This window comes from Chelmon rostratus, chromosome 19 (assembly GCF_017976325.1).
Source record: "Chelmon rostratus isolate fCheRos1 chromosome 19, fCheRos1.pri, whole genome shotgun sequence".
Taxonomy (NCBI): Eukaryota; Metazoa; Chordata; class Actinopteri; order Chaetodontiformes; family Chaetodontidae; genus Chelmon; species Chelmon rostratus.
Window position 1 is genome coordinate 21,283,754 of NC_055676.1, and position 55,150 is coordinate 21,338,903.

Here is a 55,150-nt window from a genome sequence, read left to right on the forward strand (position 1 = left end):
CCGGTTCACCAACTTTCTTCAAAATCATGCAGCAATTGGGCGCTCTCAGTAGTCCCCAAAGGCTGACTGCTTTTAGAAAAAAAAAAAAGAAAACTCCCGTCTATATATGTGTGTGTGTGTGTGTGTGTGTAAAATAAAAATATAAATAAAATAAAACAAATGCATCAACAAGTTCATGAACCTTCTAGAGCTCCAATAACTACAAATAAAGAAAAATGTTAAGATAAAGATTTCAGAGTTTCAAACAACAGCTTCAATGTCTACAAATCTACATTCACAGATTTCTCAGTGTCACTGTGCATCATTCCACTAAGTGTTCACAGTGAGCACCTTACAGTCACAGCAAAAGAAAAAGAACATTTAAACAGCACTGTAGATTAAAGACAAATATCTGAACAGAACAAATTAGGACATTAGGATGTATGGTGGGAATGTTCTTGCACTCAATTTTGAGGAAGAGCGTTTTTTTATAATTGAATGAAGATTCACCTGTTACTGATTCTTGTGGCGTCATGACAATACCAGATTATTGAAATTCAATTCAACTTCATTTCAGACTCATAGGTTCAAATTATTATAAAAAAATAATGCAAAAAAAAAAGTCGAATCAAAAGCAAACAAGGACAATAACACAGAGATGTAATAACTGCAGCTCACAGGTGTGCAGTGATTAAAACACCTACAGACAGCTGTTCCAGTGTTTCCAGACACACCAGGACAGCCTTGTGTCACTTTGTGTCGGCTCAGTTCAGGACATGGTCAAGTTTTTTGAATGAAATCAACTTCTGTTCGTTTGGCCTCGCTCAGCAGAATTTATTCCCCATATGCACAACAAAGCTTCTTTGTTTCTTATATTGTGTCAATATGTTCATGTATGCATTGTCATACTGTATTCTCCACGTGAAACACTCTTCAAAACAAAATAGCCTACAGGTTCACACACGCCTGTTTCAGCATGTCAGCATTCAGTCTGCTTGACTTCTAAACTTTGTAGGTTCAGTCAACCAAAATAAAACAATCACATTAAATGCTCCACTTTTTTCTAATGTTCTCATGTAGTTGTAAAATAAAACAGCGTGTTGCGCTCAGGTTGTTATTTAGAAAGCCTCCACATGATGGCAGTGTTCGTTCACTTTTTACTTACTGATATCATGGTGCAAACAGACGACACCACAGCCTCACAGGTTCTGAACTGCATTGCTGCAAATACTATGATCTACAATCCCCTCATGTCCTCAGTTAATGGAGACAACACTGTCCAGGGGAAACGATGAAATTCACTCAGACTGCTGACTGTGTTCACAGTGACACTGGACTGTTGCAGAGCTGTGTCTTCATTTCACACATTGAATCAGTTGCTCATTATTAGAAATCATAACATCAATTTCCACAATTATGCAGACGATAGCCAGCCGTATACTCATGTAAGACCAAATGATTGCAGTTCTATCATCATCTTAATTGCATGTATCTCAGACATCAGCTTGTGGATGACTCAGAATCTGTTACAGCTTAAACAAGACACCACTGAAATCCTTGTTATTTGAGCAAACGCTGAGAGGAAGAAACCATATGAACACCTAAATCTACCAAGAAACAGGTCAGAAACTTGGTGTCATCATTGACTCTGACCTAAATTTTAGCTTAGCTAAATTGTAGCTTGGAGACTGATGTGTTAACCACATCATTTGATCAGAGGTACCACATGCTCACACTAAAAAACAAAGGAGGGCCGATGATTCCTTCTGTCGGTACAGTGAAGGTGGTACAGATCAGTTGAGCGGTTTATTCGCCAGTCAATGTCAGGGCAAGCTGTCAAAGTGGCCTTGATCTGACAGTTTTGGATTGACAACCACTATTTCGTGCTGTTGTCATTAGTTGTGTCTGTCCTCCACAAACTGAGACTGCACCACATTGCCAAACTGAACACTCTTCAGTTGAGTGAGTTCCTGCTCATCACGGGCTCAGGGTCGGAGGGTCATGACCTCAGGTGAAATGCATCAAACTCTTCACATGTTTGATCTCACTCAAGTCAATGAGGCAGGTGGCAGCTAACGTAGTCGTCAAATATTTGTTTGCTTTCATGCTCCTATGTGATACCTGCTGCAGTAATTAAAGTGTGAAAGTAGAAGAAAAAGCTAACAGTTAATAATGGGCAGAGCTGTAATGTACATAGATTAATGCAGCTATAATCAACATTTTTCTAATGACAGCGTGAAAACAGTGTGTCTCTAGTAGTGATGAACCTGCAGAGAAGTAACACCTGAATCTGCGGCTTCAGTTCACTTTTGGAGCTTTATACTGAGTTTCAGCTCAATGTTTAGTTGTCCGGCCTGTTTTGGTTGACTGTCACAGATCTCTTAATCTGGTTTTTGTAAATTCTGTTTTGTAAATTTTTGTTTTCATCACAAATACACAAACACACAGTACACAATAAACACAAACGTTACAGGAACAGAAACAATGCTGCGAGACTGCTCCACCACACAAGCAAGCTTAGCAGAGAAATAATGCATGCTTGTACAGTAGCATGTAATATGCAATGATGTATGACAATAAGAGAGAATGACAATGACAAATTACAAATTTTAATCTAGATTACAATCAACTCCCAAAAGTTTCAGTGGCGCCCTCCATGTCGGCAGAAAAAGATGAGTCCTTCCATTGATATAATGTCGGAGTTTTTCCAAAGTCACAACCTCTGAGATCAGGGATTTCTACACAGAGATAAAAGGGGGGTCCTATTCTTCTCTCTCACTCCTCCACCCTTCCGCAAAGCCGCAGTCTTCTTCACTTTCATTCAAGAAGTTACATGAGGATGGTGATGTGTGAGTGAAACTGACATCCAGGGTGATTGGGTGTGGTAACAGGGCAGGGCTGACCCTTCATTAACATCAGCTCTGTTGTAGCGATATAAACTCAGTCTGCCGGACTTCCTGGTTCACTTAGTTTACTTCCACTCACTCAGAAACAGACGATGGATAAAACACAGTCGGTCTGTTCGCTTATCATAGCTGTGTTCCTCGGAAGCTTTCCCGTGGTTTTCGCGGCTCGGCAGCCTCACATCGTGTTCATCTTGGCGGATGACTTTGGTTTTTATGATGTCGGCTACCACGGCTCAGAGATCCGAACACCGAACCTTGACAGACTGTCAGCCGGAGGAGTCCGCCTGGAGAACTACTACGTCCAGCCGATGTGCACCCCCTCCAGAAACCAGCTCATGACCGGAAGATATCAGGTGAGGTGGACAGCACAGGTCTCTGAATTTGGAGTACGTGGGTATGGAGGCCCATAAGTGACTTAAAATTAAAATTCTAACACAAACTTGAAAATTTAATTCCACTATAGTGTTCAAATTTTCAATTTTTTATATGTGTTATTTTGGTTAAAATGAAAAAGCGACATCACAAGTTGGATTTTCATTTTTACACAGTCGTATGGGTGTTTGATGACCATGATGAAATTAAAATGAATAACATTGGATATTTTCAAAGAATTAACCTGCTCTAAAATGGAATTTATTCAAAGGCAATAAGCGAAACAGCATTAATCATGGAATTTTCCCAGACTTAATCTGCTCTGAAGTGGACAATATTCAAATGGAATAGGGGAAACCGTGTCCCCAGCTATCATTTCCATGATGCTCTGCAGTGGAAATTATTCAAATGAAAATGTGATCTGTGAGTCCTCTCATCGAGGCTGGTCTTCGGTTATCAACCTGACTTTTTGCAGTCATTGATGGTGAAGTCTATACCCCTGCTCCTCAGAGAGACTACAGAGTGCCTTGGTACAGCCAGAGTCAGCCTGAAGTGACAAAACTAATGCCATCCCACCTTCCAATGCTAGCACTGGCAGTACGAGGAATGTGACCTACTGTACTGCAGTTCCTAATTGACGAGGCAGTGCAGTGTATTTGACATGAGCAACTAAGGTAGCTAACCGGTGGCTAGATTCATTTAGCAACTCGCGAGGCATGGCTTTCTGTGACGTCTCGTTTGTTTCTAGTGCCACATTTGGGACCAGTGCTAGGCTAGATGGGGATGGAATAACCGTACAAAGGCCAAATTGTTAATCATGTGTCTTCAGAAAAGGGTAGCTCCAAAGAAAAATAAAGTTTGGGAATGGAGACGTGTTTTCATGCTCAAGACGTGCTCATGCTTTGATTGACATATTGATTGACATTTAAGTAATCTTCCTTTGTAGCTTAGCTGCAAATTCATAATGTTGGTTAGCAGATGGGTAAAAAGAAGAAGCTGGGCTACAGACAGGGCTAGCACCACTGTCTTGTGTGTTATTTTATGGAGTAAATAAGAAGGCCCTACGTCTGATCTTACTCTAGTTGTGAAATTATATTTAGAGCTTATACAGACTGATATCAGTTCATTTATTTTCATACTAATGAAGAATAAGAACAACAGAACAGGAACAAAACACACTGTTTTGATGTCAAACCTTTGTCGCTTTTTGCTCAGTTGCAGTGATGGTCCTGGAGCAGCATCCATTATGATGTTATAGGAACAACACCACGGCAATATCAGATAAACCTCAAATACGCGGTTAGCATTCCGTCATCTTTTCTGTATTTATAAAGTTAACAAATAAAGGACATTTAGGGGGAATTTGAATATTTTCCACTTAAGAGCAGGTTAAGTCTTTGAAAATGAGTTTTAATATGGTCATCAAACACCCATATGAGTATGTGAAAATAAAAAATGGGATTACTCCTCAGATCCACACAGGCATGCAGCACCACGTCATCTGGCCCTGTCAACCGTACTGTGTGCCACTCGATGAGAAACTGCTGCCCCAGCTGATGAAGGAGGCGGGCTACGCCACGCACATGGTGGGCAAGTGGCACCTGGGCATGTACAAGAAGGACTGCCTGCCCACACGGCGGGGCTTTGACACGTACTTTGGTATATTTCATAAAGAGTAATTCCTTTGATGCGGTTTTATTTCTAGTATTACACATTTATATCTGGATTAATTCCTGTTGTCTGCCCACTGTGTGCTCCAGGCTACCTCACAGGCAGCGAGGATTATTACACTCATGAGCGCTGTTATCACATCTATCCCCCGAGCCTGACTCGCTGTGCGTTGGACCTGCGGGACGGAGAGGAGGTTGCTACCAGATACACAGGAGTCTATTCCACTGAGCTGTTCAGCCAGAAGGTCACCAACATCATTGGAAAACACAACTCTACCAAGGTGACAGCTACCCCCAGAGAAATGTAGCAAGCTAAGCTACAGCAACAAGGCAAAAGTCCTTCACTGCATCAAAGCTATTTTTTGTTGACATTGAATCAACTTCAAGACAGTGTTCTCTCAGTGATCAATAAAACTGTCAGTCAAGCAGATAGGCAGGCAAAAAAAGAAACATGTCTGCACATAATAACAAAAAGCAGGTGTCAAGTGTGTGTGTGTGTGTGTGTGTCTGTGCTTGCATCGATTTGCTAAATTTAGACTCAACTGTCGGACAAACTGTTAACTCAAAATGTAATTACACGTCTGCGTATGGCGATGGCGTCACTTACTGATCCTTGCAATTTTATTTAAACCTGCAGCAGAAAGCTCTGCTGGGTTTGAGCTTCAGAAATGCTTGAGAAAATGTAGCTTGTGTGCACGCTGATGCACTACTTGATCAAGATAAGAGCCGAGCTACTGAAAAACTGTTCGATTCAGAAAGCAGGGACGACCACCCCCTCACTGAGAAATGTAGTTAAACCAGTAACACTGCTGGTTTTAGCAGAACTACCCCCCAACACTGACTGACACACTTACCAATGCAGCAAGCAGCAGAGGAGCTTCCTGTTCCAACAAAACCAGTTGAGCTTGCAATGCAGTATTGTGGAGATAACGTAGTAGTAGTAGTAGTAGTAGTAGTAGTAGTGAAAGTAGATAAAAACTTAAATGTTCTTTCAGTCAACGACTGAGGACTTGGTGGGTTGCTCCTAATGTTACCTTCAAATCTTCATGCGAGGAAAATAGAAGTTACTGAGTGTAACTCTGTAAGTACATGCATAGCCCTCTACCTGCATGTTTTCACAGCCACAGTCAAGCACATTATTTTTAATATGCTGAAACTTTTATCATGGCAATGACGTCATGCCAGTTAGAACCGGCATACCGCCCACCCCTACCCTGGGAAACCACAGCACTCGCCATTTGGCTGTGGTATGTTTTCTGCCCTGTATCTCGTTGGGGCCACTTGACAGGTTTCAGATGTGTACGAGTTGTTAACAATTTCATTAATGATTATTATTCATTATTGTGTTTACACTGTTGACAACACTATGTCACAGAAATGAGTCTTCACATATTGTTATCTTTATCTTTCAGCCGCTCTTCCTCTATGTGGCATTGCAGTCAGTCCACTCACCGCTGCAGGTGCCGGAGCGCTATGTGGCCCCCTACAGTTTCATCAGTGACCCCAATCGAAAGCTGTATGCTGGCATGGTGTCTGCCATGGACGAAGCAGTGGGCAACGTCACTCTGGCTTTGCAGCAGGCAGGTCTTTGGGACAACACGATCCTAGTATTCTCAACAGGTATGTTTTTGTCCTGACACACGTAGCCAGGATGTAAACCCTGGTCAATGTGATATCAAACATATCATTTATGACTATAAAGGACTCTATGTGGTCATAATAAGCACTCATTATTTCTGTCTTGTAGAGTAGAAAATGGTCAGTGTGGATAGGTAAATATTGGTTTTGCTAAACAAAGGTAAATGCATGCTGTGTTGTACTGTGTGAGACGCCTTGTGTAGAAAGCAAAGAGGACATTCTGACCACACGGTGGCACTAGAGGAAAGGTCATAGTTACTAATTTAGTACTGTCGTCCTCCAATGACTATTTTTGAGATCAAACTTCACTGAAACAGTTTGTATATTAAACTAGAGGAGAACTTAACAAACTGAAAATGAAACATTTGGAGGCCACTTAACGCCAGTTAAGTTAAGACCGGGGTGGTGGTCCCTCTATTTAAGAAAGGGGACCAGAGGGTGTGATCCAACTACAGGGGGATCACACTCCTAAGCCTCCCTGGTAAAGTCTATTCCAGGGAACCGGAGAGGAGAATTCGGCTAATAGTTGAACCTAGGATTCAGGAGGAACAATGCCATTTTCGTCCTGGTCGTGGAACAATGGACCAGCTCTTTACCCTGGGCAGGATGCTCAAGGGTTTGTGGGAGTTTGCCCAACCAGTCCACATGTGTTTTGTGGGCTTGGAGAAGGCATTTGACCGTGTCCCTTGTGGCATTCTGTGGGAGTTGCTTCCTGAGTATGGAGTCCGGGGCCCTTTACTACGGGCCGTCCAGTCTCTGTATGACCGTAGCAGGAGCTTGGTCCGGCAGGGCTGCCCTTTGTCACCAGTTCTGTTCATTATTTTTATGGACAGAATTTCTAGGTGCAGCCAAGGGCCAGAGGGAGTCTGGTTTGGGGACCACAGGATCTCATCTCTGCTGTCCTGTTGGCTTCTTCGAACCAGGACCTCCAGTATGTGTTTGGGCGGTTTGCAGCCGAGTGCGAAGCGGCTGGGATGAGAATCAGCACCTCCAAGTCCGAGGCCATGGTTCTCGACTGGAAAAGGGTGGCTTGCCCCCTCTGGGTTGGAGGAGAGCTCCTGCCTCAAGTGGAGGAGTTCAGGTATCTTGGGGTCTTGTTCACGAGTGAGGGAAGGATGGAGCGCAAGATTGACAGGTGGATCGGTGCGGCGGCAGCAGTAATGCGGTCGTTGTACCGGTCCGTCGTGGTGAAGAAGAAACTGAGCCGAAAGGCTCTCGATTTACCGGTCAATCTACGTTCCTACCCTCACCTATGGTCATGAACTTTGGGTCATGACCGAAAGAACGAGATCTCGGATACAAGCGGCTGAAATGAGTTTCCTCCGCAGGATGGCGAGGCACTCCCTTAGAGATAGGGTATGGAGCTCTTTCACTCGGGAGGAGCTCAGAGTAGAGCCGCTGCTCCTCCATGTCGAGAGGAGCCAGCTGAGGTGGCTCGGGTATCTTTATGGGATGCCTCCTGGACGCCTTCCTGGGAGGGTGTTCCGTGCATGCCCCACCAGGAAGACCCAGGGCACATGCTGCAGGGACTATGTCGCTCGGCTGGCCTGGGAACGCCTCGGGGTACCCCCGGAAGAGCTGGAGGAATTGTCTGGGGAGAGGGAAGTCTTGGCGTCCCTGCTTAGACTGCTGCCCCCTTGACCCGGCCCGGATAAGCGGAAAAAAATGGATGGATGGATGGAAGCCACAAAGATTCTCAATACTTGTTCTGTGTGTGAATTTATGTGTGTACTCACAGATTATAATGATTCTCACACAGTTTATTCTTCCTCTATAGCCACTGTCCTTCCCATAGTTTACACTGTTTGATTTCATTTACCTTCAAAAGTGTTGGGTCAACCGACCGACTGTCAGACTGTCACTAGTTATGAAGTTTTAGCCAAATTAACATGTTGTGTTTTTTAAAGCTTACAATGACGTAGTTTCTGGTCAGTAGGCTAACACATGTTCAATATTATCATTAAACCACTTACATGATGAAGTAATACTGACTATGATTTGATGATTTTCAATCATTCTCCAGCAGTCCAGGGCTGGTTACGCTGAAAATAGCTCTTGCAACACTCTGGATGTCCACTAGATAGCAGTGTTTTATTGTATTTGTTCTAATGGGGCTTTGTGACAAGCAGGATGTGGAGATATACAGAGAGAGATCACACTGAAGGAACACTTCAGTTGGCTCATCTCTTCCTATACACCACTGGAGTATTAGTACTGTTGAACCTTGACAAATATCCATGTAGACTTTTGATGAATAACATAATATGGCCAAAATGAAGGCATGCAGCAATATCCAAACATGTGTTCTTAGATTAGTTGATTGATAGATTTTCCAGAACAGTTGGGGATCGGGGAAGACTACTTCCTGGATTGCATGACATGTTGTTGCTGAAAGGGGAGCCCTGCCTGGATGTGATTGGTCAAGTCTGTTTATACTGGACAGACTTATTGGGAAGATGACTGCCTGTGTGCGTGCACTTGTGTAATGGTCGGATATCATGCAGGAGTTTTTGTCTAACAGCAACATAATTAGACGAACATTCCTGTGTTGGTTTAATGTTCAGATCACTTGTTTTTAGCCACACTCATGGTGTGAGTCTCTGGTGGTAGTGTTGGTTGGTCCACCACTTCAGTCCAGAGTGAAATATGTCTGCATTTACTGGATGAATTGCAATGAATTTTGTACAGACATTTGAGTTCCCAAGAGGATGAATCCTAACAACTCTGGTGATCCTCTGACTTTTCCTCTCGTGCCACCACGAGGTTGACAATTGTGGTTTTGAGTAAAATGTCTCAACAACTATTGGATTGATTGGCATGAAGTTTGATACACACATTGACGTCCTCCTCAGTTTTTGAACCTCTAGACTTTCCTCATCATTGGATCAAAATGTTTATTTGTACAAAACGTGACATTTGTGTTTCATGCCAATAAGCAAACGTTAATGTGCTAACACAAAACACCAAGATGGTGAACATACTAACATCAGCATGTTAGCATTGTCATTGTGCCTGGCTTTAGCATTTAGCTCAGCATTCAGTACACTGACACTTGCCCAGATCTTTGTGCTGTTAACTTGATATTTACTGATTTATAATTCCTTGTCTGTCTTTGTCTTCTTTCTCCTTGTCTCATCACATTTTGTCCCTCTGGTTGTTCGACAGATAACGGAGGTCAGACTCTGGCTGGTGGCAGCAACTGGCCACTGCGAGGGAGGAAGTTTTCACTGTGGGAAGGAGGGGTCCGGGGAGTCGGATTTGTCGCCAGCCCGCTGCTGAAGCAACCCGGGACCGTCAGCCGCGAACTCATCCACATTTCCGACTGGCTGCCAACATTTGTTGGCCTGGCAGGAGGGAGCACCAACGGCACAAAGCCACTGGACGGATTCAACGTGTGGAACACGATCAGGTGAGCTGGACTGTTCTCACAGAGCTGGGACTTGAATTCAGGTTGTGAACGTGTCTCAGGTGGCAAGTTGAGTTGACAGCATCTGCTATTGGATACTAATTAGCTTAGCCACAAATCCTTTTATGTGGCAGTATACCTGAGATGTTTTTAATCTTTTATACGTCATAAACTGAATTATGAGAACCTTGCAAGAAGCCAAGTGACAGAATAAGTCATATGCAACTGTTGGCAGAGCACAGATGAACTTTCCATGTTACTTTGTGAACAGGTCACGAGCTGTCACTGCATTGCAGTGCGAGCAACACAACAACGCAGGGCACAAACTGCTGTTTGCTTTCACTGTGGTCAGAGCATATGACTGCCGGTGAACGACGGCCAGCTGGTTTAGATTTACAGATCCCAGTGGATTTTACAGTGCATGAGTCAGACATCTCGGTGTGTGTGTGTGTTGGTTTTGCATCCATGTCCATATCCAAGAGTTTTTTTTTATCTTACAGCAACGGGTTTGCCTCACCCAGACTGGAGCTGCTGCACAACATTGACCCCCTGTATGTTGACGTGGGTCCATGTAAGTTCACATGTTTCACTGTATGTAGAGGAGGCTTTTCCCACTCTGTCTATAGTGTCATCAGAATATTTAATATAAATACTTAATACCTCCAGCAGGCTTTCATCTGTTGAGTTCCCACACTGTGTAAGTATGGCAGTACATGTATGTGTGCTCCGACCCAGATGTGGTAAAGAAAGAGTTTTGACATGAATCTTGAAAGACAATCTTGTGAAATTCAAACATTGGCTGACACCACCTGCAGAGTTCCCATCACAAGAACATTCATACCAGAAAATCCTGCCATCATTTCACTTCTTCATGTAAATCTGGAAACTTCCTTTGCATCCAGTTGATTTCATACCAATGCAGCTACATGTCTTTAGCTTCAGGAAGCTTCTGGAAGAAACACAGAACTTCACTGGAAATGAGGAAAATCATCCGTCATCTGCCACTTTGTCACTTTCTTGAAGAAAACTATGATAATAATATGGGATTATGGAACATTTTTGAGGAATTATTACTGATCAGTAATTTATGTAACACTGTAGTATAATTTGGTAATCTGATACAGACGTTCTGAAAGGAGTCCATCACCTGAAACACCTGCCTTAAAATTATGAACAGTGGTTCATAGTTAAAGTCTCCTGCCATTCAGGCGCCCACACATGACCATCAGTGAAACCGCTCTTTGCTGGTTGTGTCATTGTTGTCCTATGGGGAGAGTGGTGATGCCCAATTATTTCAACTTTGACCTCAGTTGACGCTGATCTTTCAACACGCAACCAATGACATAACAGTCATATGTGACGTGAAGTTTTTTCACACGTTTTTACACAAAGTGAAAATAACGACAGTGAAATGAAATAAACTAAATTAAAGGCAAACAAAGTAATCAAGAACTACTGGAAACACCCTCAACTGGCCTCTGCTTCAACGAATAAGTCACGTATAGTCCAATCACTGATTTGTAGCATTTTGTGACACGACTGTTTAAACAGCTTCAGCCAGTGGAGCTCATTTTGTCCTCTAAGTTTACTGCAGGTCATCACCATCTAAATCATCTGGATGGAGGCCAGTTAAGAACAACACCGCTGCTTTACAAGCGTTCATGTTTTACGTTTGAATCTTTATCATCAGCCACCACAGAGACAACCAGCTCCTCCTGATGCATTCCAGGCTGAGATTCCTCTTTCGATTCTTCTTTCTTCCCCTATAGCGGCCCTTGGCATCAATAATCACAGCGTTGAGTTCGACTGGTACGACTTTAGTCTTCTGTTAGGATAAAGTGAAACTAAAACCACATAGCAAAAAAAAACCCCAAAGCAATTCCTTAATACATCAACATTCAATTCATGTTTAAATTACAACAACAAAAATAGTATTTCGCGTTTCCTGAAAAAAACCACACACACACTGCGAAATGGTACGAGACATCAACCTCTAATAATAATACAAAACACCTCAGCAGCCCATTAATACAAAGACAACACATACCTCTCTTCTCCTACCAAGGGCGCAAACTAGATACAGATAGCCTTGTTGAAATGGTCAAATACTGGCGTCGGACCAACTGCACTCAATGATAAACAAAAGAAACACTTTTGCATAAATGTTGGGCTTATTGTACATTGTTCATTAAACATCACAAAATTCTAATTTAACTTCTATTCGCTTTAACTTTCAACTTACTTTGTTCTATTCACTTTCCTGACCAGCTGCTCAGAAAACATGCAAAACTGGCGTGTGACGTCACTATTTGATTTTTTCCTTTTATTATTATTAGTTTATGGGGAGCGCCAACCCGGGAACGTGAATAATACACAAAAAACTCTGGCTCCGCTGGTCACTTACATCCCCTTTTTCCTGTTAACCCAGCCTCCGTTTGAGACCCTGCCCTCCATTTAACTCATGAAAAGGCCTTGTCCCTTTTTTTATACTTTCTCCTTTCAAGTTGCTTTTCAAAATCCCTCCCCTGTGCTGTTTAAAATAAATGCATGACCTCCATGATCAGCTCTGTCCTCTGCTCTCTGCAGGTATTGGCAAGGAGCCTCAGTTAACCGCCTGGGCCGAATCTGGCTTCAATGTGTCCGTTCACGCAGCCATTCGCTCCTCAAACTGGAAGCTGCTGACTGGCTACCCAGGTCAGTATCCTCTGACACCCGTAATGGCCTGTTTAGTCTGAGTGGGAAGCAGGAAATCATGCACACTTGTGCACAGACGCACGTTCACTTATTATCTCTGCTAATCAGTGGTGGAAGAACAAAAAAGTTGGGAGCTGCTGATTTAATCTTTGAGTAGTACCTCAAAGTTATACTTAAGTACATTACTTAGTAAATGTACTTACTGTGTAACTTTCCACCACTGCTGCTACAGTCCTTCATCTTATTTCCTCCAGGCTGCGACGAGTGGTTCCCCCGGCCTGGCAACGTGAGCTCTGTGTCGAAGCCCTCACAGGTGAATCCACTGAAGCCAGTAATGCTGTTTGACATAGAAAAAGACCCAGAAGAGAGGAATGAAGTGTCTGCTCAGTACCCCACAGTAGTGGAGTATCTCCTCAGTCGGCTCTACCACCACCAGAAGACTGCTGAGCCGGTAAACTTCCCTGCCGATGACCCCAGATGTGACCCAGGCCTCTCCGGAGCCTGGGGACCCTGGGCTTAGATGGCAATGACAGTGATGAAGCTTAGTTGACCATGTTTACACACTGTGTTCGCAACAGCAGGGACCTCTTTTCTAGAGAATAATGAAGTTTTAGAAATGTTTTTCCTCTTTGATGATTTGGATTTATTGTAAATCAATAAAAGACAGCTCAGTCCATCACACAATAAATTCAGTCGGACACGGTTCCAACACAGCATATAAGAGTATGGAGTAAGTCTGCAGAGCAGCTCAACCATAAGTGCTGCTAACTGTACCGAAACCAGACGAGTTTGAAGGAAGTAATATGTCAGAATTGTAAGCATTCTTTACGTAGTATCACAAATAACCAAAAATTGAGCTTTTCTGAACACGTATGAGTTATACAGTGATGCTGTATAACACAGATGCGATGAAAATGTGATTATTTCGAAACAAATGAGAAACTCAGTCATTACTCGAATGACAGATGTTGCTGTTTTTATTGATCTGTGTCTGGAATGCATCCAGATGTTTAACCCTAGTTAAAGTGACTGCATAAAGCTGCACATGTTGCTGATTTGTAAAGACCATCTACTTACCGTTTAAGGTATTTGCACTTTATCTACTGTTGAGAAGCCGCAGGCTCCTTGTATTAATGTTAAACATAGCACAGAAATAGCAGGCTGTTTTAGACTACAGTTCAGAGTAGAACAACAGGTGCTGCAACATATGTGCAATATTATCAATGGCTCTTCATTATTATCTAAGTAACAATGATCCATACTCAACATAACTACAGTATAATACCAGGGCCAGTGTACGTTCATGTCACTCCAGTGAATAAAGCAGCTAGAAGTTCCTTTTTTTTGTTTTTTTACACTGGTGCCACGTTGAGGAACAGCTTCCCACTATTCATCAAGTTGTTAAACCTGAAAGGAGCCTATAGAAGTCAGGTTAGGAAGTGTTTAAGTCCTAACAGAATTGTATTGAAATTTGCAACGATATTGCTACTTCAGCTGTCCTTGTTTTGATGTAGGAGTTAGTTTTACTTTTTAAATTGTGGTGAGGTGGTTTTGTTTCTCAGGGTTGTTATTTCATGGATGTCTGCTTTCTGCCTGAAATGATCATGTTTGCCTGGGGTGAAATATTGTTTAAATACGTACAACATTTCGACAGACTGTGCCACTCTGCTGTTCTTCTTCTTCTTCTTCTTCTTTGCTGGAATGAATACAACTCAAGTCTGTTGCGCAGTCTGTCATGTTTCTCTGTATCTGCTGAATGTATCAATAGGCTACTGTTTGCTAACATCTTCGACATATTTCGGTGATGTCAGTGTTAACAGCTTATTGCATTGCCCCTTAATGGCCAGTGAATTAAGTATTTCAGTTTTAAAATGTGATTTTTTTAATGGTGATTTATGAAGGTTTTATTATTATTATTATTATTATTGTTGTTGTTGTTATTTGTGCACACTACTTTTCACAAGTGCCTACTGGTGGAAGCTTAAGGTTTGTTACCAGTTTTATTATGGACATTATGTTATGTAAATGTTATGTTATAGGTTGCTTGTTTCCTTTCCAGTTGCCTTGAAGGTAATGAGTTGGTGCTTAATGGGTTGACAGTGTTTCTGTTTAGATGTTGAAAAAGAGGAACTTCTTGTGCACCTCAGGTATCAATTCTGTTATGGCTTCAACCACACATCCAGCCAGTTCTTCATGAATGTAATGAATAATGAATGAATGTAATGAATCTAATCTAAGCAGTCTCCCATTGGCAGCAGCATACACCACAGGAAATACTCCATAGAGACTGTGTCTGCCCCCCGACCACCTAATGATCAACTTTGATTCATTTTCTGCCAAATGATCAGTTCACTAGTAGTTTCAGCTCTAATAAATATATAAAACAAATAAATTGAAGACAATAGCAAGTGTACGTATTCTGTCCTACTCATAGACATACATATGTAGACATCGCCGCCATATTGGATGTATCTATCTATTTATCTATCTATATATTTGTAGATATGTTCATCAATAACTGAATATCAAAATGATTAATGAATCTCAGTGAATAAAGAGCACAATGTAAACGTTGTGCTCTTTATTCAGAAAACCCACCTGTCACATTTCCGCTTCAGGATCTGGTTATTATAAACACAGATGTTTAATATAAATATTTCAATATTTATCATCACAATAACAGTGTTACCTACATTGGTTGCAGTAAATCTCATAAAAGCATTAGAAAAATACATACGTTGGTTTGGTGCTTACCTATGGCCTAAACATATAAGGAGTAAACGTTTATAATCATCACATTAAAAGTTGCATACGTTGTTTTTCATGCATATTCGTCTCCCAAATATATTAGTGCGTGTGAATGGGTAGATAAAACTTTTTTATTAACTTAAATCACTTTGTAGAAAGGCACTTTATGAAGTTCGGTCCATTTCCTTGCATTACGGGCAGATCTGCCTCATCCAATATGGCGGACACGCTGACGTATCGCAGCAACTGGCCATCCCCCATGATGAGGCGTCTGTTTATATGTCTATTGTCCAACAACACTCGGGATCCCAACACTGACGTGATTGGCTGTTTTTCCAGTCATCTGATTGGCTGCTGCAGCTGAGGCCGCGTTTTCAATTTATGGAGCACGGAAGTGGTAGCTGGGCGGGGTTTGTAACTCTTCTAAGACATTTTAATGCAGTGTTATTTTTGATATAGTTACATTGAAGACATGTAGTTAGGACGACCGGTCGGCTAAGCTTCATCAGCGTCAGCCATATTTGCCACTCTTCTACCGCTAGACTCAGTCTGCCGGACTTCCTGGTTTACTTAGTTTACTTCCACTCACTCAGAAACAGACGATGGATAAAACACAGTCGGTCTGTTCGCTTATCATAGCTGTGTTCCTTGGAAGCTTTCCCGTGGTTTTCGCGGCTCGGCAGCCTCACATCGTGTTCATCTTGGCGGATGACTTTGGTTTTTATGATGTCGGCTACCACGGCTCAGAGATCCGAACACCGAACCTTGACAAACTGTCAGCCTTAGGAGTCCGCCTGGAGAACTACTACGTCCAGCCCATATGTAGCCCCTCCAGAAACCAGCTCATGACCGGAAGATATCAGGTGAGGTCCGCCTCCTGCTGCCTGTTCACGGCGCTGTGTGAGGGTCGTTCACAGGCAGTGGTGAAAGTAGCAAAGCACATTTACTTAAGTACACTTTTGAGGCACCTGTACTTTGCTCGAGTTTTTCTATTTTCTGCTATTTGATAGGTCTACTCCACTACAGTACAGAGGCAGATAATGTACTTTTTCCAAGTACAAATGATAGTGGACATTACATGATTGCGGTGAAGCCGGCGGTCTCTGAATTTGGAGTACATCTGTATGGAAGCCTCCAGGGGACTTAATTAAATAACACAAACTTGACAATGAAATTCAACATTACCATTATAATTTTCCATTTATTGCATGTGTAAGTTTGGTTAAAAATAAAAATGCAACAATACAATCTGGATTTACATTTTCACATGCTCATGGATGTTTGATGACCATGATAAAATTAAAATGAATGAATGAGTGCTTTGATTGGGCAGTCATTACCCACAGACAACAAGTACATTTGACTAATCTTCTTTTGTATCGTAGCTGCAAATTCATAATGTTGTTTAGCAGATTATTTAAAAGAAGAATCTAGGCTAAGGACAGGGCTAGCACCACTGTTTTGTGTGTTATTTTAAGGAGTAAATAAGAAGGCCCTACATCTGCTCTTATTGTAGTCGTGAAATTATATTCTGAACTTCTTATACATACGGTCATCAAACACCTATATGATTATTTGAAAATAAAAATCCAAATTGGATTATTGCATTTTCATTTTCATTTTGACCTAAATAACACATACATAAATGGAAAATTGTAATGCTGTCAAGGAATTGCATTTTTATTTTCATTATCACTTTAATTTAGTCCCATATGGACTTCTATACCCGGGTATTCTCACCTTTAGTGCAAATACATTGTTATGGTCCATAGTGGACTATAACAATAGTGGAGTTAGTGAATTTATCTCTCTTTCCAAAAACATAGTGTTTCAGTGTGAAAATGTAACCCAATTCAGGTTATTTAATAAATGATTATTTATTATTATTGATAGAGATACAACTTTATTGATCCCTTGGTGACATTCAAAAGCAATTGAGTAGTATATAAAGTAAAAAAACAAGCACCACCTTGCATATACATTTACTCTGAATATATAAGCTAATCATAAGGAGCTTCATACTGAACTGAAGGAGCATCGTGATGACAAATAAACTCTAGAGCATAAATTTTGTGTTTAGAAGAACTTTCCAGGAAACAAAATCTAATTCGGACACAAGTGGAAAGTAGGACAAGAGGACAAAGTCGCTTCATTTCAGGATGTTTGTTTTGAGCCGTTTGTTTGCGTCACTGTCACCACAGAGGCTGCTGGTTCCCCTTTTGCTGTTCTTACATGTTACTTTGAGCCATTTTCAACACAATGTATATTTATTTCCAAACGACATGTGTTTTTTTTGTCCTCCACAGATCCACACAGGCATGCAGCATCACATCATCTGGCCCTGTCAACCGTACTGTGTGCCACTCGATGAGAAACTGCTGCCCCAGCTGATGAAGGAGGCGGGCTACGCCACGCACATGGTGGGCAAGTGGCACCTGGGCATGTACAAGAAGGACTGCCTGCCCACACGGCGGGGCTTTGACACGTACTTTGGTATATTTCATAAAAAGTAAATCCTTTGATGCGGTTTTATTTCTAGTATCACACATTTCTATCTGGATTAATTCCTGTTGTCTGCCCACTGTGTGCTCCAGGCTACCTCACAGGCAGCGAGGATTATTACACTCATCAGCGCTGTTACTACATCAAACCCCTCAGCCTGACTCGCTGTGCGTTGGACCTGCGGGACGGAGAGGAGGTTGCTACCAGATACAAAGGAGTCTATTCCACTGAGCTGTTCAGCCAGAAGGTCACCAACATCATTGGAAAACACGACACTACCAAGGTGACAGCTACCCCCAGAGAAATGTAGCAAGCTAAGCTACAGCAACAAGGCAAAAGTCCTTCACTGCATCAAAGCTATTTTTTGTTTTTTTGTTTGTTTTTTTGTTTTATTGTGTGTGTGTGTGTGTCTGTGTGTGTCTGTGTGTGTGTGTGTGTGTGTGTGTGCAGCAAGCAGCAGAGGATTCTTTCCTGGACCAACAAAACCAGTTGAGCTTGTTTTGCGGTTTGAAGTGTGGAGGTAACTTCAGATGTGTGACAACACTAAAAGCTTTGTGAAAAAATAGTGTCCCACATCCAGACTATGACACTGATTATTTAATTGGTTCAAATGAGGCTTAACGTTCACACAGTTTCTCACGACTGTCACGCAATATTAAATATGCCAGCAGTGCTCCAGTGTGTTGGTCTACAATAGGTGCTGCTAGCCATATTAGCTGTGGAATGTGCTAACGCCAAATTCAACAGAATAACCAGCAAAATAACAAGTAAAGCAACATAAAAATGGTAAAATTTAGAGGTTCTAAGTTTGAAGTCAGTATCAATCCATCCTTGAGGTGCAGTTTAGAAGTTAATCCTGCTTTCTATTGGTCCTCAAAGAAAAAAATAACTACCGCACACATAATGTTGTAGCTGTGAGCCTAAAAGTCTCACAGTCATTGTGGGGACGTTTCCATCATGTTAATCCACTGGCTGTCAAAAACTAGCTCCATCTTGAACAGCTACAATAGTAAAAGTACACTGAGCCAGAGCTGCAGCTGTCTCAGTTTCCTGTCCTGACTGTCCTCCAGAAGGGTTCCGCCTTTTCCGCCAGCCTCCAGCTCTGCTCCTGTCCAGCGCTGCATTCTTCAGCTCCCACACCACTTGTCCCTGTGTGTTTACACTGTTGACAACACTATGTCACAGAAATGAGTCTTCACATATTGTTATCTTTATCTTTCAGCCGCTCTTCCTCTATGTGGCATTGCAATCAGTCCACTCACCGCTGCAGGTGCCGGAGCGCTATGTGGCCCCCTACAGTTTCATCAGTGACCCCACTCGCAGGCTGTATGCTGGCATGGTGTCTGCCATGGACGAAGCAGTGGGCAACATCACTCTGGCTTTGCAGCAGGCAGGTCTTTGGGACAACACGATCCTAGTATTCTCAACAGGTATGTTTTTGTCCTGACACACGTAGCCAGGATGTAAACCCTGGTCAATGTGATATCAAACATATCATTTATGACTATAAAGGACTCTATGTGGTCATAATAAGCACTCGTTATTTCTGTCTTGTAGAGTAGAAAATGGTCAGTGTGGATAGGTAAATATTGGTTTTGCTAAACAAAGGTAAATGCATGCTGTGTTGTACTGTGTGAGACGCTTGTGTAGAAAGCCAAGGGCACATTCTGACCACACGGTGGCACTAGAGGAAAGGTCATAGTTACTAATTAGGGACACGGGGCACGCTCCGAGTCACTGGCTCCTACAGCTATGAAATAGCTGCAGGAGCCGGTGACTCGGGGCATAGCCCCGAGTCACTTATTACTATCCCGCGCGTTTCTTCTTATTAGGGACACGGGGCACGCCCCGAGTCACTTATTACTATCCCGCGTGTTTCTTCTTATTATTAGGGACACGGGGCAACGTCCCGAGTCACTGGCTCCTACAGCTATTTCATAGCTGCAGGAGCCAGTGACTCGGGGCGTAGCCCCGAGTCACTTATTACTATCCCGCGCGTTTCTTCTTCTTCTTCTTATTAGGGACACGGGGCACGCTCCGAGTCACTTGTTACTATCCCGCGCGTTTCTTCTTATTAGGGACACGGGGCAACGTCCCGAGTCACTGGCTCCTACAGCTATGAAATAGCTGCAGGAGCCAGTGACTCGGGGCGTAGCCCCGAGTCACTTATTACTATCCCGCGCGTTTCTTCTTCTTCTTCTTCTTATTATTTTTCATCTTCCTCCAAGTTTTCGTCCTCAAACTCGTCCCACAGCTTTGAGAAAACCCTCGCAAATTATATATCAAAACGTGCGTATTGTTCGGGATCGGTGTGCTATTACTTTTCTCAAATTTATCGCAGTTTTTCGCGTCGTAAGACGCGAAAAACTGCGATAAATTTCCCATAAGAAATGAATGGGACGGGCGAAAAAAACAAGATTGAAATTGGAGTTTTTCAAACATCTGTAGCTCAGGCATACATTCACCGAGAGACTTCATTTCAACTTTAAAATGTAGACCCAAGTCTGGTCTATTGGTGTGTTCATCCACATTTTGATTGGTCCTATAGTTTTTGATCAGTCACTGTTCAATGACAGTGATCGTTTGGCGGGAAATTTTGAGATTATAATGGGTGTGTATTGCGCGGAATGTTCGTGCTAGAGTGCGTGCTAGAGTGGCACAGAGTCTAAAAACGATCTGAAAATCTTCTCTTTTTCTCGTCGCTACGGCCACAAATTACACTCTACACGCATAATTTTGGGCTCATTTTGTAGACAAACTTGTCCTCTTTCGTGTGATGTCCTCGAAAAAGCTGAGAGACTTACTGAATTTAAATAGTGAGACGTTTTGTGCAGCCAGCGCCCTCCTGTTCTCCCATTAAGTCCCATGTTAAAATTCAGAGCTGTTTTGTGAGCAAAGCAGAAATGCCTCCTGTCTTTAGATCGCCATAAAACGAAAAGTTGTTGTGTCAGGAATAAAACGAGGAGATGGCCGGACTCAGGAAGTTCTCGGGAGTCCGATGATCTATAGTACACTCTGATACGAGGTACGGTTCTCTCACCAGAGGATTTAGTTCAGGAGGTTCGCCGAACCCAAATCTCACTGCATACAATACAAACTCCTGTTCTCTGAGTCGCAGAGTCTTTTTAAGTCGACCATTTTGTCATTTTTCTAAAGAATATCTGGACATAAAACACACGTACATCTGGCCCAGACTTGTCCGCATCTCACAGTGTAATCGGTTTTTTGATAGCAGCTACGGTTTTGACACAATCGCAAGTTGTTCGGAAGAAACCGACAGCGAAAAAGCCGCTTTTCAAGGGAGGAGTTTAACAGGTGCAACTGTCATTTACACACACACCGGTCAATAACCCACGCACACACATCTGCAGGACAACAAGCCTGAGAATGATTATCTTAACGAGCTCAGTCAAAACAAGGGCATTGTTTGAAAACAATCTCCATCCAACAAACAGTTAAACTCAGCTTCAGAAAGCAGTTTCGCAAAAAGGTTGAGACAGTAGTCACACAAACACACACACAAAAAGGGCTAACCAACAGCTAAAAAGTGATTAAAAACAGCACGTCAAAACTGAACAGGAACAGGTAAACAGTGGGAGAGGTGCAGAGGTAATTATCAGCAGGTGGGGCAGAAGTTACACAGGCACACACGCACGCACACACACACACACACACACACATTCAGACACACATATACCATACACATCTCCATGTAGGAGCAGGTTGGGCTGCTTGTGTAGTTCAAGCAGACACACACACACAAACAGACGAAGACACACACATACGCAGTCACACACAATGACAGATACATAAACACACACACACAGACAAATGCATAATGAAAACCCCATCCCCCCGCCCCCTTGTTAACGCCGTTAGCTCTGTTAGCTCTGTTAGCACCGTTAGCTCTGTTAGCGCTAGCGCCGTTAGCTATATTCGCACCTTTAGCTGTTAGCTCAGTTAGTGTTAGCTCTGTTAGCTCCGTTAGCATTAGCTCCATTCATGTTTATTGATTCAGTTCATTAATTCATGTTAACAGAGACATGAAGCAGAGGAGAGAAGCAGACACAGACAGCTGAGGTGATCAACAGAGACAGACAAGGAGAAAGCCACAGAAACACAGCTGAGAGCAATTCATTAATCAGGGACTGACTACCTCTGATATCTGCCGTTTTCTCAATTTGCAGCCTTTTTCAATTGTCCGCTGCTTCGCCATAGTTTCTCCTAGAGACTTCATTCAAACTTTAAAACGTAGATAATTTTGTCGGCTCAAAATGACCCTCGGCACATTTTGATATCTCTTACGGTTTTCGAGCTATGACCATCGAAGGCCGACGTAAGACGCAAACAACTGCGATAAATTTCCCATAAGAAATGAATGGGGAAATTTCCTCAAATTTCAGCCTTTTTCAATTGTCCGCTGCTCGGCCATACTTTGTCCTAGAGACTTCATTCAAACTTTAAAACGTAGATAATTTTGTCGGCTCCAACACACCCCGTGTCCCTTTCAAAATTTCCCAGAGGGAATTTTCTAGTTATTATTTTTCATCATCCTCCAAATTTTCGTCCCTAAACTCGCCCCGCAGCTTTGAGAAAACCCTCGCAAATTATATATCAAAACGTGCGTATTGTTCGGGATCGGTGTGCTATTACTTTTCTCAAATTTATCGCAGTTTTTCGCGTCGTAAGACGCGAAAAACTGCGATAAATTTCCCATAAGAAATGAATGGGACCGGCGAAAAAAACAAGATTGAAATTGGAGTTTTTCAAACATCTGTAGCTCAGGCATACATTCACCGAGAGACTTCATTTCAACTTTAAAATGTAGACCCAAGTCTGGTCTATTGGTGTGTTCATCCACATTTTGATTGGTCCTATAGTTTTTGATCAGTCACTGTTCAATGACAGTGATCGTTTGGCGGGAAATTTTGAGATTATAATGGGTGTGTATTGCGCGGAATGTTCGTGCTAGAGTGCGTGCTAGAGTGGCACAGAGTCTAAAAACGATCTGAAAATCTTCTCGTTTTCTCGTCGCTACGGCCACAAATTACACTCTACACGCATAATTTTGGGCTCATTTTGTAGACAAACTTGTCCTCTTTCGTGTGATGTCCTCGAAAAAAGCTGAGAGACTTACTGAATTTAAATAGTGAGACGTTTTGTGCAGCCAGCGCCCTCCTGTTCTCCCATTAAGTCCCATGTTAAAATTCAGAGCTGTTTTGTGAGCAAAGCAGAAATGCCTCCTGTCTTTAGATCGCCATAAAACGAAAAGTTGTTGTGTCAGGAATAAAACGAGGAGATGGCCGGACTCAGGAAGTTCTCGGGAGTCCGATGATCTATAGTACACTCTGATACGAGGTACGGTTCTCTCACCAGAGGATTTAGTTCAGGAGGTTCGCCGAACCCAAATCTCACTGCATACAATACAAACTCCTGTTCTCTGAGTCGCAGAGTCTTTTTAAGTCGACCATTTTGTCATTTTTCTAAAGAATATCTGGACATAAAACACACGTACATCTGGCCCAGACTTGTCCGCATCTCACAGTGTAATCGGTTTTTTGATAGCAGCTACGGTTTTGACACAATCGCAAGTTGTTCGGAAGAAACCGACAGCGAAAAAGCCGCTTTTCAAGGGAGGAGTTTAACATGTGCAACTGTCATTTACACACACACCGGTCAATAACCCACACACACACATCTGCAGGACAACAAGCCTGAGAATGATTATCTTAACGAGCTCAGTCAAAACAAGGGCATTGTTTGAAAACAATCTCCATCCAACAAACAGTTAAACTCAGCTTCACCAAGCGCTTTGCCAAAAAGGTTGAGAAAGTAGTCACACAAACACACACACAAGCAGGGCTAACCAACAGCTAAAAAGTGATTAAAAACAAGCACGTCAAAACTGAACAGGAACAGGTAAAAAGTGGGAGAGGTAGAGAGGTAATTATCAGCAGGTGGGGCAGAAGTTACACACGCACACAAACAAACACACACACACACACACATTCAGACACACATATACCAGACACATCTCCATGTAGGAGCTGGTTGGGCTGCTTGTGTAGTTCAAGCAGACACACACACACAAACAGACGAAGACACACACATACGCAGTCACACACAACGACAGATACATAAACACACACACACAGACAAATGCATAATGAAAACCCCATCCCCCCGCCCCCTTGTTAACGCCGTTAGCTCTGTTAGCTCTGTTAGCACAGTTAGCTCTGTTAGCGTTAGCGCCGTTAGCTATATTCGCACCTTTAGCTGTTAGCTCAGTTAGTGTTAGCTCTGTTAGCTCCGTTAGCATTAGCTCCATTCATGTTTATTGATTCAGTTCATTAATTCATGTTAACAGAGACATGAAGCAGAGGAGAGAAGCAGACACAGACAGCTGAGGTGATCAACAGAGACAGACAAGGAGAAAGCCACAGAAACACAGCTGAGAGCAATTCATTAATCAGGGACTGACTACCTCTGATATCTGCCGTTTTCTCAATTTGCAGCCTTTTTCAATTGTCCGCTGCTTCGCCATAGTTTCTCCTAGAGACTTCATTCAAACTTTAAAACGTAGATAATTTTGTCGGCTCAAAATGACCCTCGGCACATTTTGATATCTCTTACGGTTTTCGAGCTATGACCATCGAAGGCCGACGTAAGACGCAAACAACTGCGATAAATTTCCCATAAGAAATGAATGGGGAAATTTCCTCAAATTTCAGCCTTTTTCAATTGTCCGCTGCTCGGCCATACTTTGTCCTAGAGACTTCATTCAAACTTTAAAACGTAGATAATTTCATCGGCTCGAACACACCCCGTGTCCCTTTCAAAATTTCCCAGAGGGAATTTTCTAGTTAGGGACACGGGGCAACGTCCCGAGTCACTGGCTCCTACAGCTATTTCATAGCTGCAGGAGCCAGTGACTCGGGGCGTAGCCCCGAGTCACTTATTACTATCCCGCGCGTTTCTTCTTCTTCTTCTTCTTCTTCTTCTTATTATTTTTCATCTTCCTCCAAGTTTTCGTCCTCAAACTCGCCCCGCAGCTTTGAGAAAACCCTCGCAAATTATATATCAAAACGTGCGTATTGTTCGGGATCGGTGTGCTATTACTTTTCTCAAATTTATCGCAGTTTTTCGCGTCGTAAGACGCGAAAAACTGCGATAAATTTCCCATAAGAAATGAATGGGACGGGCGAAAAAAACAAGATTGAAATTGGAGTTTTTCAAACATCTGTAGCTCAGGCATACATTCACCGAGAGACTTCATTTCAACTTTAAAATGTAGACCCAAGTCTGGTCTATTGGTGTGTTCATCCACATTTTGATTGGTCCTATAGTTTTTGATCAGTCACTGTTCAATGACAGTGATCGTTTGGCGGGAAATTTTGAGATTATAATGGGTGTGTATTGCGCGGAATGTTCGTGCTAGAGTGCGTGCTAGAGTGGCACAGAGTCTAAAAACGATCTGAAAATCTTCTCTTTTTCTCGTCGCTACGGCCACAAATTACACTCTACACGCATAATTTTGGGCTCATTTTGTAGACAAACTTGTCCTCTTTCGTGTGATGTCCTCGAAAAAGCCGAGAGACTTACTGAATTTAAATAGTGAGACGTTTTGTGCAGCCAGCGCCCTCCTGTTCTCCCATTAAGTCCCATGTTAAAATTCAGAGCTGTTTTGTGAGCAAAGCAGAAATGCCTCCTGTCTTTAGATCGCCATAAAACGAAAAGTTGTTGTGTCAGGAATAAAACGAGGAGATGGCCGGACTCAGGAAGTTCTCGGGAGTCCGATGATCTATAGTACACTCTGATACGAGGTACGGTTCTCTCACCAGAGGATTTAGTTCAGGAGGTTCGCCGAACCCAAATCTCACTGCATACAATACAAACTCCTGTTCTCTGAGTCGCAGAGTCTTTTTAAGTCGACCATTTTGTCATTTTTCTAAAGAATATCTGGACATAAAACACACGTACATCTGGCCCAGACTTGTCCGCATCTCACAGTGTAATCGGTTTTTTGATAGCAGCTACGGTTTTGACACAATCGCAAGTTGTTCGGAAGAAACCGACAGCGAAAAAGCCGCTTTTCAAGGGAAGAGTTTAACAGGTGCAACTGTCATTTACACACACACCGGTCAATAACCCACGCACACACATCTGCAGGACAACAAGCCTGAGAATGATTATCTTAACGAGCTCAGTCAAAACAAGGGCATTGTTTGAAAACAATCTCCATCCAACAAACAGTTAAACTCAGCTTCACCAAGCGCTTTGCCAAAAAGGTTGAGACAGTAGTCACACAAACACACACACAAGCAGGGCTAACCAACAGCTAAAAAGTGATTAAAAACAAGCACGTCAAAACTGAACAGGAACAGGTAAAAAGTGGGAGAGGTAGAGAGGTAATTATCAGCAGGTGGGGCAGAAGTTACACACGCACACAAACAAACACACACACACACACACACACACATTCAGACACACATATACCAGACACATCTCCATGTAGGAGCTGGTTGGGCTGCTTGTGTAGTTCAAGCAGACACACACACACAAACAGACGAAGACACACACATACGCAGTCACACACAACGACAGATACATAAACACACACACACAGACAAATGCATAATGAAAACCCCATCCCCCCGCCCCCTTGTTAACGCCGTTAGCTCTGTTAGCTCTGTTAGCACAGTTAGCTCTGTTAGCGCTAGCGCCGTTAGCTATATTCGCACCTTTAGCTGTTAGCTCAGTTAGTGTTAGCTCTGTTAGCTCTGTTAGCATTAGCTCCATTCATGTTTATTGATTCAGTTCATTAATTCATGTTAACAGAGACATGAAGCAGAGGAGAGAAGCAGACACAGACAGCTGAGGTGATCAACAGAGACAGACAAGGAGAAAGCCACAGAAACACAGCTGAGAGCAATTCATTAATCAGGGACTGACTACCTCTGATATCTGCCGTTTTCTCAAATTGCAGCCTTTTTCAATTGTCCGCTGCTTCGCCATAGTTTCTCCTAGAGACTTCATTCAAACTTTAAAACGTAGATAATTTTGTCGGCTCGAACGCACCCCGTGTCCCTTTCAAAATTTCCCAGGGGGAATTTTCTAGTTATTATTTTTCATCTTCCTCCAAGTTTTCGTCCTCAAACTCGCCCCGCAGCTTTGAGAAAACCCTCGCAAATTATATATCAAAACGTGCGTATTGTTCGGGATCGGTGTGCTATTACTTTTCTCAAATTTATTGCAGTTTTTCGCGTCGTAAGACGCGAAAAACTGCGATAAATTTCCCATAAGAAATGAATGGGACCGGTGAAAAAAACAAGATTGAAATTGGAGTTTTTCAAACATCTGTAGCTCAGGCATACATTCACCGAGAGACTTCATTTCAACTTTAAAATGTAGACCCAAGTCTGGTCTATTGGTGTGTTCATCCACATTTTGATTGGTCCTATAGTTTTTGATCAGTCACTGTTCAATGACAGTGATCGTTTGGCGGGAAATTTTGAGATTATAATGGGTGTGTATTGCGCGGAATGTTCGTGCTAGAGTGCGTGCTAGAGTGGCACAGAGTCTAAAAACGATCTGAAAATCTTCTCTTTTTCTCGTCGCTACGGCCACAAATTACACTCTACACGCATAATTTTGGGCTCATTTTGTAGACAAACTTGTCCTCTTTCGTGTGATGTCCTCGAAAAAGCCGAGAGACTTACTGAATTTAAATAGTGAGACGTTTTGTGCAGCCAGCGCCCTCCTGTTCTCCCATTAAGTCCCATGTTAAAATTCAGAGCTGTTTTGTGAGCAAAGCAGAAATGCCTCCTGTCTTTAGATCGCCATAAAACGAAAAGTTGTTGTGTCAGGAATAAAACGAGGAGATGGCCGGACTCAGGAAGTTCTCGGGAGTCCGATGATCTATAGTACACTCTGATACGAGGTACGGTTCTCTCACCAGAGGATTTAGTTCAGGAGGTTCGCCGAACCCAAATCTCACTGCATACAATACAAACTCCTGTTCTCTGAGTCGCAGAGTCTTTTTAAGTCGACCATTTTGTCATTTTTCTAAAGAATATCTGGACATAAAACACACGTACATCTGGCACAGACTTGTCCGCATCTCACAGTGTAATCGGTTTTTGATAGCAGCTACGGTTTTGACACAATCGCAAGTTGTTCGGAAGAAACCGACAGCGAAAAAGCCGCTTTTCAAGGGAGGAGTTTAACAGGTGCAACTGTCATTTACACACACACCGGTCAATAACCCACGCACACACATCTGCAGGACAACAAGCCTGAGAATGATTATCTTAACGAGCTCAGTCAAAACAAGGGCATTGTTTGAAAACAATCTCCATCCAACAAACAGTTAAACTCAGCTTCACCAAGCGCTTTGCCAAAAAGGTTGAGAAAGTAGTCACACAAACACACACACAAGCAGGGCTAACCAACAGCTAAAAAGTGATTAAAAACAAGCACGTCAAAACTGAACAGGAACAGGTAAAAAGTGGGAGAGGTAGAGAGGTAATTATCAGCAGGTGGGGCAGAAGTTACACACGCACACAAACAAACACACACACACACACACATTCAGACACACATATACCAGACACATCTCCATGTAGGAGCAGGTTGGGCTGCTTGTGTAGTTCAAGCAGACACACACACACAAACAGACGAAGACACACACATACGCAGTCACACACAATGACAGATACATAAACACACACACACAGACAAATGCATAATGAAAACCCCATCCCCCCGCCCCCTTGTTAACGCCGTTATTAGCTCTGTTAGCACAGTTAGCTCTGTTAGCGTTAGTGCCGTTAGCTCTATTCGCACCGCTAGCTGTTAGCTCCGTTAGTGTTAGCTCTGTTAGCTCCGTCAGCATTAGCTCCATTCATGTTTATTGATTCAGTTCATTAATTCATGTTAACAGAGACATGAAGCAGAGGAGAGAAGCAGACACAGACAGCTGAGGTGATCAACAGAGACAGACAAGGAGAAAGCCACAGAAACAGACGAAGACACACACATACGCAGTCACACACAACGACAGATACATAAACACACACACACAGACAAATGCATAATGAAACCCCATCCCCCCGCCCCCTTGTTAACGCCGCTAGCTCTATTAGCTCTGTTAGCACAGTTAGCTCTGGTTGCGTTAGCGCCGTTAGCTCTATTCGCACCGTTAGCTGTTCGCTCCATTAGTGTTAGCTCTGTTAGCTCCGTTAGCATTAGCTCCATTCATGTTTATTGATTCAGTTCATTAATTCATGTTAACAGAGACATGAAGCAGAGGAGAGAAGCAGACACAGACAGCTGAGGTGATCAACAGAGACAGACAAGGAGAAAGCCACAGAAACACAGCTGAGAGCAATTCATTAATCAGGGACTGACTGCCTCTGATATCTGCCGTTTTCTCACATTGCAGCCTTTTTCAATTGTCCGCTGCTTCGCCATAGTTTCTCCTAGAGACTTCATTCAAACTTTAAAACGTAGATAATTTTGTCGGCTCCAAATGACCCTCGGCACATTTTGATATCTCTTACGGTTTTCGAGCTATGACCATCGAAGGCCGACGTAAGACGCGAACAACTGCGATAAATTTCCCATAAGAAATGAATCCCGAACAACTTGCGATTGTGTCAAAACCGTAGCTGCTATCAAAAAACCGATTACACTGTGAGATGCGGACAAGTCTGGGCCAGATGTACGTGTGTTTTATGTCCAGATATTCTTTAGAAAAATGACAAAATGGTCGACTTAAAAAGACTCTGCGACTCAGAGAACAGGAGTTTGTATTGTATGCAGTGAGATTTGGGTTCGGCGAACCTCCTGAACTAAATCCTCTGGTGAGAGAACCGTGCCTCGTATCAGAGTGTACTATAGATCATCGGACTCCCGAGACCTTCCTGAGTCCGACCATCTCCTCGTTTTATTCCTGAGACAACAACTTTTCGTTTTATGGCGATCTAAAGACAGGAGGCATTTCTGCTTTGCTCACAAAACAGCTCTGAATTTTAACATGGGACTTAATGGGAGAGCAGGAGGGAGATGGCTGCACAAAAAGCCTCACTATTTAAATTCAGTAAGTCTCTCGGCTTTTTCGAGGGCATCACACGAAAGAGGACAAGTTTGTCTACAAAAGATCCCAAAATTATGTGTCTCCTATTCACCGTTTGGATTTTACAGCAATTTTAGAAACACATTTCAGGCGATTTTTCACCGGCTGTCTCACTCTAACTTATGACATCACCCACTGTAGAGGGAGAGATTCTGAGCATTTTTGTGAGAAACTTGATGGTCTTCAGATGGTCATAGCTCGAAAACCGTAAGAGATATCAAAAAATGTGCCGTATTAATTTTGAGCTGACAAATTTATCTACGTTTTAAACTTTGAATGAAGTCTCTAGGACAAAGTATGGCCGAGCTGCGGACAATTGAAAAAGGCTGAAATTTGAGGAAATTTCCCCATTCATTTCTTATGGGAAAGTCTTCGCAGTTGTTCGCGTCTTACGTCGGCCTTCGATGGTCATAGTTCGAAAACCATAAGAGATATCAAAATGTGCCGAGGGTCTTTTGGAGCCGACAAAATTATCTACGTTTTAAAGTTTAAATGAAGTCTCTCGGTGAATGTATGCCTGAGCTACAGACGTTTGAAAAACTCCAATTTCCATCTTTTTTTTTTCGCCCGTCCCATTCATTCTTATGGGACGGGCGAAAAACTGCGATAAATTTGAGAAAAGTAATAGCACACCGATCCCGATCAAACCGCACGTTTTGATATATAATTAGCAAGGGTTTTCTCAAAGCTGCGGGGCGAGTTAAGGGACAAAAATTTGGAGGATGATGAAAAATAATAACTAGAAAATTCCCCCTGGGAAATTTTGAAAGGGACACGGGGTGTGTTCGAGCCGACAAAATTATCTACGTTTTAAAGTTTGAATGAAGTCTCTAGGACAAAGTATGGCCGAGCAGCGGACAATTGAAAAAGGCTGAAATTTGAGGAAATTTCCCCATTCATTTCTTATGGGAAATTTATCGCAGTTGTTCGCGTCTTACGTCGGCCTTCGATGGTCATAGCTCGAAAACCGTAAGAGATATCAAAATGTGCCGAGGGTCATTTGGAGCCGACAAAATTATCTACGTTTTAAAGTTTGAATGAAGTCTCTAGGAGAAACTATGGCGAAGCAGCGGACAATTGAAAAAGGCTGCAATGTGAGAAAACGGCAGATATCAGAGGCAGTCAGTCCCTGATTAATGAATTGCTCTCAGCTGTGTTTCTGTGGCTTTCTCCTTGTCTGTCTCTGTTGATCACCTCAGCTGTCTGTGTCTGCTTCTCTCCTCTGCTTCATGTCTCTGTTAACATGAATTAATGAACTGAATCAATAAACATGAATGGAGCTAATGCTAACGGAGCTAACAGAGCTAACACTAATGGAGCGAACAGCTAACGGTGCGAATAGAGCTAACGGCGCTAACGCAACCAGAGCTAACTGTGCTAACAGAGCTAATAGAGCTAGCGGCGTTAACAAGGGGGCGGGGGGATGGGGTTTCATTATGCATTTGTCTGTGTGTGTGTGTTTATGTATCTGTCGTTGTGTGTGACTGCGTATGTGTGTGTCTTCGTCTGTTTCTGTGGCTTTCTCCTTGTCTGTCTCTGTTGATCACCTCAGCTGTCTGTGTCTGCTTCTCTCCTCTGCTTCATGTCTCTGTTAACATGAATTAATGAACTGAATCAATAAACATGAATGGAGCTAATGCTGACGGAGCTAACAGAGCTAACACTAACGGAGCTAACAGCTAGCGGTGCGAATAGAGCTAACGGCACTAACGCTAACAGAGCTAACTGTGCTAACAGAGCTAATAACGGCGTTAACAAGGGGGCGGGGGGATGGGGTTTTCATTATGCATTTGTCTGTGTGTGTGTGTTTATGTATCTGTCATTGTGTGTGACTGCGTATGTGTGTGTCTTCGTCTGTTTGTGTGTGTGTGTCTGCTTGAACTACACAAGCAGCCCAACCTGCTCCTACATGGAGATGTGTCTGGTATATGTGTGTCTGAATGTGTGTGTGTGTGTGTGTTTGTTTGTGTGCGTGTGTAACTTCTGCCCCACCTGCTGATAATTACCTCTCTACCTCTCCCACTTTTTACCTGTTCCTGTTCAGTTTTGACGTGCTTGTTTTTAATCACTTTTTAGCTGTTGGTTAGCCCTGCTTGTGTGTGTGTTTGTGTGACTACTTTCTCAACCTTTTTGGCAAAGCGCTTGGTGAAGCTGAGTTTAACTGTTTGTTGGATGGAGATTGTTTTCAAACAATGCCCTTGTTTTGACTGAGCTCGTTAAGATAATCATTCTCAGGCTTGTTGTCCTGCAGATGTGTGTGCGTGGGTTATTGACCGGTGTGTGTGTAAATGACAGTTGCACCTGTTAAACTCCTCCCTTGAAAAGCGGCTTTTTCGCTGTCGGTTTCTTCCGAACAACTTGCGATTGTGTCAAAACCGTAGCTGCTATCAAAAAACCGATTACACTGTGAGATGCGGACAAGTCTGGGCCAGATGTACGTGTGTTTTATGTCCAGATATTCTTTAGAAAAATGACAAAATGGTCGACTTAAAAAGACTCTGCGACTCAGAGAACAGGAGTTTGTATTGTATGCAGTGAGATTTGGGTTCGGCGAACCTCCTGAACTAAATCCTCTGGTGAGAGAACCGTACCTCGTATCAGAGTGTACTATAGATCATCGGACTCCCGAGAACTTCCTGAGTCCGGCCATCTCCTCGTTTTATTCCTGACACAACAACTTTTCGTTTTATGGCGATCTAAAGACAGGAGGCATTTCTGCTTTGCTCACAAAACAGCTCTGAATTTTAACATGGGACTTAATGGGAGAACAGGAGGGCGCTGGCTGCACAAAACGTCTCACTATTTAAATTCAGTAAGTCTCTCGGCTTTTTCGAGGACATCACACGAAAGAGGACAAGTTTGTCTACAAAAGATCCCAAAATTATGCGTGTAGAGTGTAATTTGTGGCCGTAGCGACGAGAAAAAGAGAAGATTTTCAGATCGTTTTTAGACTCTGTGCCACTCTAGCACGCACTCTAGCACGAACATTCCGCGCAATACACACCCATTATAATCTCAAAATTTCCCGCCAAACGATCACTGTCATTGAACAGTGACTGATCAAAAACTATAGGACCAATCAAAATGTGGATGAACACACCAATAGACCAGACTTGGGTCTACATTTTAAAGTTGAAATGAAGTCTCTCGGTGAATGTATGCCTGAGCTACAGATGTTTGAAAAACTCCAATTTCAATCTTGTTTTTTTCGGCCGTCCCATTCATTTCTTATGGGAAATTTATCGCAGTTTTTCGCGTCTTACGACGCGAAAAACTGCGATAAATTTGAGAAAAGTAATAGCACACCGATCCCGAACAATACGCACGTTTTGATATATAATTTGCGAGGGTTTTCTCAAAGCTGTGGGACGAGTTTGAGGACGAAAACTTGGAGGAAGATGAAAAATAACTAGAAAATTCCCCCTGGGAAATTTTGAAAGGGACACGGGGTGTGTTCGAGCCGACAAAATTGTCTACGTTTTAAAGTTTGAATGAAGTCTCTAGGACAAAGTATGGCCGAGCAGCGGACAATTGAAAAAGGCTGAAATTTGAGGAAATTTCCCCATTCATTTCTTATGGGAAATTTATCGCAGTTGTTCGCGTCTTACGTCGGCCTTCGATGGTCATAGCTCGAAAACCGTAAGAGATATCAAAATGTGCCGAGGGTCATTTGGAGCCGACAAAATTATCTACGTTTTAAAGTTTGAATGAAGTCTCTAGGAGAAACTATGGCGAAGCAGCGGACAATTGAAAAAGGCTGCAATGTGAGAAAACGGCAGATATCAGAGGCAGTCAGTCCCTGATTAATGAATTGCTCTCAGCTGTGTTTCTGTGGCTTTCTCCTTGTCTGTCTCTGTTGATCACCTCAGCTGTCTGTGTCTGCTTCTCTCCTCTGCTTCATGTCTCTGTTAACATGAATTAATGAACTGAATCAATAAACATGAATGGAGCTAATGCTAACGGAGCTAACGGAGCTAACACTAATGGAGCGAACAGCTAACGGTGCGAATAGAGCTAACAGCGCTAACGCAACCAGAGCTAACTGTGCTAACAGAGCTAATAGAGCTAGCGGCGTTAACAAGGGGGCGGGGGGATGGGGTTTTCATTATGCATTTGTCTGTGTGTGTGTGTTTATGTATCTGTCGTTGTGTGTGACTGCGTATGTGTGTGTCTTCGTCTGTTTCTGTGGCTTTCTCCTTGTCTGTCTCTGTTGATCACCTCAGCTGTCTGTGTCTGCTTCTCTCCTCTGCTTCATGTCTCTGTTAACATGAATTAATGAACTGAATCAATAAGCATGAATGGAGTTAATGCTAACAGAGCTAACAGAGCTAACACTAACAGAGCTAACACTAACGGAGCTAACAGCTAATGGTGCGAATAGAGCTAACGGCGCTAACGCTAACAGAGCTAACTGTGCTAACAGAGCTAATAGAGCTAACGGCGTTAACAAGGGGGCGGGGGGATGGGCTTTTTCATTATGCATTTGTCTGTGTGCGTTTGTGTATCTGTCATTGTGTGTGACTGCGTATGTGTGTGTCTTCGTCTGTTTGTGTGTGTGTGTCTGCTTGAACTACACAAGCAGCCCAACCAGCTCCTACATGGAGATGTGTCTGGTATATGTGTGTCTGAATGTGTGTGTGTGTGTGTGCGTGTGTGCGTGTGTAACTTCTGCCCCACCTGCTGATAATTACCTCTCTACCTCTCCCACTTTTTACCTGTTCCTGTTCAGTTTTGACGTGCTGTTTTTAATCACTTTTTAGCTGTTGGTTAGCCCTGCTTGTGTGTGTGTTTGTGTGACTACTGTCTCAACCTTTTTGGCAAAGCGCTTGGTGAAGCTGAGTTTAACTGTTTGTTGGATGGAGATTGTTTTCAAACAATGCCCTTGTTTTGACTGAGCTCGTTAAGATAATCATTCTCAGGCTTGTTGTCCTGCAGATGTGTGTGCGTGGGTTATTGACCGGTGTGTGTGTAAATGACAGTTGCACCTGTTAAACTCCTCCCTTGAAAAGCGGCTTTTTCGCTGTCGGTTTCTTCCGAACAACTTGCGATTGTGTCAAAACCGTAGCTGCTATCAAAAAACCGATTACACTGTGAGATGCGGACAAGTCTGTGCCAGATGTACGTGTGTTTTATGTCCAGATATTCTTTAGAAAAATGACAAAATGGTCGACTTAAAAAGACTCTGCGACTCAGAGAACAGGAGTTTGTATTGTATGCAGTGAGATTTGGGTTCGGCGAACCTCCTGAACTAAATCCTCTGGTGAGAGAACCGTACCTCGTATCAGAGTGTACTATAGATCATCGGACTCCCGAGAACTTCCTGAGTCCGGCCATCTCCTCGTTTTATTCCTGACACAACAACTTTTCGTTTTATGGCGATCTAAAGACAGGAGGCATTTCTGCTTTGCTCACAAAACAGCTCTGAATTTTAACATGGGACTTAATGGGAGAACAGGAGGGCGCTGGCTGCACAAAACGTCTCACTATTTAAATTCAGTAAGTCTCTCGGCTTTTTCGAGGACATCACACGAAAGAGGACAAGTTTGTCTACAAAATGAGCCCAAAATTATGCGTGTAGAGTGTAATTTGTGGCCGTAGCGACGAGAAAAAGAGAAGATTTTCAGATCGTTTTTAGACTCTGTGCCACTCTAGCACGCACTCTAGCACGAACATTCCGCGCAATACACACCCATTATAATCTCAAAATTTCCCGCCAAACGATCACTGTCATTGAACAGTGACTGATCAAAAACTATAGGACCAATCAAAATGTGGATGAACACACCAATAGACCAGACTTGGGTCTACATTTTAAAGTTGAAATGAAGTCTCTCGGTGAATGTATGCCTGAGCTACAGATGTTTGAAAAACTCCAATTTCAATCTTGTTTTTTTCGCCCGTCCCATTCATTTCTTATGGGAAATTTATCGCAGTTTTTCGCGTCTTACGACGCGAAAAACTGCGATAAATTTGAGAAAAGTAATAGCACACCGATCCCGAACAATACGCACGTTTTGATATATAATTTGCGAGGGTTTTCTCAAAGCTGTGGGACGAGTTTGAGGACGAAAACTTGGAGGAAGATGAAAAATAATAAGAAGAAGAAGAAGAAGAAGAAGAAACGCGCGGGATAGTAATAAGTGACTCGGGACGTTGCCCCGTGTCCCTAACTAGAAAATTCCCCCTGGGAAATTTTGAAAGGGACACGGGGTGTGTTGGAGCCGACAAAATTATCTACGTTTTAAAGTTTGAATGAAGTCTCTAGGACAAAGTATGGCCGAGCAGCGGACAATTGAAAAAGGCTGAAATTTGAGGAAATTTCCCCATTCATTTCTTATGGGAAATTTATCGCAGTTGTTTGTGTCTTACGTCGGCCTTCGATGGTCATAGCTCGAAAACCGTAAGAGATATCAAAATGTGCCGAGGGTCATTTGGAGCCGACAAAATTATCTACGTTTTAAAGTAGAAAATTCCCCCTGGGAAATTTTGAAAGGGACACGGGGTGCGTTCGAGCCGACAAAATTATCTACGTTTTAAAGTTTGAATGAAGTCTCTAGGAGAAACTATGGCGAAGCAGCGGACAATTGAAAAAGGCTGCAATTTGAGAAAACTGCAGATATCAGAGGCAGTCAGTCCCTGATTAATGAATTGCTCCCAGCTGTGTTTCTGTGGCTTTCTCCTTGTCTGTCTCTGTTGATCACCTCAGCTGTCTGTGTCTGCTTCTCTCCTCTGCTTCATGTCTCTGTTAACATGAATTAATGAACTGAATCAATAAACATGAATGGAGCTAATGCTAACAGAGCTAACAGAGCTAACACTAACTGAGCTAACAGCTAACAGTGCGAATATCGCTAACGGCGGTAGCGCTAACAGAGCTAACTGTGCTAACAGAGCTAATAACGGCGTTAACAAGGGGGCGGGGGGATGGGGTTTTCATTATGCATTTGTCTGTGTGTGTGTGTTTATGTATCTGTCATTATGTGTGACTGCGTATGTGTGTGTCTTCGTCTGTTTCTGTGGCTTTCTACTTGTCTGTCTCTGTTGATCACCTCAGCTGTCTGTGTCTGCTTCTCTCCTCTGCTTCATGTCTCTGTTAACATGAATTAATGAACTGAATCAATAAACATGAATGGAGCTAATGCTGACGGAGCTAACAGAGCTAACACTAACGGAGCTAACAGCTAGCGGTGCGAATAGAGCTAACGGCGCTAATGCTAACAGAGCTAACTGTGCTAACAGAGCTAATAACGGCGTTAACAAGGGGGCGGGGGGATGGGGTTTTCATTATGCATTTGTCTGTGTGTGTGTGTTTATGTATCTGTCATTGTGTGTGACTGCGTATGTGTGTGTCTTCGTCTGTTTGTGTGTGTGTGTCTGCTTGAACTACACAAGCAGCCCAACCTGCTCCTACATGGAGATGTGTCTGGTATATGTGTGTCTGAATGTGTGTGTGTGTTTGTTTGTGTGCGTGTGTAACTTCTGCCCCACCTGCTGATAATTACCTCTCTACCTCTCCCACTTTTTACCTGTTCCTGTTCAGTTTTGACGTGCTTGTTTTTAATCACTTTTTAGCTGTTGGTTAGCCCTGCTTGTGTGTGTGTTTGTGTGACTACTGTCTCAACCTTTTTGGCAAAGCGCTTGGTGAAGCTGAGTTTAACTGTTTGTTGGATGGAGATTGTTTTCAAACAATGCCCTTGTTTTGACTGAGCTCGTTAAGATAATCATTCTCAGGCTTGTTGTCCTGCAGATGTGTGTGCGTGGGTTATTGACCGGTGTGTGTGTAAATGACAGTTGCACCTGTTAAACTCTTCCCTTGAAAAGCGGCTTTTTCGCTGTCGGTTTCTTCCGAACAACTTGCGATTGTGTCAAAACCGTAGCTGCTATCAAAAAACCGAATACACTGTGAGATGCGGACAAGTCTGGGCCAGATGTACGTGTGTTTTATGTCCAGATATTCTTTAGAAAAATGACAAAATGGTCGACTTAAAAAGACTCTGCGACTCAGAGAACAGGAGTTTGTATTGTATGCAGTGAGATTTGGGTTCGGCGAACCTCCTGAACTAAATCCTCTGGTGAGAGAACCGTACCTCGTATCAGAGTGTACTATAGATCATCGGACTCCCGAGAACTTCCTGAGTCCGGCCATCTCCTCGTTTTATTCCTGACACAACAACTTTTCGTTTTATGGCGATCTAAAGACAGGAGGCATTTCTGCTTTGCTCACAAAACAGCTCTGAATTTTAACATGGGACTTAATGGGAGAACAGGAGGGCGCTGGCTGCACAAAACGTCTCACTATTTAAATTCAGTAAGTCTCTCAGCTTTTTCGAGGACATCACACGAAAGAGGACAAGTTTGTCTACAAAATGAGCCCAAAATTATGCGTGTAGAGTGTAATTTGTGGCCGTAGCGACGAGAAAAAGAGAAGATTTTCAGATCGTTTTTAGACTCTGTGCCACTCTAGCACGCACTCTAGCACGAACATTCCGCGCAATACACACCCATTATAATCTCAAAATTTCCCTCCAAACGATCACTGTCATTGAACAGTGACTGATCAAAAACTATAGGACCAATCAAAATGTGGATGAACACACCAATAGACCAGACTTGGGTCTACATTTTAAAGTTGAAATGAATATTATTACTATTCGCACCGTTAGCTGTTCGCTCCATTAGTGTTAGCTCTGTTAGCTCCGTTAGCATTAGCTCCATTCATGTTTATTGATTCAGTTCATTATTTCATGTTAACAGAGACATGAAGCAGAGGAGAGAAGCAGACACAGACAGCTGAGGTGATCAACAGAGACAGACAAGGAGAAAGCCACAGAAACACAGCTGAGAGCAATTCATTAATCAGGGACTGACTGCCTCTGATATCTGCCGTTTTCTCACATTGCAGCCTTTTTCAATTGTCCGCTGCTTCGCCATAGTTTCTCCTAGAGACTTCATTCAAACTTTAAAACGTAGATAATTTTGTCGGCTCCAAATGACCCTCGGCACATTTTGATATCTCTTACGGTTTTCGAGCTATGACCATCGAAGGCCGACGTAAGACGCAAACAACTGCGATAAATTTCCCATAAGAAATGAATGGGGAAATTTCCTCAAATTTCAGCCTTTTTCAATTGTCCGCTGCTCGGCCATACTTTGTCCTAGAGACTTCATTCAAACTTTAAAACGTAGATAATTTTGTCGGCTCGAACACACCCCGTGTCCCTTTCAAAATTTCCCAGGGGGAATTTTCTAGTTTATTACTGTCGTCCTCCAATGCCTATTTTTGAGATCAAACTTCACTGAAACAGTTTGTATATTAATTTACTGGAGAAATGAACATTTGACTCTGAATGTGAACTCAGGGTATAATTATAATGATTCAGGTAACACATGAACAAGTTCACATGCAAATAATTTATGAAGAGATAAGTGATGTGTTTCAACTCTTCAAAGTAAGTACCCTTTATTATTTGTACAAATTTGTCGATGAGTTGATGTTTTTCACAGCACGTAAACAAACAAAAAAAAAAGACAAGGTCAACATCACTGTCTTGATAGCTTTGAAATCTTCATATTCTGTTTGTCTTTACCAAGAACACCTTTCTATCCTTAAGAACTGAAAAGAAAAACATTTGGAGGCCACAAAGACTCTCAATATTTGTTCTGTGTGTGAAATTATGTGTGAAGTCACAGATTGTAATGATTGTCATCCAGTTTATTCTTCCTCTATAGCCAGTGTCCTTTCCATAGTTTACACTGTTTGATTTCATTTACCTCAAAATACAGTACTCGCTCTTCAGAGTGAATCCTTATGTACTTACATTTATCACTATCTTGAGAAGTGAATTTTTTTATTGTTGGCGTATTGTTGTTTAATAAAACAGTACTGTGTTGGCATGTTTGCCAATCATCACAAACCAAAGTGCAGCTGAGTATTGCACACATTTGAATTTTGACCTGATGGTGCAAAATGAAAGTCAGAGGATCACCAAAGACCATGAATGTCTGCACCAACAGCAAGTGTCAAAAACTGCAGTTCATCAACTGTGGGAGGGGGCAGTTTTTATTTCACTCATTTAAGTTACATTGAGGCGTGATGATATGCAGAATTATGGACATGGCCACTTTGAGTGACAGTTGGCCACTAGGTTTCAGTAACCAGTCTTCAATTGACCATCGTCATCTTGGCGATCCATCAAATAGTTGTCGAGATATTTCAGTCTGATGTTGAAATAACCTACAAAGTTTTAGTCAAAATGAACATGTTGTGCTTTTTAAAGCTCAGAGTGATGTAGTTTCAGGTCAGTAGGCTAACACATGTTCAATATTATCATTAAACCACTTACATGATGAAGTAATACTGACACAGTAATTATTTGATGATTTTCAGTCATTCTCCAGCAGTCCAGGGCTGGTTACTCTGAAAATAGCTCTTGCAACACTCTGGATGTCCACTAGATAGCAGTGTTTTATTGTATTTGTTCTAATGGGGCTTTGTGACAAGCAGGATGTGGAGATATACAGAGAGAGATCACACTGAAGGAACACTTCAGTTGGCTCATCTCTTCCTATACACCACTGGAGTATTAGTACTGTTGAACCTTGACAAATATCCATGTAGACTTTTGATGAATAACATAATATGGCCAAAATGAAGGCGTGCAGCATTATTTAAACATGTGTTCTAGGGTTTCCACATGTGGAACTTCTAATGAATTGCATCTGAAGTAGGTAACTCCTTTGAGGGTTATTTTTATGGGCTTTTAATGGGTAATTAGAAGACAGGAACAATGCTGTGAGAGTGAAGTGTGAGGGGTTTTTGCCTGTGGTGGGCTGTGGTAGGTGGCCTGTTTCATTGTTCTTCCACACATTTGGTTGTGACTCTGACTCGAGGGTTTCAGCCATAGGCTGGGCAGACAGTGACTCTGCTGATCTGAAGCTGAGGTAAAAACTCAAAAAATATTTCCTGATTCTGTCCTAATATGATGCACTGGTTATGCAACATCTGACTTTGGCTCCTGGTGATCGAGTTTATAAATGCATAAACATCACTTGATGAAAACAGTCTCTCAGTCGGGTCTATCACTGGCTTTATGAGTCATATCTCTGGCTAACAATTTAAAATTTCCTAATGTTCAAGCTGTTATCACTGACCCACATGTGTCAGGCTTTGCAGGAAATTAATGAGCCCTAACCTTGAAATTCCTTTACCATGAACATTTCTGCAAACTGGCTGCCTCACTGGGACTTTACTGTAAGCAAATGAGCGAGAGAGGTGAAACTGGGGGGAGCCGGGAAAGAGAATTGGCCAGTGGAGAGCCAAAGCATCTTGAAAAGGCATTTAGGAGCAGACAGTCTTTTCCAGAACAGTTGGGGATCGGGGAAGACTACTTCCTGGATTGCATGACATGTTGTTGCTGAAAGGGGAGCCCTGCCTGGATGTGATTGGTCAAGTCTGTTTATACTGGACAGACTTATTGGGAAGATGACTGCCTGTGTGCGTGCACTTGTGTAATGGTCGGATATCATGCAGGAGTTTTTGTCTAACAGCAACATAATTAGACGAACATTCCTGTGTTGGTTTAATGTTCAGATCACTTGTTTTTAGCCACACTCATGGTATGAGTCTCTGGTGGTAGTGTTGGTTGGTCCACCACTTCAGTCCAGAGTGAAATATGTCTGCATTTACTGGATGAATTGCAATGAATTTTGTACAGACATTTGAGTTCCCAAGAGGATGAATCCTAACAACTCTGGTGATCCTCTGACTTTTCCTCTCGTGCCACCACGAGGTTGACAATTGTGGTTTTGAGTAAAATGTCTCAACAACTATTGGATTGATTGGCATGAAGTTTGATACACACATTGACGTCCTCCTCAGTTTTTGAACCTCTAGACTTTCCTCATCATTGGATCAAAATATTTATTTGTACAAAACTTCAGTTTTTGACCAAATACCCTCAAAACTAATGACATTTGTGTTTCATGCCAATAAGCAAACGTTAATGTGCTAACACACAACACCAAGATGGTGAACATACTAACATCAGCATGTTAGCATTGTCATTGTGCCTGGCTTTAGCATTTAGCTCAGCATTCAGTACACTGACACTTGCCCAGATCTTTGTGCTGTTAACTTGATATTTACTGATTTATAATTCCTTGTCTGTCTTTGTCTTCTTTCTCCTTGTCTCATCACATTTTGTCCCTCTGGTTGTTCGACAGATAACGGAGGTCAGACTCTGGCTGGTGGCAGCAACTGGCCACTGCGAGGGAGGAAGTTTTCACTGTGGGAAGGAGGGGTCCGGGGAGTCGGATTTGTCGCCAGCCCGCTGCTGAAGCAACCCGGGACCGTCAGCCGCGAACTCATCCACATTTCCGACTGGCTGCCAACATTTGTTGGCCTGGCAGGAGGGAGCACCAACGGCACAAAGCCACTGGACGGATTCAACGTGTGGAACACGATCAGGTGAGCTGGACTGTTCTCACAGAGCTGGGACTTGAATTCAGGTTGTGAACGTGTCTCAGGTGGCAAGTTGAGTTGACAGCGTGAGCGATACCAGCGCTTGAGTTTTGACAGCCGGCCCTCTCTGTGTGCCTCTTTCCGATCCTTCCCCCACGTGCTCTCACTCCAACTCCCTCTGCCTGTCTCCCTGACCCGCCGTCTTTTTCTTGTAGGAGCCCCTGCTCCTTCAATAAGTCCTTTGTTACTGTGGCAATGGGAGCTCAAAGAGAAGGAAATTCCATCAGTCATTCTCACCTAAATCTGTCCTTCCATCCCTTTCTTTTTCTCTTATCCTCTCTCCGTCCCCACTTCTAAGCTGCTGCTATTGGATAAACTAATTAGTTTTGCCACAAATCCTTTTATGTGGCAGCATACCCGAGATGTTTTTGATCTTTTATACGTAATAAATGTAATCATTTATAGTTGAATTTTCAGGTTTTGGAGAACCTTGCAAGAAACCGAGTGATAGAATAAGTCATATGCAACTGTTGGCAGACCACAGATGAACTCTCCATGTTACTTTGTGAACAGGTCATCACTCGAGCTGTCACTGAGTCCTGTTTGACTGACACTATTTGTAAACTAAATGTGGACGCAGTGAAGAAGGTGAAATTGAGGGCTACAGCAGAGCTCCAGCAGAAAATCAAGGCTTAGCCTGGGCCGCAAACTACTACTCACAGCCTCCACTTGACTGGATTGGCTGACACATGTCAGCTGACCGCTGGCTGCTGGCGTTGCGGTGCGAGCAACACGACAACGCAGGACACAAACTGCTGTTTGCTCTCACTGCTTTGCAGTTTCATCTCGTTCTCAGTCGGTTCTCCCGTTACACAAAACAACAGCCCGACAGCTCGGCCAGTGAAATGAAACAACAAATGAAGGCCCAGAACAGTAGGCAGCAGGAGAGAGTGAGAGTTATTTTAGTTGTGCTATCAGACACTGTGGTCAGTGAGAGCAGTGTGTTTTCTCTGTGGTGGAGTGCGGTCAGAGCATATGACTGCCTGGTGAACGACGGCCAGCTGGTTTAGATTTACAGATCCCAGTGGATTTTACAGTGCATGAGTCAGACATCTCGGTGTGTGTGTGTGTTGGTTTTGCATCCATGTCCATATCCAAGAGTTACACTGTTTTTTTTTATCTTACAGCAGCGGGATTGCCTCACCCAGACTGGAGCTGCTGCACAACATTGACCCCCTGTATGTCGATGAGGGTCCATGTAAGTTCACGTTTCACTGTACGTAGAGGAGGCTTTTCCCACTCTGTCTATACTGTCATCAGAATATTTAATATAAAGATTTAATACCTCCAGCAGGGTTTCATCTGTTGAGTTCCCACACTGTGTAAGTATGGCAGTACATGTACGTGTGCTCCGACCCAGATGTGGTAAAGAAAGAGTTTTGACATGAATCTTGAAAGACAATCTTGTGAAATTCAAACATTGGCTGACACCACCTGCAGAGTTCCCATCACAAGAACATTCATACCAGAAAATCCTGCCATCGTTTCACTTCTTGTCACTTTCTTAAAGAAAGCTATGATGATAATGTGGGATTATGGAACATTTTTGAGGAAATACTTTGTAATGCATGAAGTAAAAAATATATATTTGTATTCAATATACAGTAAATGCTGAATATTTAATGTTGAATGTTGGATTGGTAATGTTGGTCAGTCGGTCTGTTGGTCAGTTCACCACTTTGGTCCAGAACAAATCTCAACAGCTATTCTGTGCAGACATTCATCGTTCCCAGAGGTGGAACCCCTCTGACTTTTCCTCTTACGCCACCATGAGGTTTCAAAAGACAATTGTGTCCCCCTCAGAGTGAACTGGAACAACTATCCCTTCATTTTCCAATTAACACCTTCATCAGGTCAAATTTTGAATTTGTCTGACACTTTGATGTATGACCAAATACCTGCAAAGCAAATGACAATCTCATCATCCTCAGCTGCACTTTATGAAGTGTTAAATAGCAAATGTTAGCATGCTACATGCTTAACTAAGATACTGTAGTTACATGGTAAACACTTTACCTGCCTAACATCAGTGTGTTAGTGTTGTCATTGTGGACATATTAGCATGCTAGTCTTAGCATTTAGCTCGGGCACTGCTGTGCCTGAGGGATCAGTTATGCTCTGACCTTTTCTGCAACTTTCCGACATCGACAATTGAAATTTCACACGAACTTGATGGCTCGATTGGTCAGCTGTGCGGAGCTGAGAAAGAAGCCCAGCTCTCCTTTTTTCAACCTTTGAAAGGGTTGGGTTACGTTAGAACACAACTAGTTCAAAACACGTGTTGTTTGACCACAAAAGTGGGTGTAGTGGAGCCAAAACGGGCACACTCGGAGGCGAACCGCTGGTTTAAACCCAATCCATTGATCCTTTATCTGTACCTGCTCATCCTGTGCAGGGTGGTGAAAGAGAGGCGGGGTACACACCGGATATTTCACCAGTCTGTCACAGGGCTGACGAACAGAGATGGACAACCATTCGCTCCAACGGGCAGTTCAAAGACACCAGTTAACCTTCATTCATGTCTATGAACCATGTGAGGAACCCCGTACAGACACAGGGAGAACATGCAGACTCTTGGCCAGGTTAAACCATTTTAGCCATTATTCATGTGGCAGTGACAACAATACGATGAAGCATGTTGTTACCACTCCTCCTCTCTGTGTGTGTGATGTCTGTCCTGTGTCTTCCTTCGTTTCTGTCGCTTTCTCCGTCTTCCCAATATGGCAACAAGTATCAAGGGTTCATTGTCTGAGCCGGCGCTCACAAATACCCGACACCACGAATCCAATTAACTCCAGTCAAAGCAGACTGGGTCCTAAGAATAGCATGTTGCATAACGTTTGACTAAACTCACATTAGTGTATTAGAAATCCACTTTATGTTTATTATGAGTTTTTGAAAATTGTTTAAGTGGATTACAAGTTTGTGAGGAATCTGTCTTGAGTGTGTTTGCAGCTGGTCTCACATGGCGTCTAGATTATTATAAGAAGACGTCCTTCATTTTGAAAGCTTGCTTTATGAAATGTGCACACGTTACTTCAATTTCATGATTCATTATGGCCCGCAATGTTTTTATTAAGACAATTCAATCCAAGTATTGGCTGTCTCACACTCCACTTCCACTTATATACAAAGGTTGTCTGACTTACTTAAGAAAACATTCTAGTAATTAGCTTTATTTTTTGTCACATTTTGGCTGTATCTTGGTGAGTACTGCCCTTTTTCATCTGAGGAATGTTGATGGGAAAACATTAAAATTCTGATCAGTCACTGTTGAACCTGTAATCAGCCGACAGTGTTGAAATCTGAGATAGTTGACGTTTGAGGGCAGGGTGTGTGTGGTTACAGTTTAAACTCTGTGATTGGACGGAGGTTTCCAGGAAAGAGGTCTTGTGACTGCCCCTCTTCCTGCTGTCAGACACAGTGGAATGGTCTCATTCTTGTTGGAACCACTTAATAATAGCTGGTCCTGGTCCTGGTCCTGGTCTGGCAACTATTTCTGACTTTGTGGAGGGTGCTGCACCTTCATCAAAAATAGTAGAGGTATAGGAGGAGTACATTTTTGTACTGTAATGTTTGACAGATGTACTGTAATGGGCACATAATGGGAGATGATTTTTCTGTATGATTAGTTTGCCAGAAGACTAATTATTACTGATCAGTAATTTATGTAACACTGTAGTATAATTTGGTAATCTGATACAGACGTTCTGAAAGGAGTCCATCACCTGAAACACCTGCCTTAAAACTTTTGTACAGATCACACTTCCTCCCAAGTCTGAACAATGGTTGTGAGCTCAGTGAACAGTGGTTCATAGTTAAAGTCTCCTGCCATTCAGGCGCCCACACATGACCGTCGGTGAAGCCGCTCTTTGCTGGTTGTGTCATTGTTGTCCTATGGGGAGAGTGGTGATGCCCAATTATTTCAACTTTGACCTCAGTTGACGCTGATCTTTCAACACGCAACCAATGACATAACAGTCATATGTGACGTGAAGTTTTTTCACACGTTTTTACACAAAGTGAAAATAACGACAGTGAAATGAAATAAACTAAATTAAAGGCAAACAAAGTAATCAAGAACTACTGGAAACACCCTCAACTGGCCTCTGCTTCAACAAATAAGTCACGTATAGTCCAATCACTGATTTGTAGCATTTTGTGACACGACTGTTTAAACAGCTTCAGCCAGTAGAGCTCATTTTGTCCTCTAAGTTTACTGCAGGTCATCACCATCTAAATCATCTGGATGGAGGCCAGTTAAGAACAACACCGCTGCTTTACAAGCGTTCATGTTTTACGTTTGAATCTTTATCGTCAGCCACCACAGAGACAACCAGCTCCTCTTTCAGATTCCTCTTTCGTTTTGTTCTTTCTTCCCCTCTTTCCTGTTAACCCAGCCTCTGTTTGAGACCCTGCCCTCTATTTAACTCATGAAAAGGCCTTGTCCCTTTTTACATGTTTTCTCCTTTCAGCTTGCTTTTCAAAATCCCTCCTCTGTGCTCTCGCTCTGGGTGAAAAGAGGGATCCCAACTAAATGGGTCACAGGGGGGGTCCCTGAACTTCTTGCTTGTTGAGAGAGAGAAAACCTGGACTTGGTCCAAGCCTTAAATCACCCCGAAATTTCCCGTCCGCACTCATCTGCTGTCTCGGGGTCTCTTCCCGCTGTTTCTCCTCTTCCCCTCCCTCCTTTTTCTTGAGCCCATTTGTGGACTCTCCTGCTGTGGATCCAGATGAGCAAGGCTTGCCTTGTCCTGCGCTCGTGTGTGTGTGTGTGTGTGTTGAGTTCTTGAGGCCCCTGTCTGTAAAGAAACAAGAGTGGAAGAAGAGCTGGTTCCCCTTAAATTAATCAGCCCTGATGTTAGCAGAGCTGAAATCATCTGTCATTCCACCTGCTTCCATAACAATATTAACACCTGAATCTGGCATGACGTCAGTACTGTGGAGGACATGAGCTCTGCGAGTCTGTTGTTTACACAAATCTGCGATAAGTTTGCCTCTCGGATTGCTCTGCGTTGAGCAACCCAGCTCAATGCATGTGAGAACAATTAAGATACCCACATGTCATTTTCACAATGATCAGTGACGAACCCGATGTCAGAGCTTCTATCATGTGGTTACAAGAAACGCTGAGATCGGAAATGTTTTAATTCTCCAGTCATGTCGATGTGGTTGAATCGACTCTATAAAACGAGCTCCGATGGGAATGTGGGTTTTGTGTGGGTGGGACTTTGTCCATATCCTAAGAATGTGAGGAAATACTTGTTTTTGACAGTGTTAGGACGCCAAAATTGCATGGAAATTTGTCTAATCATGACCATATTGCCGGGGTCAACCACGCCATGAACCTGAGGATCCTCCCAAAGCCAGATCTCCTCTTTTATTAAAGTGTGCTCACTTCTGGGAGACATTGTCCATAAGAACAGGAAGAGCTCGTGGAACGAGGCTGCAGAAATTTCTGGACAGTCTGAGAACAAGGACTGATTATTTACTTTTGCCTTATGAAACTTGTAAAATGATGCCAGTTACTAACTGTGATCCTTGCTCCTCATTTGCTTCATGATTTCAAATGTGCTCAACTGCAGTAATGGCAAATTATTCATTGTTCTTGGCAGAAATAGACGAGTGGTGCTGAGTTGACCACATTACCACCATATTTGTCAAATTCCTCCAGCCCCAAAGTTCCATGTGTTGGAGGAGATTCATACATACAACGATTTCTGTTCTTGGAGGGAAGGATTGTTATGAAGCAACTTTTGAGCCACTCAACTGCTGCTGTTCCACTGTTGATTTTTACAACACAAAAAGAGGTTTCTTATTGGCATATTTATTTTCACACCTTTACTTGATACTGACTGTGATTCCCAGGTATGCACTGAATTTTGGTGCCAGTCTACCTACTCCTGTGCTTTACACAGACATCCACAGAGAGCTTTTTGTGTCCAGCGGTAGTCTAATATCATCTTAATCAGCAGTTTCTAGTTTTAAAATAAATGGATGTCCTCCATGATCAGCTCTGTCCTCTGCTCTCTGCAGGTCATACCGAAAAGAATCAGTTGACCGCCTGGGCCGAATCTGGCTTCAATGTGTCCATTCACGCAGCCATTCGATCCTCAAACTGGAAGCTGCTGACTGGCTACCCAGGTCAGTATCCTCTGACACCCGTAATGGCCTGTTTAGTCTGAGTGGGAAGCAGGAAATCATGCACACTTGTGCACAGACACACGTTCACTTATTATCTCTGCTAATCAGTGGTGGAAGAAGTGTTCAAGTACAGAAGTATTGCCAGCAGTGTGTACATAACGTATCAAAAGTAAAAGGATTTGTTGTGTAGTAATTTTGCCCCTGTGACCGATTATTTATGACATTATTAGATTTTTTTTTTTACTGATGCAATAATGCCTGAGCATTTTTTTTTTACTCTTACAACTCACAGACATCTGAAACGTGTCACGGGGTCCCGACTGGACACAGATTTTCTTCGCAAGAAATCAAAAGCCAAAAAAGTTGGGAGCTGCTGATTTAATCTTTAATAAATGAAAAAAATTAATAAATCTGTAATGCCAAATGTTAATCAGAAAAGTATTTACAGCTGTGAGATGAATGTACTGGAGTAAATGAATTTGAATCATGGTGGAGTGGAGCTATAAAGTTGCATTAGAAGTCAATACTTAAAGTACCTCAAAATTGTACTTAAGTACATTACTTGAGTAAACTTACTGTGTAACTTTCCACCACTGCTGCTACAGTCCTTCATCTTATTTCCTCCAGGCTGCGATAAGTGGTTCCCCCGGCCCGGCAACGTGAGCTCTGTGTCGAAGCCCTCACAGGTGAATCCACTGAAGCCCGTAATGCTGTTTGACATAGAAAAAGACCCAGAAGAGAGGAATGAAGTGTCTGCTCAGTACCCCACAGTAGTGGAGTATCTCCTCAGTCGGCTCTACCACCACCAGAAGACTGCTGAGCCGGTAAACTTCCCTGCCGATGACCCCAGATGTGACCCAGGCCCCTCCGGAGCCTGGGGACCCTGGGCTTAGATGGCAATGACAGTGATGAAGCTTAGTTGACCATGTTTACACACCATGTTCGCAACAGCAGGGATCTCTTTTCTAGAGAATAATGAAGTTTTAGAAATGTTTTTCCTCTTTGATTTGGATTTATTGTAAATCAATAAAAGACAGCTCAGTCCATCACACAATAAATTCAGTCTAACACGGTTCCAACACAGCATATTGGAGTCTGGAGTAAGTCTGCAGAGCAGCTCAACCCTAAGTGCTGCTAATTGTACCGAATCCAGACGTCCACGACCATATGAGTTTGAGCGAAAATGCAGCAATATGTTAGAATTGCAAGCATTCTGTACATAGTATCACAAATAACCAAATATTGAGCTTGTCTGAACTCGTATGAGTTATATAGTGATACCGTTAAGAGGAAGGTAAAAGACTATCTTCTCTGTGTAGCGAAACAGTGCCTTTATGGCCGTGTTCATCATCATCTCCATGGACACAGCGAATAAACAAGGCTGCACAGATGATTTAATTATTTAGAAACAAATGAGAAATTGCTGTTATTATTGATCTCTGTGTGTGGAATGGTCCCAGGGGTAACGCTAGTTGAAGTGACTGGGTGAAGTTACACCTGTTGCTGATTTGTGAAGACCATCTACTTCCTGTTACAGGTGTTGCACTTTATGTATCTACTGTAGAGAAGATTCAGGCTCCTTGTATGTTAAACATAACATCACACAGAAATAGCAGGCTTTTTTAAAACGCCTTACCATTCCGACGACTCGCCCACGGGCCCTAAGGAGCATTTCATCTTTTTTATTTCTTTTCCCATTTATTGGCACAACACAACATTCCTGTTTAGTCTCTTATTATACACCATTAGAAAGCTAAGATCCTCGTGAATTGATTGACACAAATCATTTTGAGATACAATCACAACAAGAGTCACAATAAATGGCAGCAACAGAAAGACAACCGCATTTAAAATTAACATTAACATTGAGGCATCGTACCAATTATGTCCCTCAGTGATCCACCGATGGACACTATTCCAACAAAAACTGTCTGGTAACATCGACAGCCGATCCACTGCAGTGAAAATATTTAGTCCGAAACATGATAATAATACATAGAAAGATGCTTTCTACCTTCCAAATTAGCAGGCGATGTGTTCGTCTTCTGCTTGTCCCCTGTGATTTCTCTGTTAAAACTTCTGGAAACATATACACAAGGGTGTCATCTTGTCTACGGTTACTCTGTGGAGTCTCAGGTTTCAGATGGCACCTCACTTGATCAATCACGATCTCCCACATGAAGCCTAGCAACCAGAGTAGGCAATAACACTCTTAATGTAGATAAATACAAAATTGCCATTTTTTTTAGAACGCCTAAATACAAGATGAAAGAAATATTTCAGCAACCAAACTATTGTCTCTTTTTGGTATTTTTAAGGATTATACAGGAGAGAGGAAAGCAGTAGATGTTTTTGTGAATAAAGAGAGTAAATGCTTGAAGATTTTGAAATCTTGCATAAGATTTGACCATAAAGTAGCACAAATCTATATTAATTATTATTTTTATTTTGAGAAATGTTATTTGTTTTTTACAGCAGCTTCACTCATGTTGTGCACCCTTTCACCAGCAGCAGGAGGTTGTTTCCATTGGAAACAACTCCTAAATCCACAGTACACAACCTGCACAGCATCATACAGCAAACACACAAAATTAGCAACTAGCTGGTCAACATAGTGGAGTTTTTTTTTTTTTTATAACTCTGGTGCCATATTGAGGAATAGCCTTTGCTGTTCATCAAGTTGTTAAACCTGAAAGGAGCCTATAGAAGTCAGGTTAGGAAGTGTTTATGGAAGAAGGTAACAGATTTTTAATGAAGTCTGCAACGATATTGTTACTTTCGCTGTCTTTGTTTTAAAGTTATTTTTACTTTTTAAATTGTTATGAGCTGGTTTTGTTTCTCAGGGTTGCGTTGTTTAGCTTTTATGTAGGATGTCTTGTGCTTTTTTGTGTTTTATTTTGTCTTTTAATATCTTGGCAAATAAGTGTTTTTACTTTAACATATTATCTTTTGGATTTTTCTTTATTTTTTGTGTCTGATGACCCATAAATAATATCAATCAATCACTCAGATATTTCCCTCAGAGTTTGAATAGACCTGTGACCCCATCTGTTATCTTTTTAATTGTGAATGAGCATCAAGTTGTGTCTACAAAGATTTTTGTCTTTATTTCATGGATGTCTGCTTTCTGCCTGAAATGATCAGATGCTTGTCTGAGGTGAAATGTTTTTTAAATATCCCTGTTTAAACCTCCCTATGTCCCTAAATATGAGCCAATTATTTTTTATTAAGTAATTGTGCACAGCATTATTCAGAAGTGCCTACTGGTGGAAGCTGAAGACATGTTACCATTTTATTTGTTCTGAAAACAAACAACAACAAGCATAATAAAGAGGGTAAAAGTCTATGAAAGTGTTTGTCTAATATTCAGCTAATTATGGTGCAAGTGTTTTTTAGGTTGCTTGTTTCCCTTCCAGTTGCCTTGAAGTTAATAAGTTGGTGCTTAATGGGTTGAAAATGAGGAATTTCTTGTGCATCTCAGGTATCCCTTTTGTTATGGCTTCAGCCACAACTCCCACATGCCAGTTCTTCATGAACGTACTGTTCTCACAGAGGTGATCTAGAGTTATGGGAATACAATATATTTTCTGGGTTCCCGTGGAAAATGATTTTGTTCCTCGTATTTGATCTGTTAGAGTCGCCAAATGACATAAAACAAATATACTAAAGGGTAAGAGTCTGATACTTTCAAAGGGATCATTTGCATATTTGGAATCTAAGCAGTCGAAACTAATTTTCTAGATGCGAACGCCCTCTTTGACCTTTGACCCCTTAGTGTATGACCTCTCATTGGCAGCAGCATGCAGACTACCACAGGAAATGCTCCCTGCAGTGAGTGGGCGGCCCTGCTCTAATGTGGGCTGCGACCCTTAACCCACCATGTGAATTGATTGGCAGCTGAGGAAAACAGTGGAGCTGTTGACATCAGCAGGTAAGTTTGTCAGAAACTGTTTTTTTCCCTTTATAAATGTGCTTTTTGGAACAATTGTTAGCGAACGTCAAAGCTGTGTTGTTGATTTTGATGTTGTTGTAGTCTCTCAGCTCTTTCACTCTTTGTACAGTGCGATATGAAATAATAAGATTTAACTGAGCAAGATGTACTGAACCTGATTCCAGAAAGTCTGGACTGTGTGAAATGTAAAACAGAATCAGTCATCTGCAAACAAACTGAAGTAGAAGTAACAGTTAAGAAACGAAATAAAAGAAAAATAAATTAACACGATCATTTAGACAAATGCTGAAAATTAACTATTAATATTATAATTATTATCATTAACTATTCCTTTAAGGAGGTTTGGAAAGTATGTGGAACAAATCAGCCCACTTCCTACTTTTTCCCTGAGCTTTCAACCACATCACCTGGTCTTCATCAACACATTGAGTTTGCTCTGTTGCCTTGGAGACGGCTCTTTTGAAATGTGAGCTCAGTAGCTGGTATGAATCTGTCCATAAAACTTTTTACGGCTTGTCACCCTGAAAGTCTTGACAGCCACCGAACTGAACTCCGTCCAGAGAGCTTGTAAGTGGACCTTGAGTAGGGATTTGTCCCAGACTGAACTTTGATGCTTAATTAATGAGTGTCTTTTCAGATTTTAGGCCTTTTCACTGAATTATTTATTTAGTGACAGCCCAGCCCATATGGTCTGCCCAAGGCAACTGTGCGCTGCCACTCACATGCTTCAACTCCTTTTTTTGTGTCAATTATTTATATATTTTCTTGCTTTTTAAGTGGTTTCTGATTTTGAGAAAGAAACTGTATGAACTCCAGTGTACATGTGCTTCACCACCATCACACCACCCACCAAAGTGGCTGTTGAATGGAATTTAAACTGGGATTTTGGTAATGGGTGACTACCAGAATACCACAGGATTACTTTATGTTTCAGAGAAAGCACTTCTGACGTTGCTGAAGCTATAAATTTATCACTCTCTTGTTCTGTTCGTTTACTCTGCAATCAAAACTCTGCATCTGAGCATGATGGGATAGCACATGTAATTAGATGTTGCCAGCACTTGCCATTCATTTAAAACCATTGCCTGAGAGTTTCTCAGCCCGGCTGCAGACTGCTTTTGCACTTCTCATACCCCGTCTGTGGTGAACTACCCCTCCTGACAAGTTATTCCATCTTCCCCCCCTTCTCATTATGAGCTGCCAACCTCAGCGGTGTCACAACTCGTCTCCTCCTCATACTTTTCAAAGTGGTTCTGGTGTGTCTTTCACACTTAATCCTGCACTTTGACTCGACCCTGTGAAGTCTTCCTCACAGAGTGCCAAATGCACTCTGATTTGCCTTTGCTGAATCGACGCTCAGACGTCGCCACGGCCCTTTTTGCGTTTTGTTTTTTCAGCTGGGACAGAGCTATGTGTGCCATCAGAGGGCCTCCGGTGTGAGAGCCCCTGAAAGATATGACAGCGTGAAGATATGATAGCCGGCGTGAGGCGGAGATGTTTTGATGCAGAGCGCATGTGGGACACAAAAACGGCCGCCACCCTCGATGCCCCTCTGGTATGTCCACAAGGAGACACTGAAGGCCTCACAGTGAAGTGGGACTGGAATTCCAAACAAGATTGTGTCTGTCTGTGCTGCCTGCCTGTGAAAACAGATTAAAATCGTACTGACCAGTGCAGCCAGGAATGTGTTGAACCTTGAGCCTTAAAGGGGGAAATCCAACAGCTCATCACACCTAACAAAAAAAAAAAAATCCCTCACAATGTCGGCAGACCACCACAGAGCAGGAGCTGATACAAAGAGGCATTATTAGACTGTTGTGCTGTCTTTTTGGTTTCTGTTCCTTTCTCGTGCAACTTAACTCACTTGTTGCTACAGCAAATAAGAGTAATTACAGACAGAAAAGCTTTAGAATGATAATAGCTGTGATAAAAGGAGCTTAGTCTGAGTGTACTTCTCTTATTCTCAAACAGCAACCCTTTAGATTAAATCCTGCAAATTACAGTGTAAATATTTGCTACATATGGAATACCAAAGAAAGGCTTAACATGGAAAGAAGTACACGGGATAAGTTTCCATTCGCTCTTAGAGATTTCTGCAACTTTCCTGCAACCCGACAGGAAATATTTGCATTAAAATGTGAGATGTTTTTCTCTTCGAATCTGTAGTAATTTCTTCAGATATTCATAGCTTTATCTGAGTTGCCAGCTGCTAGCCTAGCCTAGCCTTGCTGGGTGCTGTGAAACAGTGTGTAAGCGTGGTTAACTCCTGTGAGGGATAACAGTGCTGACCACAGTATGAAGTCACATGGTCTAGTTCAAGTCATGCAAAATTTTGATTAAATAATAGTAATATTTTATAGCAATGTCACATCAAAGCCTCAGCTTTGAGGACTTCCTGCTTTTCTTTCTCTTCTTCTGGGTTTTTGACACTTTGAATCATCACCATCAGGATTTCAGCAGAGCACGAAGAGCAGTTAGTGCTT

The 55,150-nt window shown here is 42.4% G+C and overlaps 2 protein-coding genes across 2 annotated transcripts; both read left to right on the forward strand.

Annotated features, from left to right (window-relative positions):
• The first annotated feature begins 2,977 nt into the window (after positions 1-2,977).
• LOC121623446 (arylsulfatase B-like) lies at positions 2,978-13,404 on the forward strand. Its single transcript, XM_041960719.1, has 8 exons — positions 2,978-3,238; positions 4,730-4,916; positions 5,018-5,208; positions 6,340-6,547; positions 9,731-9,974; positions 10,472-10,542; positions 12,558-12,665; positions 12,920-13,404. Exons 1-8 carry the CDS (start codon positions 2,978-2,980, stop codon positions 13,183-13,185), a joined length of 1,536 nt encoding a protein of 511 aa, XP_041816653.1. The 3' UTR covers positions 13,186-13,404.
• A 2,403-nt stretch (positions 13,405-15,807) lies between these two features.
• LOC121623360 (arylsulfatase B-like) lies at positions 15,808-52,059 on the forward strand. The gene is made up of 8 exons (XM_041960627.1): positions 15,808-16,276; positions 17,720-17,906; positions 18,008-18,198; positions 19,138-19,345; positions 42,274-42,517; positions 43,699-43,769; positions 48,608-48,715; positions 49,343-52,059. Exons 1-8 carry the CDS (start codon positions 16,016-16,018, stop codon positions 49,606-49,608), a joined length of 1,536 nt encoding a protein of 511 aa, XP_041816561.1. The 5' UTR covers positions 15,808-16,015; the 3' UTR covers positions 49,609-52,059.
• Positions 52,060-55,150: the final 3,091 nt, after the last annotated feature.

Coding starts and splice junctions, on each gene's coding strand:
- LOC121623446 (XM_041960719.1), top strand. CDS start 2,978: ATGGATAAAACACAGTCGGTCTGTTCGCTTATCATAGCTGTGTTCCTC. Junction 5,209..6,339: donor GAAAACACAACTCTACCAAG/GTGACAGCTACC, acceptor TTTATCTTTCAG/CCGCTCTTCCTCTATGTGGC. Junction 12,666..12,919: donor GCTGCTGACTGGCTACCCAG/GTCAGTATCCTC, acceptor TATTTCCTCCAG/GCTGCGACGAGTGGTTCCCC.
- LOC121623360 (XM_041960627.1), top strand. CDS start 16,016: ATGGATAAAACACAGTCGGTCTGTTCGCTTATCATAGCTGTGTTCCTT. Junction 43,770..48,607: donor GTATGTCGATGAGGGTCCAT/GTAAGTTCACGT, acceptor TGCTCTCTGCAG/GTCATACCGAAAAGAATCAG. Junction 48,716..49,342: donor GCTGCTGACTGGCTACCCAG/GTCAGTATCCTC, acceptor TATTTCCTCCAG/GCTGCGATAAGTGGTTCCCC.